This window comes from Peromyscus eremicus, chromosome 8a (genome assembly GCF_949786415.1).
Source record: "Peromyscus eremicus chromosome 8a, PerEre_H2_v1, whole genome shotgun sequence".
NCBI classification, from domain to species: Eukaryota; Metazoa; Chordata; class Mammalia; order Rodentia; family Cricetidae; genus Peromyscus; species Peromyscus eremicus.
Genome location: NC_081423.1, coordinates 61458547 through 61527043, shown reverse-complemented (window position 1 = coordinate 61527043; position 68497 = coordinate 61458547). Strand labels below are relative to the sequence as shown.

Sequence of the window (68497 nt, the reverse complement as noted above, 5' to 3'; positions counted from 1 at the left end):
CCAAGGCCAGCCTCTTTCCTCTCTGGGCCTCAGTTTCCCCCTCTGGAACACGTCTGTTTGGACCAGTTCATACATAGATTCCTTCCAAGCCAACAGGCTCCTTCTGATCCTCACTAAAGAAAGAGTTCAAAGACTCCACCTCTCACTCATTAGAAGGTCATTGTTCGCGGCGAGTAGATTAGACTCTGAAGTGGACGGCACTCAAAGGACAGGGTGGACAGTACTCATACCCAAGGCAGCTGCTGTGGGTGTCCCATAGTCCTATGAGTCAGGGATGTGGGACCGAGGAAGTGTCCGACCACTGTGCATAATTGTTAGTGCTGACCATCCCGCTTCCAAACAGGAAGTGGCTGGGGTGGGGGCTGCCCTGGCATCCCAAAGTCACAGGTTTATAGGACCATAAAAGTTCCCAGTGCCCATTAAGTCTGCCCATGGGGCGACAGAGCTTTGACTCTTAGTAGAGACAGCAGTGGAAGTCAAAGGAGGTCCAGCAGCTTCAAGAACCTCCCTGGTAACCCTTGATGAACCTTGGGGGACATCGGAACCAGACCCATGACAGGCTAGCTGTCCCCAAGAATGGCTCCAGCTGCTGCTGCCAGCAACTCACAGTGACGCTGGCATCAGGGCCCGGTTCTGCTGGGCGTGATTCAGCTTGGCTGCACCCTGGGGCAAGTGAGCTAGGGAGGAGGGCGTGGCCATCTCTCATTAACCAGAAACACAGGGGCTGAAAGGGAGAGGAGCCAGAGCGTGAGGACTGGAGGGAGTTCCATCAGCCAGAGTCCTGGTTCTGCCCACAGTCAGCCCCCGCTAGACTCAGGATGGTCACAGAACCTTCAACTGAGCCAGAGGTGGGAGGTAGGAGATCCATGCTCCCCCCGCCGCCCACACAGCCTCTCACCCAACTGAGTCAGCTTAATGGTTTTTACAACCCTCCCTGGGCACAATTACTGCACCGGTGGCATGACCAGGCCTCCTAATGGGTGTTTATTCTGTTGGCACGAGCACCCCCTGCCTGAGGGTTGGCCTCCCCACCAGGGCACACCTCCAGGGCACACTCATGCGAACTCACACCCACACACTCAATCATGGATACACACGTACTCGGAGACACTTTCTCACACACAGCCATCCTCACTCAGGAGTTCAGAGACCTGTGGTAGGAGAAGCCGCTCACACCAAAAGACATCCATCTAAGGACTTCAGCGCATGTTTACCTACATACTACTACCCCTGTCTTCACCAACAACACATCTGCAATCAAACATGTAGGCAACAGGTGTGCTAACTCCCACTACCCACCAACCGTTTTCTGCCAAGCTTGCCCTGGAGGGATGAGGCCGACCCAGAGGAGGGGCATTCTGCTTCCCCCCTCCCCACCTTTAAAACTGGCCCCAAAGACTTTAAAATAGTGATCTTCTGCTTTCTACAAAGGGGGTACACAGGTCAGAAGGCCCAGTGGGCACACTTCCTGCTTCAATGGGGACATAGACCAGAGGCCTAGGTGGCATTTACCAGTTGTCCCTTAAAGAGGAATCACAAGTTGGTCATAGCAGCTGATGCCTGTGACTTCAGCACTCAAGAGGCTCTGAGGCAGGACAATTGTGAGCTCGAGGCCAGCCTGGGCTACAGAGCGAGATCCCATCTCGAAAAGGGGGGTGGGTGGTAAATAGCATTGGAGAGATGGCTCAGTGGTTAAGAGCACTGGCTGTTCTTGCAGAGGACTTAGGGTCTGTTCCCAGCACCCACATGGTGGCTCACAACCATCTGTAACTGCAGTTTCAGGGGATTCGGTGTCCTCTCTAGACCTCCACCGGCTCCTGTATGCATGTGATGTGTAGACATACACACAGGCAGCCACATGCACACATAAAATGAGTAAAAAAATACATAAAGGGTCATAGTCCTCTGAAGGGTCCGGGCTAAGAAATAGGAAGGATGAAGGCAGGTTTTAGATTTTAGCTGAAAAACAGACTTATAGCCGGGCGGTGGTGGCGCATGCCTTTAATTCCAGCACTCGGGAGGCAGAGCCAGGCAGATCTCTGAGTTCTACAGAGCAAGATCCAGGACAGGCACCAAAACTACACAGAGAAACCCTGTCTCGGAAAAAAAAAAAAAAAAAAAAAACAAAACAAAACAAACTTGTGGTCAAGTTTCCAGTCCTTCCCCACAACTAGAGAGTTCTAAGCATGTTTTTGGTGCTGAGGACATCAAACCATAGAGTGTGTAGAAATTCTGTGTCCTGAGTTGATGAAGGAATGTTCTAGAACCCAGACCTGGAACCACTTCTTGCTGCCGGAGCCCAACCTGAATTCTTGCTCTGCTCTGCTCTGGCAGACCGCGCCTGATGGCTGGAAGAATTCTGTTCGCCATAACCTGTCCCTCAACAAGTGCTTCGAGAAGGTGGAGAATAAATCCGGAAGTTCCTCTCGAAAGGGCTGTCTGTGGGCCCTCAATCCTTCCAAGATCGACAAGATGCAGGAAGAGCTGCAGAAATGGAAGAGGAAGGACCCCATCGCTGTGCGCAAAAGCATGGCCAAACCAGGTGGGGTTGGCGGGGCCCCGTGAGAAAGGCCAAGGGACTCCTGTGTAAGAAAGGGGAGGAGCGAAGGAGCCTGAGGGAGGGTCCGAGGCTGGGAGGTTGTGAAAGAGGGAGGCCTCATGATGTTTCCTTTGGGGCCTTTACAGAAGAGCTGGACAGCCTCATTGGAGACAAAAGGGAGAAATTGAGCTCTCCGCTGCTCGGCTGTCCACCCCCTGGGATGGCAGGCCCAGGCTCCATCCGGCCTCTGGCACCCTCAGCTGGTCTCTCTCAACCTCTGCACCCAATGCACCCAGCTCCAGGCCCCATGCCTGGCAAGAACCCTCTGCAGGACCTACTAGGTGGTCATGCACCCTCCTGCTACGGGCAGACCTACCCACATCTTTCTCCCAGCCTGGCCCCTTCTGGACACCCGCAGCCATTGTTCCCACAGCCAGATGGGCATCTGGAGCTGCAGGCCCAGCCGGTCACCCCCCAGGACTCACCTCTACCTGCCCACACACCACCCAGCCACAGTGCCAAGCTTCTGGCTGAGCCTTCCCCAGCCAGGACCGTGCACGATACTCTGCTGCCAGATGGAGACCTTGGTACTGACCTGGACGCCATCAATCCCTCTCTCACCGACTTTGACTTCCAGGGTGAGCTGGGAGCAGGGGAAGGAAGGGTGGGACAGGACCAGAGAGGTGTTCTTGGCCATGTGGCCTGGCCTCTCCATGTCTCCAGGGTGCCACCTGCTGGCTCCTGAGTTTCTGGTCACCTGAGGCAGATGACTAGGAGTAAGTGTGGAAGCTACCCAAAATAGGGTGAACTGTTCTTGCCCCCATCTTCCTCCTCTTGGTACCCTGAACATGTTCCAGATGACCTCATCATCAAACTTCTCATCTCTGACAAAGCTGGGAAAAGCTAGAAGTCCCATAGCAAACGTGGTTGTGAGAGACTGGGTGCCTGAGCATCCCAAACACAATGATGTTTTCTCAGAATTCACCCTCCACTGTAGGAGACCCTCTACAGAACGTAGGATCTCACAGCTAGCCGGGTGGTAGTGGCGCACGCCTTTAATCCTAGCACTCGGGAGGCAGAGACTGGTGGATCTTTGAGTTCGAGACCAGCCTGATCTACAGAGTGAGTTCCAGTACAGTACACAGAGAAACCCTGTCTCAGAAAACCAAAGAAAGAAAAGACCTGAGAGCTAGGCATGCCCTATCGAGATTTGAGGCTACAAGCCCAGGGAGGGCGTCTATCCTGCAGCCAACCAAGCCACACCCTCTTCTCTAAGTCCCACCCCTTTCCAGCTAAACTGCTGTGTGCCCCCAGACCCTACCACTGACCACAGGAGGTTTGGAAGAGGCTGCTGATCTACACCTTAGGCTACTGGAAATAACTTCACATAGATCTTCATCCCAGCCCTGCTGTAGATGCAGAGACAAGACAGCGGCAGAGGAGGCCAGGGACACGTGGGACACTATAAATATCTATTAGAAGGCTGGAGATGTGGCTGGGGGATAGAGCATTTGCCTAGCATGCACCAGGCCTTGGTTAGGCGCAGTACCCCAGCACTACAAAACCAAAACAGAACCCTTCCTTTACTTACTCCTACTGAGTATCAGGCGTCTTGCAGATGTTACATGTGTTCTCCCGGTCTGGACCTGTGGAATAGCAAGTGGTACGACACACAGAGATCATGCAAACCACTCAAGGTCACTCACCAGAAAGAAGGGGTTAGGATTGGAACCCAGGTGGCCAAGAGCAGACAGTTGTCAGATCTCTCCACCCTGCAGTGCTGATGTTCCAGAAGGGTTCCAATCACGGGCCTGCCACAAGGCAGGTCTCATGACCCGGAGGGGAATCCGTGGTAGCACTGTTTTTTCCTCAGAGTCAAGTGTCCTTTCTGGTTCTGTCCTGTACATTGGGTCCTGTGAAAGAGGAGGCTTGTGGAGCGAGGCCTGTGGACCGCATCAGGTCCAGGGCACAGTGGGAAGATCTTAGGCTACAAATCCACCTTCTTTGGAAACCCAGGCAGAAGCTTGAGTAAAGCGTTTCTGGGGGGCCCCCCAAACTGCCCCCAAGTACGGCCTTTGCAGCCACCCTTCAGATGAGGAAATCCTTAATCTTCTCCAGTGCCCCTGTCCCGCAAAAGAGGCACAGAGGTCACCTACGTCTACAGCAGTGGTTCTCGACCTGCGGGTCGCAACGCTGATAGCTTGCATTTCAGATATTTACATTACGATTCATAACAGTAGCAAAATTACAGTTATGAAATAGCAATGAGATTTTGTGGTTGGGGGTCTCCACAACAGGAGGAACTGTGTTAAAGGGTCGCAGCATTAGGAAGGTTGAGGACCACTGGTCTCAACCTGGCTTCCACTCTATGCTACCTCGGAGCTGGACTTTGAGGTTCAGAAAAAAAAATCAGTGACTGCTTGGGGTCCCAGAGCGGGTGCCAGGGACCTCCCCAATCAGCCTCACTCCAGTCCTGCTCTCTGAGGCTCCTGAGAAGCTCGGGTGGGAGTCAGACTGTTTAGAGCTGCCCTCCAATGATGATGTTTCTCTTCTCCCCACGCTCCTCCCCAATTAGGAAATCTGTGGGAGCAGCTGAAGGATGACAGCTTGGCCCTGGACCCCCTGGTGCTGGTGACCTCGTCCCCGACGTCGTCATCCTCCATGTTGCCACCCCCACCAGCAGCCCATTGCTTGCCCCCAGGGCCCTGTCTGTCAGAAACAGGCAACGGGGCGGCTGAACTGGCTCCTCCAGGCAGCGGGGGCTCCGGGGCCCTGGGAGACCTGCACCTCAGCACCCTCTATTCGGCCTTTGTGGAACTGGAACCCACGCCCTCCTCAGCTGCCGCCGGCCCTGCTGTGTACCTCAGTCCCGGCTCCAAGCCAATGGCGCTGGCTTGAGCTGTGTCCAACGTCAGCTCCCGCCTTTTCCTGGACTGAAGTCCCAGCTAGCTGCCCATAGCGGGCTCACCTTAAAGGTCACGGAAGGAAAACACTACCTGTCTCCTATGCCACTCAGCCAGCTTGTTAACCGACAGCCGGGGGACCCACCCAGGATGCTGCCTGATGGACCCGCTCCTCACGCGGGGACCCAGCAGGGCAGGTGTCCGCAAAGAAGCAACAGCGCGCCCCCTAGCGCCAGCTCCCTCGAACTTCAGCTCTCAAGCGGGCAGGGATGCTCAACACACCGGCTCACGCGCCTTACACGCAGAGGTAGCCACAGACCATCGCAGAGACTGCCTTGATTTCTAGGGTTAGCGAAGCTCAAGGCCAGTGCGACAGGTCACAGACCCCCCTCCTCCCCAAGCCTCATCTAATTCCCGTGTGCTCTGTAGGCCTGGCCCACTCCAGTAATGTTCTCTCCCGGAAGTCTGTATTTATTCTCCCATCTTCACCCCTGCGCCCACAAGGGCTCCTCCCATGTGGCCTGTGAACCCCTTAGGGAGACTGCTACTTCATAGTCAGGCTTTACCAATCCATCCTCAGTATATACTCTGGCTGGCCACCTCCAGGGTGACCCACAGAAAGGCAGTATCTACCAAACTGAGCCCAAATCCAACACAAAGTGCTTGGAAACACCCTTGTCCTCGGAAACTTGAACTTGTCCTCCTCCCGTAGTCTCAGTCACACGAAGGGTCCCCTCCAGGTTGCCATAGTCTCACTCTTTCTCAAAGAGAAGGTCACATGGTTCAGGTCCAGCTTACTAGTTGCTGTCAACGGTCTCAAGCATTCTGGGTAACCAGAGATTGCAGCCTGCTACAGGATATGTGTATGGTGTGTGTAACCACACACACACACACACACACACACACACACACACACACACACACACCTGCATAGTAGACTTTGGGACACCCAGGGAGCAGGCAGGATGTTTGTGGAACTGGGGCTGTGACTCAGATGTCCACCATGGCCCTCCAAGTGGGATCTTCAGCCTTCTCCGGGCCTGAGGGCAACAAGTACCTCCAAAGGTTGTCCTCAAGCTCACACGAGGGTGAGCAGGTCCCTCAGTAGTCTACCACTGTCCCCTGCCCTAGAAGAATAAAATAAGTGCCGCATGTCACAGCTACTGAGCCTTCATTTCTGGATCTTCACTCTCTGAGCAGAAAGACCAGGCCACCAGACAGCTAGAAGGACTTTGGAAATAGTTTTTAAATTCATTGTGTGTGTGTGTGTGTGTGTGTGTGTGTGTGTGTGTGTGTGTGTTGACAAATGCGCACTGTGCATGTCTGTGCATCATGTGCTGGTCCAAAAGAAGGCATCAGATGCCCTGGAGCAGGAGTTACAGGCAGTTGTGAGCCTCCTGATGTGGATGCTGGAAACCAAACTTGGGTTTTCTAGCAGAACAACAAGCACTCTTAACTGCTGAGCCATCTCTCTGGTCCTGGAAGGTCTAGACCAAGCAGAGTGAGCAATCAGGCAAGGCCTCTTCCCAGAGGAACTTAACCATGCGAGTCCGGAATTGCCACCGGAGGAAGGAGGTGACCTCTCAAAGCCTCCTCTTACTGACACCTGTCTGCTGCCCTGCCCTCCCCTAACCTCACAAGAGAGAGTCACTGTTGGGGCTAGAGAGATGACTCTGTGGTTAAGAGCACTTGCTGCTGAGCTGGGCGGTGGTGGCGCACGCCTTTAATCCCAGCACTCGGGAGGCAGAGGCAGGAGGATCTCTGTGAGTTCGAGGCCAGCCTGGTCTACAAAGCAAGTTCCAGGACAGCCAGGACTCTGTTACACAGAGAAACCCTGTCTCAAAAAAACCAAAAAACCAAAAAAAAAAAAAAAAAAAAAAAAAAAAAAGCACTTGCTGCTCTTCCAGAGGACCTGAGTTTGGTTCCTGGCACCCATATCAGGTGCCCTATGACCTCCGTAACTCCAGGACCAGGGGATCTGACGCCCCTGGCCTCTGAGGGCACTGTACTCACGTGCATGTACTCACAGGCATACACACCTACATATAATTTTTTTAAAGAAAAGAAAGGGTCACTGCCCTGTCTAGACTGTGTCTTCCTGTCACCATCTGGGAGAGATGCCAAATCTGTTTGGGGCATCTTGTCACTGGTTCCACCGGTGACAGGATGGAGCACAGCCTGGTGCTGCATGCCCTGTTGGCAGCGGAGGGTGAACTCTGGGGGTTCAGGAGCTCATTCAGTCCCATTTCAGCTCACCCTGTAGGTTGGCCAGAGAGGGAGAGGCAGTTCTATAGCTCCTCCTCCAGGAGGAACTGCTGGACTCAGAAGCCAAACACACGAGTGTCAGCACTCAGAGCAGCCACAGGTGGGTCAGGCCTGGAAGCCGGTCAACACCCCAAGAGTTCTACAAAGAATCCCACGTGAGAGCCCTCCTCCCTCCTAAGTCTCTAGGAAGGAACTGGGGTAGGGTAGGACATGGGAGCGGCATGGCCAGGCACACCCAACAAAAAGAACTGCTTGCCCCTGTGGAAGAGGGATACAGCTGTCTGCCAAGTCCGGAGGTAGGTGGTGGTGACGTGGTGCCCAGCTCTGCCCAGCTCTGGCCTGTATCTTAACACCCAGGCCCTCAAGCACAGGACAAATGTTTCCTAGAATTGTTCTGGGACCTACTTCCTTTGCTTTTGACACTTGGAACCTGGGGGTGCAGTCAAGCCTCCCTATCTCCCCCCCCCCCCCATCATATACCTTAATCTAGGATACGTACTACACGGTATCCGCAAGGCGCCTTCAATCAGATCTGTCCCCGTGGGCCCATTCAGCACATCTGTGTGAGATCTGTGTGTGAAGAGGGGACTTTGGGTGTAGCTGTTCGGGTCCTTTGTCACCAGACTATCCCTCAGATTTTAAAACTGGGCCCAACTCCATCCTGAAAACAAAGCCCACACTCTTGCTCCTATGCTGCCCCCTGCCGGCCACCCTCTGGTTTAAGGCAGGAATAGTCAGCTGAGACACCTGCAAATCCCCTAGAGTGTGGGGGAATTCGCCCCTTTGCTCAGGGATTCCACAAAAATTCTCAAACTACCGGGACATAGTGGTGCACACCTGTAATCCGGGCTGTTGGAGTGTGGAGGCAGGAGAGTCGGGAGCAGAGCATCTAGCTTCAGCCACATAGCCAGTTCAAGCCCAACGCAGGCTACAGATCGTGACTCAAATAAACTGATTAATTAAAACTTAAAAGAAAATAATTCGACAGGCAGTGGTGGCACATGCCTTTAATCCCAGGACTCGGAAGGGAGAGGCAGATGGATCTCTCAGTTCGAGGCCAGACTGGTCTACAGAGCGAGTTCCAGGACAGCCAGGGATGCACAGAGAAACCCTGTCTTGAAAAAACAGAAAGAAAAAGAAGAAAGAAAGAAAGAGGGGGGCAGGGGAAATGGAGGGAGGGAGGGAGAGAGAGAGAGAGAGAGAGAGAGAGAGAGAGAGAAAATAATTCAAAGGCCCATAAACCTGAAGGAAAAAAAAATACTAAAAAGACTGAAAAGATGAACCAGTGGGTAAGAGTGTTTGCTGCACAAGGATGAAGCCCTGAGTTCAGATCCAGCACCCCCACAAAAAGCTGCACGTGCCCGTCTGTCTGGCACTGGGGGTCCAGGGGCACAGACCAGAAGATCACTGGGGCTTACACGCCACCAGCCCTGTTCCAAGTTCAGTCTCTAAGGAATAAGACAAGAGCAGGGCTCTCTGGCTTATGCACAGGCACACCCACCCACACATATGCAATTACACACACACACACACCACATTCACACGTACACAGACACAAAATTACAACATCATTTTATCTTTACCTGAAATTTAGCAATGTCCACAACAAATCACAAGCCTTTACAGTTCCTAAGACTTTGCCACGAGAAACCATGCCAAGTGTGCAGCTGCTGCAGCAGGCTCACCCCAACACTCAGGGGGACAATCACGTGAACCGAGCACAGGAGTTCAAAGCCAGCCTGGTCACCATAATGGAACGCTGTCTATTGAAACAGAGGAAAAAGAAACCACAAATATTGATCTGAGGATGAGGCTCGAAGACAACGGCTGAGGTCTTGCCTTGTATGTGTGAGGACCTGGGTTCCAAGACCAGTGCTACGAAAAGTTAAAACAAAATTTAAAAAGGTATCTTCATACTATCTTATAAGCATTACAACACACATGCACACATGTACATGCACTCACACACATCATTTAAAAAACATAAACATCTATAGGACTGTAACAGACTCTATGTTCGTGAAAAACCTCAGATGGTCCAGAGGTTTGACAGACTGATAACAAAGGGGTCTGCAGTGCATCAAAAAATAGAGATGGCTCAGCAGTTAGGAGCATTCGTTGCTCTTGCAGAGGACCTCGGTTTGGATTCCAGTATCTATACGGTACTTACAGCTGTCATTAACTCTAGTTCCAGGGATCTGACACCCTCTTCAGGCACCAGGCATGCACGTGGTGCCCTTACATGCAGGCAAACACTCGTAGACATAAAATAAAAATATATAATTATTTTAAATAAACCAGGCACTGGGGTGCACGCCTTTAATCCCAGTACTTGTGAGTCAGAGGCAGGAGGATCTCTGTGAGTTCGAGGCCAGCCTGATCTACAGAGTGAGTTCTAGGACAGTCAGAGCTATGTAGAGAGACCCTGTCTCAAAAAAAAATTTATTTTAAACAAACAAAGCACAAGTGGTTTTAGGTGCTCCAGAGTGGAGGTGGGAGATTGACCCTTAGAGGAGAGGCTGGGCTGGGGGAAGCACATGGAGCCTTGGACAGCTGCTCTTCACCCACTGGACAAGGCATCTTCATGTTCTAACACCTAGACTGGCAGCCCCAGCATGCACCCTGAAGGCCAGCCCAGGAGGGTACCCACTGTGAAGTTCCCTGCAGTGTCTGGGTTTCCTGCTCTATCCAGTGGCAGAGTCCTCACGACATCCCTATAGACCCACAGTTAAAAAGACTGGTCCACTTCAGAGGGATTATCTGAGGCCTGGCAAGACCACTAGAATTGTTCCTTCTGGATGAAAAGTTCAGCAGGGAAGTGGTGGCGCACGCCTTTGATCCCAGCACTCAGGAGGCAGAGGCAGATGGATCTCTGTGAGTTCAAGGCCAGCCTGAACTACAGAGTGAGTTCCAGAACAGTCAAAGCCACACAGAGAAATCTTGTCTCAAAAAACAACAACAAAAAGATGAACAGCTCAGTAGCACTAAACACCTCAGTCCCTTACTCCTTCCAAGGGATGGTGCGAGGAGCCAAATGCAGCAAGTCCCACCACTGGCAGTGGGACCAATATAAGAAGCATGAAGACTCTAAGGGAGGAAGGAGCCAAGGCTTACCCAAGGGATATGGAGAGACATCTTGGTATTCAGCTGTAGGAATGAGGCATGCAGAATATGGAGCCCCCTTGTGTTCTGAAAGCAGAAGTGCAACAAATGCATTCTGGAAGCTCAGTCCACTTTTACTTGCTGCTCTCTGGGAGCAAAGCTGGGAGCAGGGGAGTGGGGGGTGAGGAGTCTGGGGTGAGGGGGTGGGGGTCCTTTACTATCGATCAGACCAGTTAGAGAAGGTCTTCCTTCTGACACAAGCAGAAATTTCACCTCACTGTGTGTTAGGGGAGTTCCTGCAGAGTTAGACAGCTGGTTTGATTCCAGAGTGTTAGCACCTAGCTTTAATCTGCCTTTTGTGACTGCTGCCTTTTGTGTCTGGTACCTTCCATTTGAAATATGTAAAACTTATCTGAGAGTTTTCTGAAGTTTCAAAGCCTATGCAAAACATGGTTGGGGAGATGTCTCTTAACTGAGCCTTTGCATTGGCATTGTCTCTTTGGGAAGCTTAGATAAGAGGTTTTGGTATATGGAAACTGACTTGCTAAAGGTGTGAACTGTATAACAATAAGAAGGCTCTTTGCAAAGTGAGCCAGTCTGCCAGAGGCCGAGCCCCCTGCAGTTGGAAAAGTCTAAAATTCATCCTTAGAATGCCTCTGTGTCTTCTTTCCACAGACCACGTGAACCCACACATGATACAACATTTGGCACCCAATGTGGGACTTGAAGAACAAAGGACTGGAGGAAAGTTCACTCTCAGGATAAGAGGACTCCAGGATTGGCAGGGTCATGGGGAATTTACACTCCCCATCTCAGGAGCAACAAAATGTACAGTTGCTAAAATGCTTGTTAAAAGAAAAAGCAGTAACTGCACAATTTCTGCAAATATTAAAGATAGAAACACAGTCGACATTGAATCTCATACTCATGATGATACTTGGATAAAGGGGTGATTTCCAAAAACTTTAAGAAAAATCAAAATGTCATATGTTTTAATTGTGGTAAACAAGGTCATCTAAAAAGGGATTGTAGGCAAGGCATTCCTAGAATATTTTTTTCTACAGATAGTCCAAACAGAAGGCCCGGGCTTCTGGAGTACGCAGAAGGTGCTGCAAAGGCCGACATTGGACTAATGAATGCAGATCAACAAGGGACAGACAAGGTAACCCTTTGCCATCAGGAAACGCCTTGGGGGGCCTCTCTCAGGCCCCCATGTCAAATTTGGTTCAATCATTCCCTGTCAGCATGGGGGAAACTCCTCCACAGTGGAATTAAAGGACCTAATGCCTGCTGTTAATCATACTGCTGTGGATGACAGAACAGCTTCATTAGGCAAGACAAAATTTTCAGGAGACACCATAAAACAAATATTTTGGCAAACCTCTATAAATGCCCAAAGACCAAAGCTAAAAACATGGATAAGCAACATTGTAATTGAAGGTTTGGTTGACACAGGCATGGATGTAACCATGATTTTTGCCAAAATCTTGGCATCCAGATTGACCTCTTGAGGATTTAAATGTTCAACTTCTTGGGATTGGAACTTTGTCTCAGGTAAAACAAAGTTCCAGATGGGTCAAATGTATGGGGCCAGAAGGACAGATAGGAAAATTAAAGCCACATGTGGCTAACATAGCAATGAGTTTATGGGGACATGATTTATTACAGCAATGGAAAGCACAGATGAATATTCCTCTAATCTCAGAAACAAGCCATAAAGTAGAGAATTCTTCTGAGAGAAATATTAGAAGTTATTCACAAGAGTAGTCACAGGCTGTTCAAATTGAACATGAATAGGACACAACAACTGGCAATCTTTCGAAGGTACCAACAGCCCTAACTTTAAAATGGTTAACTGACAAACCTGTCTGTGTAGAATAATGACCTTTAATATCAGAAAAAAAGACAGGCACTAGAACAGCTGGTACAGGAGCAGCTGAGTGCTCAACATATTGAAGAACTGATTAGTACTTGGAACTCTCCTATGTCATTAAAAAGAAATTAGGAAAATGGAGAATGTTAACAAATCTGAGAGCCATAAATAAAGTAATTCAGCCAATGGGTTCTTTACAGCCTGGAATTCCCTTGCCTTCTCTATTACCTAAAGGATGGTCTACTATAGTGATTTATTTAAAAGACTGCTTTTTTACTATACCTTTACAAGAACAGGATAGAGAAAAATTTGCCTTCACGGTATCTACTTATAATAATTTTCAGCCTGTTAAAAGGTATCAATGGAAAATTCTCCCACAGGGGATGTTAAACAGCCTCACCTTGTATCAATATTTTGTACAACAGCCACTGGAAACAATTTGTAAACAGTTTCCTCGATCTATAATTTATCATTATGTGGGAGATATCTTACTAGCTGATTCAAATGCAAATACCATGGAAAAAATGTTTGAAGAAGTAGAGAAAATATTGCCTTTCTGGGGATTACAAATTGCTCCTAAAAAAATACAAAGAGGAGATTCTATTAACTACTTAGGATATAAGATAGATTCACAAATCATTCAACCACAAAAGGTACAAATCAGGAGAGATCAATTGTGAACACTTAATGATTTTCAAAAATTGCTGGGAGATGTTAACTGGCTAAGGCCCACAATTGGATTAACAACTCAAGAACTAAGTAATTTATTTCAAACCTTACAAGGTGATAAAGACTTAAATAGTCCAAGAAAATTATCAGATGAAGCTGAGAGAAAATTAACTCTGGTAGAAAAAAATTACAGGATACACATATGGATCAGTTGGATCCAGAGCTTGATTGTCTCCAAGTCATACTGCCTTCTACTAATTTTCCTACAGGAATTTGTATGCAGAGAGAAGATAATATCTTAGGATGGATATTTTTGCCACATAGAGTAAACTATTAAAAACCTACATAGAAAAGGGTTCTGAATTGAATCTGAAAGGAAAATTGAGGCTTCATCAATTATACAGGAATGGACCCAACAGAAATTGTAGTACCTTTTACTAATGCTGAAATTTCCTCATTGTGGGTCAAAAATGAACATTGACAAAGAGCTTGCAGCAAATTTTTGGGAGAGATTAGCAACAAATATCCCAAAAGCAAGAGACTTCAATTTATAAAAAGAACCAATTGGGTCTTTCCTTACATTGTGCAGGTAACACCAATATCTGGAATCCCTACATTCTATACTGATACAAACAAATCAGGAAAGGTGGGTTATAAGCCAGGAAATTTAAGTAAAGTGGCTCAAAGCCTTTATGATTCTGTTCAAAAGTCCGAATTATATGCTATTCTCATGGTATTTTTAGATTTTTCCAGAACCCCTGAATATAGTTATTGATTCTCAATATGCAGAAAGAGTTGTTCTACATATTGAAACCACTGAATTTATTCCTGATGATTCAGAATGAACTTTGTTATTTATTCAATTACAAGAAATAATCAGAAATAGAAATCATTGTGGTGGTATTGTGTTCCCCAAAATACTGTGTACCCTAATAAACTTATCTGGGGTCAGAGAACAGAAAAGCCACCAAATACTTAGGATAGGCAGTGGTAGCACACACCTTTAATCCTAGCATTCCAGAGGCAGAAATCCATGTGTTCAAGGATACAGCCAAGCATGGTGACTCACACCTTTAATCCCAGAAAGCGAGCCTTTAATCCCAAGGAGTGGTGGTAGAAAGCAGAAAGGTATATAAGAGATGAGGACCAGAAACTAGAAGGATTTGGTTGGTTAAGCATTTGGCTGGTTAAGCTTTTAGGTTTTGAGCAGCACAGTTCAGCTGAAAGCCATTCGGATATGAGGACACAGAGGCTTCCAGTCTGAGGAAACAAGATCAGCTGAGAAGCTGGCCAGGTGAGGTTAGCTGTGGCTTGTTCTGTCTCTATGATCTTCCAGTATTCACCCCAATAGCTGGCTCAGGTTTGATTTTATTAATAAGACTCTTTAAGATTCATGCTACAAATCATCCCTTGTATATAATACATATCAGATCTCATAACAGCCTACCAGTCCCACTACCACAAAGTAATGATAAAATTGATCAGTTATTGATAGGAAATGTGCTAGAAGCCTCAGAATTTCAGAAGAAACACCATGTTTTTGTTTGTTTGTTTGTTTTTGGTTTTGTTTGTTTGTTTGTTTGTTTGTTTTTGGGTTGTTTTTTTTTTTTTGGTTTTTCGAGACAGGGTTTCTCTGTGTAGTTTTGCGCCTTTCCTGGAACTTGCTTTGGAGACTGGGCTGGCCTCGAACTCACAGAGATCTGCCTGCCTCTGCCTCCCGAGTGCTGGGATTAAAGGTGTGAGCCACCACCACCCGGCAGAAACACCAAGTTAATAGCAAATGTTTAAAGAAAGATTTTTCTATCACTTGGCAACAAGCCAGGGAAATTATAAAATGTTGTCCTACTTGTTCCCTGTTTAACCAAACTCCACTTTCTGCAGTATATAATCCTAAGGGTACTCAAAGAAATAAAATTTGGCAAATAGATATGTTTCATTTTACAGAGTCTGGAAAATTAAAGTACACACACCATACCATAGATACATATTCAGGATTTCAATGGGCAACTGCTTTGGATTCTGAAAAGGCTGGTTCCGTAATCACACACTTTTTAGAGGTTATGGCCATTATGGGAATACCTGTACAAATTAAGATTGACAATTCTCCAGCATATGTCTCTAGTAAAATGAAACAATTTTTTACATATTACAATATAAAGCATATTAAAGATATACCACATAATCTTACAGGACAAGCAGTTATAGAAAGATCTAATTGCACTTTAAAAGAAATGCTTAATAAGCAGAAAGGGGTAACAAATACCCCCAAAGATAGATTTCACAAGCTTTATTAACTTTAAATGTTTTTTAAATGCTAACGAAAAGGGAACAACAGCTGCAGAGAGACATTGGATAATAGAAAAAAAACACTGAACTAAATCAGCCTGTATACTTTAAAGATGTGTTGACCTCAGAATGGAAACCAGGGAAATGCTGCGTTGAGGAAGTGGTTTTGCTTTTGTTTCCACAGAAGAAGAAAAGCTATGGAGACCATCAAAATTGATAAAGGTTCAATTCAAACATGAGAGACCTCTTGATTAGGAGAGGTAATAGGTCATCAAACAGTGTGGCAATTTAACCTGGCAAAAAGGAAAACTCAAAGTTAAGGTTGGAGCAGGGTTTTGTTTTTGTCTTTCCAGAAGAATAAAAACATTCACCTAAGGAATCTGAAGACCTTTGGATGAATGAAGCATCTGAAGAAGAAGGGAGAATCATCCAGAAAAATGTTTTTGCTGTTCTCTCCAAACATGTCAGGCAGATGGTCTTTATGTAGTCCCAACTCAACTAAAAACTAAAGCTGTCCCAGCACTCGGGAGGCAGAGCCAGGCGGATCTCTGTGAGTTCGAGGCCAGCCTGGGCTACCAAGTGAGTTCCAGGAAAGGCGCAAAACTACACAGAGAAACCCTGTCTCGAAAAACCAAAAACAAAAAACAAAAAAAAAAAAAAACTAAAGCTGGCTTTGGAGTTGGAGCATGGCTCTCTCCTTCTCTGAGCCCAAGCATGTTTGTTAAAAGAAAATCCAAAGACTCTGTCTCATGTCAGAAGAGCCATCTGGTATCTGGTATGGGACCAAAGAAAACCAACATCTAGGGACTATTATATTGTCACTAATCTCATATCCCCTGGATTTAAAACTTATCTTAAGGTATAAATATTATCTCAAAATTTATAAGATATATATATATATATATATATATATATATATATATATATATATATATTAACTTTCTGTTGTGATATTAATGGTCATATAGAGTACTAATTAGTTCTGATCTGAGGCTTTGTAGTGATATATTATGTACCCTAATAAAATTTGCCTGAGGATCAGAGAACAGAACAAGCCACTAGATTAAACACAGAGGTCAGGCAGTGGTGGCACACACATTTAATCCTAGCACTTGGGAGGCAGATATCCGTCTGGATCTCTGTGAGTTCAAAGCCACCCTGGACTACATGAGATTGACTCCGTTTAGGAGAGAAACAGAGCCAGGCAGTGGTGGCACACACCTTTAATCCCAGTACTTGAGAGTCACATGCCTTTAATCCCAGCGCTAAGAAGGAAGTGTTATGGTGGGCGGAGAAAGGTATATAAGGCGTGAGGAGACAGGAACTAAAGCTTTTCAGTTGGGGAACCCCTTCGGGCTACAGACCTTTCAGCTAGAGAGCCTTTTCAGGCTGAGGTAAGAGGTGGCAGTGGCTTGTTCCTTTGTCTCTGACCTTGCAGCTTTTATCCCAATAACAGGCTCCTGGGGTTTTGTTATTGTTATTTATTGAAAGACCTGTTAGATTTCGTGTTATAAGGCTTCCTGTAGCTTCCTGTATGTGATTTTAGGCTTGAATCTGAAGCAGGTATTTAAGCCTAGATATCCGGGTGTATTTAATAGATTATGGTCCTTTAACCTCTCTGGGATCTACTCCATATGACATTTAAAATGTTTAAGTTTTCCTAAGCGAACCATGACCATTTGTAACAGTGACCTTCGAAGTCTCCTAAAGGATGATGGGGCCCCACAAAAACGATTCCACCTGGATTGTGATAATGCCACTAAGCTGACAAACACCATCCAAAGATCAGCTTTGGACTACAAACTGCTCAGGACAACTTCAAGACAGTTAAGATGGCCCAGCCTCATGGACTGCTCCAGCCAGGACTTTAGAGAACCATGCACTGTCCTGTCTCACAAAGACTGGACAACAGCTGGATTCCCCAGGACTTGACCATTATCTCAATGTTTTCAGGGTCCCCAAAGATGCCAGCACCCCATATCAGGAGGAAACAGTCTAGAAAATAGGACGCCCACATTTCCAAGAGGTGGGGTGGATGGTTTTTGGTCATTCAATGGATTATGGATGTTTGCATTCTTTGGAGGGGTTGGTTGTAAGTTGTTACTGGTCATGGTTAAGAAAATTCTTTTTAAAAAAGGTTAGATTCAAGGATCACTTCTGAAAAGAAAAAGGGGGAATACAGGAATGATAAGAAAAAAGGGTGGATTATTGAATCTACTTTAATCCCAAAAGCAACTATTAATCTAAAAAATTTTACATTGCTATAGATTTTTGTATATTGATACAAATTTAAAGTTATTTTTGTTATACTGCATATATGTTTCTACTTTTGTCTAAGATATTTTTGTATACTGATGCAAACTTAAGGTTATTTTTGTTGTACTGTACACATTTCTATTTTTGTTCATGGTATTGTACCTATGCAGCTTGTTTAAATTATATAATGTAAAGTTTTAGTCCTTGAAAGCTATTTAGGATAATAAAGAAACACAAATTAGTAACTAATCACCCATAAGTATCAAACTTATACTTATGTTAGATATGTTTTATTTTTTTGTTTTTTTGTTTTTTGTTTTTTGTTTTTTGTTTTTTTGAGACAGGATTTCTCTGTTTAGCTGTCCTGGAACTTGATTTGTAGACCAGGCTGGCCTTGAACTCACTGAGATCCACCTGCCTCTGCCTCCCAAGTGCTGGGATTAAAGGTGTGCACCGCCGCCTGGCTTTTTTTGTTGTTATTAGGTATGTTTTTAAGGTCATACAGAGATATATTTTAGATAGATAGGTGATCTTCAAACACGTTAAAGACTTAACACAATACGACATTTAAAATGTTTTAATAACCTAAGGCTTTTCTTGACAATGAGACACGTCTGCTCCTAGCAGCACTGATCTGCTTCAAAAAAGGATGATGGGCATCGGAGAACCTCCCTATTGGAGGCTAGCCACTTCGGCAAGAAATTACCCTTGCCTCGACTGCTAACAGTATGCTATCCAAACTGGACAAGCAGGACACAAGAAAAAGTGACTGCCAAACTTTGTTAAGACAGGGTAGGACAGTCCTTTAAAATTTCCTGTTTCTCACCAGGCTGTAGTTGCGCACACCTTTAATCCCAGCACTTGGGAGGCAGAGGCAGGTGGATCTCTGTGAGTTCAAGGCCAGCCTGGTCTACAGAGCAAGATCTAGGACAGGCTCCAAAGCTACACAGAGAAACTCTGTCTGGGGGGGTGGTGTTTCCTGCTTCTCAGAAAAGTCTGTCAGATATTCTGGGTCTGCAGGCTGAAGATGAATGCCCCAACATCACAGAGGAACCTATGGTGACTGCCCAGGCAGCCAGCTGTGTGTGTCACTTCTCTTAACTTTGCAGTGGCTTGCTCTGAACTTGGTGTTTACTCAGGTAATATTATATCCTCAGATCTCTGAGGGGGTTGAAGACTAGACAGTTACAGTTACAGCTCTCTTAATCACAGTAGAAAGCAAATTAGGTGCAAAGCTCTGAACTCTTCAGGAGAGGACAGCTGATGGCGTCTTTTCTCTAATTTGCCAAATACAAATTGACTGGACATTGTGAATGTATTTCTTACTTGATAATTGTTCTTGTTGTATATAGTTTAGTATATAAAGTTAGTACCTTTCCTTTCATTTTAGACAATACCTGAAAATTATTCTTATTGTATATAGTTTTACTATGTTAGAGTTAGGACCTTTCCTTTTTAATTAGACAGAAAGGGGGAAGTGTTACGGGAATTTTGTCTCTGTTGTGGCCCGATGTCCAATGGAATAGAGTGTTTGGTTTGAGAGTCGGGGTTCGCATTCAGCTGGCCGAGATGGATCATGGAGTTCCCCGGCAGACTCAGGACAAGAGAAAGAAAGGCCCTGGGAAGAGGATGAGGTGGGTCCACAGGGTTGCATGACCCTTTTGAGCCGGGAAGTGGACGGTGGTGGTGTGTGCCACAGTTGCTTGCAATTATCTCAGACTTTTATCTTTAATATTTGTCCCCGAGTTATATTTTCTAATAAACGGTAAAAGAAATTGCTGTAATAACATGTCCAGGTCATTTCTGCTCAGTCCTCCTCGGGATGCTTCATCTTCCTCAGAAGCAGCTGCAACTCCTGAGCTCAGTGGATGGATCTGCCTTTCACATCATAGCTACTGTCTCTCAAATATAAAGCTTGTCTCTGAGTCTTGGCTTCTTAGGCTGTTCCCTCTGCCTCAATGTTCTGTCTCTCTCTCTTTCCCATCTCTTTCTGTGTCTCTGTCTCTCTCTGCATATCTTCCTATCAGAGGCATCTTGGCTTTACATGCACTGATCCAAAGCTGCTTCCTTCAATAACTCTCCTGAGAAATCTCCAAGAAGGAAGAACAATTCTCCTGCTCCCTGTGTGCCCAGCAGCATATATCATGTTCCAGAGACAACAGTGTCTACTCATTTAAGAAGTCCCAAAGTTCCAGGCTGGGTAGATGGCTTGGTCCGTAAAAGTACTTACCACTTAAGTATGAGAACCTGAGTTCAGATACCCAGTGCTTACACAAAATGTCAGGGATGGCAGTGTAGTGTGCATCTCTAATCCCAGAGCGATGGCACTGGGGTGGAGACAGACTTGCCAGGTAGCCTAGCCAAATGGTGACCTGCAGGTTTCATGAGAGGTCCAGTCTAGACAAATACAGTGAAGAGTGACTGAGGAAGACCTAAAGTGTTGACCTCTGCCCTCTACAGACACGCACCCCGCCTACACATGAACATATATATACATACATATAGAATTCCAAAGTTCAGGAGAGATCTTGGCTCTCAGAGCTCCACAGAGCCGGCAGGAGCCAGGCATTCTGGGCCTCCCAGGGCTGGGGTTACTCAGCCTGGATGGTAGGCTGGTGTTAGATACGTGGAAAACAGGACCTGCAACATCACGGCGTGAACCCTAAGCTAGGCCCCCTCCTTCTTCAGTTCTTGAGTTCCCTCCACTAGAAGAGGGGCCTGGGAAGGGTCAGAGGCTAACGGAAGTATTATACACAGGACTTGCCAGGCTAAGGGTGTTGCAAGACTGCTGAGGGCAGGGAGATGACTCGAGGCCTAGCCAAAGTCCTGCCCTTCTCTGATGAGGGCCGAAAGCACACTTAAGTGTGGCCTCTGGGGGTCAGAGGAAGTGAAAAACAAAGCCACCTCCCCGTACTTTTCCTGAGTCGATAGTCTTCCCTCCAGTCCCTGCCCTGCCAACTCTACCTTTATGCCAAAGCTTCCCCTCCCAGACCTTGGGTCTCCATCATAGGAGGAATCCTAGCTTGTGCCATGTCCTAAATGCTGACTTAGATGTTAAGAATCTGAGGCCAGGAAAACCCACTGGCCAGAGGGCGCTGGGGCGTGGAAGGGTTTCTTCTCTTGCTATGAAGAAATGGTTGAATATGAAGCATTCCCCTGAAGGCTCATGTTAAAACCTTAGTCCCAGCTAGTGGCAATAGAGATGACCATGAGGGCCTAGATGGGGGAGACAAATGCAATCTTTGCAGAGAGTGTCTTGTTCTTGGCACCTCTCTCTCTCTCTCTCTCTCTCTCTCTCTCTCTCTCTCTCTCTCTCTCTCTCTGTTTCTGCCACCGGGTGAACAATTCTGTCCCAGGACACCTTCTCTATCATCCCTCTGCCTCACCACAGGCCCACATGATGGGGCCATGGACTGAAAGCTCTGAACTAAAGTAAACCTTGCCTCTTTTAAGCTGATTTGCCCATGTACTTTTATCAGATAAAATGTGACTAGCCCCCTCTACCCTCCCCTTTCCCTATAGACACACAGGCTGGCCACACCCAAGAACAGAAAAGGAGGTTTATTGAAAACTATATACAGTTTGTCCAGGTCCTACCACAGGCTGCAATCAGAACCCACCCCTCTCACACCTTGGGCAGTGTCTTGGCCCCTGATGGAGGAGGAGGAGGCCGGGGCTGAGACCAGGGTACCCACTGTGGCTCTTTATCTATGAACTGACAACTATAAATAGCCCGAAGTGGCAGGCAGGGGACAGGGAATGGATCCCTAACCTGATCTAGTCACAGCCTCAAGAAGAGAACACTATTCTGAAACTCAGGCCCAGTGGACCAGGTGAGGTGTCCAGAAGTCCTCTGCTTCCAGGAGGCCTTCCTGAACACCTTCCTGAACACGAGGGCAAACAGGCTCCCCGACTGCCCTTCCCCATGTGACGGGCCCCATGAGTTCCAGAGGCTTGGTCTAGGGATGCTGGGTACCCTTCCTCCCAACACTGACTCAGGGTCCAGAGCCACTGGAGCCGTCCCCAAGCTGAGATGATGTTGGAGAGGTCACAGCACAGGGACTAGGCCACAGCCTCATAGGCAGGGGCACTGTGGGGGGGTCAGGGTGTCCCGCTGTAGGAATAGTCTGCTTTATTGTGCATCACCAGCCGGTCATCCACGAAGTAGAAGCTGTCAGACTGTGTCTCATACGGGTGACGAATCATCTCACTGACTGCAAGAGAGGCCCAGCCAGGACAAAGGTCAGGAACCTGAGCCAGGCCACTAAGGACTTCAGGACTGGGATAGGGGGAGGCAGGCCTGCTTCCCTCCTGGTGGTGTGGCAGTGATACCGGGTAGAGAAGTGACCCAGGATGGGTGAAAAGGGGTCAGATGTACAGGCGCGACCCTCCCACCCCACCCCACCCCACCCCCACGCTCGGGCTCTACACATCTCCACTCACTTAGCTCCTCAGAGAGAGGCGGGAAGTCATAGATGTGCTCACAGGTGTTCTTGCTGCTGGGGATGCAGAAGCCGAAGTGGAAGTCAAAGCTTTTCAGGAGCTGGTTCCGGAAGTAGTGCCTCTCGATCATGCGGAAGTTGTTGACCGGCTTGTCTCCCACTGTGAACTCCACCCTGTGTTAAGAGAAGGGGGCAGAGGCTGAGAGTAGCCTCCATGCCAGCCAGCCAGCCAGCCAGCCAAGGGACCAGGCTCCAGGCAGACCACCAGTGAGAGGTTCTGGAAGGGCTGTTCCCACCCTCGCGCTCGCCCCCAGCCCTCACCCCAGCCCCGTGACTCACGTGGCTCCCACCTGCCTCAGGCGGAGGAAGGCAGGTGTGAACTGGTAGCGAACAAAGCGCCCGGCATTGGGGTCCAGGTCCCGCCGGTTGATGGGCAACCGTTCTGCAATGCACCCCAGCTGGGCTCAGCGGGCTTCAGGCTGGGGCCCTTGCCTCCTCCACCCTCCCCCGAGGGCCTCTGTTTGAACTTTTCCAAACTCTCCAGAAGTTTCTGGTACACTTTTGTTAAATGGTGGTCCCTAGGGTGCTCTAGGTCAACAAGTCACCAATTTTCAGGGGTTCTCAGAGCCAGAGGACGTGCACAGGATTATGGGAGGCCTTTGGGACTGCAGTTTCCAGGGAGGCCAGCAGAGGGCAGGCTGGCCAGTACTAAACAGGACTGTGCTCCCAAGATGTCCACCCTGAGAAACAGTGGCAGAAAAAGAAGCCTCACTGCCTACGGACACCTGAGTATGCTGGGGTTCGAGCCTGGACCCTGCTCTGACCCTCCTGTGGCTCAAGGAACCTAGGGAGCCCACTCTACAGTCAATGACCCACCTACCATACTCACCTGAGACAGGGGGCTTCTTGATTTCAAAGAGGACAGTGCCCGAGTCCATGTCCCGGATCTTGAACCTGACGAAGTCAATCTTGTAGATATTTTCCTCAGGGGAGCACAGGTAGTCTAGGGGAGACAGGCAGCTGAGCAAACAGGGACCCCCAAATGCCCACTGTCAATTCAGTTTCTGTGGGACCCTAAGGCTCACTCTGATCCCTCTGGCCACTGCCCTCCAAAAAAGAAAACTGTGACCCTATCTGAGAGAAGTCCCCACACAGCAGGGGACAGGATTCTGTTATGAGGACATAGTCAGCGATTAACAGCCTCATCCTAGTGGCCTCACAGGCTCAGGCGACGGAGGTCACCTCCACCATATCTTTCCTGGTTCCACCCTCTAGTTGGGGGACCCTTCTTTCAGCCTCTACTCTGCCAAATTGGCATGCATCCTTTGGACAACTAGGCCTCCTGTGTAGTAGAAGCTTCCAGCATGAAGGGGGACCTCACTCCAAAGGGAGCATGCAGCTCTGCCCCTTGAGGGAAGGCTATTATGGTTCTTCCTTGAAGTGTGCCCCACCCCATTACACACCCTGCGGCATGGCATACAGATCTTGAGGGGATTTCCCCTTGCATGGGTCGTTTTTGGGGACAGGTTGGTACCCCTTCCCTGTTCTCTTGCCCCTGGTTCCCACCCACCCCTACCCCCTACCCCCACCCCGCATAAGCAGCTTAGGTGAGCCCAGGTCCCTTAAGCAGCTTATGGGATCTCTGCTGACTCAAGCTGGGAGCCCAGGCTACTGGGGGAGAAGAGACTGGCTTTGCTCAACAGATCCTCTGCTGATCTCCCAATGGGAGGAAGTCTTAGCAAACAGAGGGAGCCCTTAGAGGTCATCTTTCCAGTCTTGGCCCAGAGCCACCGGCAGGGAGAAAGTGCTCTCAGAGAAGAGCATAGGCCAAGCCAGGAAATAGCGTGGCAGGTGCAGCAGGGTATGGATGAGGCGAGGAAGTCCTGGGCTCAGAAGGAAACCAGGGGAACTAGGCACTGCCTGGGGAGTTCATGGTGTGACCCTAATCACTCTTCTGTTGTTGCTGTTTTTAAGTCGGGGTCTCATGCAGCCTGGGCTAACCTCAAATCTACTATGTGGCAGAGGCTGGCCTTGAACTCCTGCTCTTCCCACTTCATGCAACTTACTGTTCTTACAGCAGCAACGGCAAGTCCTAGGGGAGGCCCTGGCAAGAAAATAGGAAGGAGCAGAAAAATGCTAGGGAGGCTTGGGTGCTGTCAACCTTCAAAGTACCACATCCTCCCGCTGACCCACAGAGGCCCGGAAGTCACCCTCTAGGCCCCTGGGCCACCTCCTATTCCTCTGTGGTTGGAAGAGGAAGTGAATACAAAGTCATTCTCTCTTCCCTAGGTCTGTCTCCTCCCCAAGCCTGGGCCGGCCTCCTCCAGGAAGCCCTCCTGACAGCCCTCTAGCACCTTGGAGCTTGGCAGAAACGATGTAAAATTTCAGAGAGGGTCCTGAGCCCTGACCTGTCCATCACAGCTCAGTAAGTTCTGACACAAAGCTGCTAAGAAAGGTGCTGCTGAGCAAAGGGGGAGGGGGAGAGGGCAGAAGTGGAAGCAGGATCCTAGTTGCCCAGCTCCCAGGAAACGCCTCCCTTCTCACCCTGTGCCCAGCCTGGGAACCTCTCCTCTCACTGGGAACAACTCACACCCAGACCTCAGTCTCTTACACTGCAAACTCCATCTGTCAGCCCCTCCGCCCTTACAGGGCGTGAGGGTCAGGGGTTGCCTATGGCTCAGGACACTGCAGCCACTCCCTCCCCTCTGCCAAGTCAAATGAAGCCTAAGACCCAAGGTCAGGCCAGAATAATGGCCCAGAACCCAACTGCTCTCCTGCTGGAGCCACAAATAGCTTCCTAAGCTGGATTCAGGGCCTGGTAATCCAGGAAGAACAAACCTCAGACCTGTGTGATTAGGGTCAGAAGACAATAGGCACTGTGGAGAGGCTTGGAACCCTATTTTCAAATCCCACACAGGACAGGGCTCTCACGGGGCGCTTGCCCTTGCTCACCCTCTACAGGCTATGAACTCCCTCCAGACCGGGAGACACGTGCTGTGACTTCACCTGGAGGCTTCCTTAGTTGCAAAACATGCCTTCAGTTATCCAGGAGTGAGGCAGGTGGTCCTGCCTTCCACCCATAGGGCTAAGCTGAACTGGAAGGGCTGCTGTTACAAAATGCAGCCCACTGGCTTCAACACCAGCCTGGTCCAGGCCCCTCCCTCCACTGATGCCTGCTTGGCCAAGGGAGAGACGCTCTGGAGGTCTAGCCAAGAATGCTGCTCCTGCCTAGCTCTGAAAGGAGGAGGGAGGCCCCTAGGGACCCAGATGCACAAGCTCAGGCCTGCCATCCTGGTCCCCTTCACAGCTGTCTGGGAGCCCTCCGCTCTCCTGCTCCTGCAGCTCCAGGGTTTAGGTCCGCTCTCGCACCTGGGTCCATCCCATAGGAAGAGACTGCGGGCTCACAAAGGGAGCCGGAGCAGGTTGCTGGTGACCCACTCATTCCAAGGCAGCATGCCATTCTCTCTCCAAATACCTTCCATTCCTCGAGGCCCAGCCAGCCTTCTGCCAGAAGACTCTCTAGCCCTTGCTCACCATCTGTAGTGATGTCTGCCTTTGCCCTGCATGCTCACTTATCTGCCTGTATGCAGCCGCTCTGAACCAAGTCCTGTGTAGCCTCCAGGACTGCTGATAAAGAGCCCCGTTGACAGAGCACGCACAGCATGCCAAGCATTGTCCAAAATCAGAAGACAGGCTTTATTTCACAATAACCTTGAGGGAGGTAACACTGTTCCCATTTTACAGATGAAAAAAAAACCATGCCCCTGGAAATGAAATTACATTCCCAAGGTCACAACAACCAATTATGGGGCAACACTGGGTCTCTAATCCAGGCAGCACAGCTTGGAAACAGTTCCAGTGGAGACTAGGCTTTCTTTGATGACAGAGCCTGGTTAAAAAAAAAAAAAACAAGGACCAGCCAGTCCAGGCTTGGGGTCACACGTTCGCTTCCATGACACAGCCCACAGGCAACATATTGAAGCACCCTGATCTGTAACGTAAACCTTCTCGGCAAGAGTATGGCCCTAGCCCTAATCGGGGAAGCAGGGTGAGGGCAGTAACAGCCAGGGAGCCTGAGGGTCTTCCTCGCCTCCACCTAGGCGGAGGGTAGGTGCTGAAGGCGGACTGCAAGTCAGGCACACTCCCCTGTGTGACCAGCCTCAAAGGGTCCCGAAGACTCCACAGGGGAAAGGGTTACAAATGCAGCTCCTGCCGCACCTCCACCATGGGAAAAGGGGTGGGCCCCTTGAAAAGGAAGGAGTAAGGAGAAAAGAAGCCCTATTACAAGGAGAGGATGGGGCGCATCAAGGGACCAAGGAAAAGAACAGATCTCAGGCTTGGAGGCAGAGGGAAAGTAAGGGGACACAGAGGAGGGGCGCTGCGTGGGGGAGGGGTGAGAGCGGGGGCCGGACTCTGAGCCTCGTGGGCCCCCTCCCGCGCTCTCCCTCCAGCCCGCCGGAGGCGCTCCCTTGCCGGTGCTCACCGCCCGTAATCCGCTGCAGCCCTAGCACGTCGTCCGGCCCGATGGGTTGCTTGCCCTGCAGCGGCCCCAACCTGGGCCCGGGGCCTGGCTCTGGCTCGGACTCGGACCCGGACTCGGATTCCGCCCGAGGCTCCCGCGTGGGCTCCACACTCCGGTTCGAGGCCCCTGGAGCGGGCTCCGCCCCCGGCCCGGTTCCGCCGCCGCCCTTCTTCACCTTCATGGCCTCGCGGGGCCGCGGATCCTCGCCTGCTGCCACCGCCGCCGCCGCCGCTGCCTGCGCTGGCTGGAGCCAGGGGAAGGGGGAGCGTCCGCCGCCCCACCCCCGGCCGGGCCCCAGGTGCCGTCCCGCCTTGGCCACGCCCATAGTGGGCGCGTCACACATGCCCCGCCCACCGTCTGGCATCTCCCCGGGTAGAGCCAGGATCCTCTGGGTCCTCTTGAACTTCATGGTTCTTCTGGATAATGTAAGGGATACTGAATACCTCTCCTCTCTCTGTGGGTTCCAACCTCAAGGTCTTTCCCTGATAGCTTCGTCCTGACTCCAGCTCAAGTCTCAACCTCCCACACCCACCCAGTTCTAAAGTACTTCCTCTCAATTACCAACTAGCCAGCCTGTTTTTTTTTTTCCAATGCATTAGGCGAAATTATTTGTATTTGTTCCCTGACCTTTGTTCCTCAAAGGCCAGCTCCATGAAAGCAGCCATACTGTCTCGATACTCTGTTCTCTGTAACAGCCCAGCACTAGCACAGTGCTCCTGGCAGCCAGTACCCACTATTTCCCTCTGTTGAACTTAAGAATTAATATTCCAGGGCTGTCACTGGCTCAAGCTATCCCCCCTAGAATTCCTGCTAAAAAGCAGAAGCAGATATTCACAGCTTTAGGCAGACACCACAGCCCAGGTGTCCAGACTGTACAGGACAATGAATGGGTCAGGGAGGGCAGACACATGGCCAGGTGGGACATGGAGGACCTGGGAGCTCAGAGCAGATCAGACTACTTCTCACACATGAGTGAGTTATGACAGGTGGTATCAACTCATATTCAACCAATGTTTATTAACAACCTAATATATATTTTTAAAGAGCCCAATATACAGAACACTTTTACATGCTTATCACATTTAATCCAACCCCCTTCTGAGAGTGACGTCATCAGTGCTTCCGACAGATGAAAACCTGAGGCTCAGAGAGAAGAGCAGCCTATCTGAAGCTCTCCAGTCCGTAGGTACAGCAGGGGTCTGACTCAGGCCTGTTGGATTCCAAGTCAGAAATGTTTCCTCCTGTACCACACTGCCTCTCTGAAAGGGCAGAGGGGAACCTTAGCCACAAGGCAGAAACAGGTCCTGAGCGGCTGCCTCCTAGACCAGGCTAGGCTGTACCCAATGGGTGATACCAGTCAGGAAGGAGGGAGAAGATCTTAGAAGTGGAGAGGAGGGGGCTATAATTCAACCCAAGGATTTCCCCTCAATCCACCTCTCAGTACAGAAGTATGCCGTGCTGACAGGCTGGAAGAACAAGGTACCCCTGCCCAGGAGTAGACAGGCAAAGGCCTTTAAGTTCAAGCCAGATGTGGAGATCCAGAAAATGTGTCCTCCTAGGCTGCTAGGTGTGGTGGAGGACCAGGTTAGTGGGATGGGAAGGGGAAGGAAGGTGAGCCCACCGTGGAGTGGCATCCTCTGGTTGGTAGAGAGCCAACAAAGAATGAAGACAAACCATAGGACCTCGCTTTGGCCTCTCAGCCCAACACCCCGGCTTGGCCAGACAGGAAGGCTTCCTCTGACATGCCACCCGGCTCAGTCTATCTTCTCAGGCTTTTTCCAGGACTTGTGAGTTTCCAGAAAGATCTTGACCAGAGACAGAAGGATGGGCACAGCCATAGGCAGGAAAAGTGGGATATAGATAGCAAACTTCTGGTCATCGGGGAAATACAAGAGGTGGAGGAGCGAGGGATCAAAAAAGGCACGCTCTGAAGATGTCACGGCTTCCTGGCTGGCCACAAAGGCGGCTGACAGGTGCCCAAGGGCTAACTCCTCCGCTGCCTTCTGGACCGCAGCCACAGCCCTATATACCTAGGAAGGTGAAGGGATGGGAGTCACCAATATGTCCTAGACACGGGGCAAGGGAAGAGTGCTGGCCTTTCAGCACCCTCTGTCTCCCAGGGGAAGTTTCCTGGAGTCCACCCAAGCTATGTGGAAGTTAGTCAAAATGGGCTGTTGTTTATTTTCTGAGGGTCAGCTTGAAACTTTCATTTGTTCCCACCTAGACTCCAATTGGGGAGCTGGCATGGCTTCCAGAGGAAGCTTGAGGGATTTATTTATGGACGGCATGCTCACAGGCACCCTGGCTCATCCCTTCCTGGCCCATTTACCTCAGATGCCACATCATCCTTGATGACAATGTTGCTGATCTTGCCCAGAAGCTGAGCCAGGGAGGTGAGGGTGGTGGTGGCTGTGGCCAGGTTCTCCACCGACCGAGCCCACAGCAATCGGTCCAGCTCCCAGGTCATGAGTCCTTCACTCTTTGGTCCTGAAAGCAGGCATTTTGGAGGCACCTGGGGCTGAGCAATCCCAAAGAGAAGCCTGTGGAAATGGTACCGGGAGACCAGAGTTGCTGTGCACAGGGGTGCCGATGCTAAAATTCCCATCGTGTCTGTCCTAGCCAGGCACTGGTTTTACGGAGGACCACAGAGGTGGAGGAATGAGAAGTGGCAGCAGACAACCCAGATTTCCAAACCCCGCCTCGACCAAGTATCTCCATTTCCACACTGGAGTTCCAAGATCTTGTCTGGAAACCGTGCTGTGGTTTAAACAGTTCTTTAGCCCCAGCTTAGTTTGATTCCCTCTCTGTACCCTTTCTCTGAGCAAATGGACTCCGTGGGACAGGGATGGCAGGCCCACCTTTGACAAGACATGTGTGCCTCGAGGTGCTGCTAATTACCAGAATACAGTCCTAATTACTCAGAAGCCACTTCAGCATCTTCAATGTAGAGCGCAGATGACTGCCCTTAATTCATAGGTTACACAACATAGGTAGCTATTTTCTTAAAAACCAAACAAACAAAACAAAAAACAAGAAAAACAAAACAAGGGGCTGGAGAGGTGGCTCAGTGGTTAAGGGCACTGACTGCTCTTCCAGAGGAGCAGCTGGGTTTAATTTCCAGCACCCACCTGATGGCTTATAATTATTTGTAACTCCAGTCCCAAGAGAGCCAGTGCCCTCTTCTGGCCTTTGTGGGCACGAGGCATACATGCAGGCAAAACATCCATACACATAAAGTAAAAAATTAAATAAAAAATTAAAAATGATGAGACCTTGTCTCAAAAAAAAAAAAACAAAAAACAAAAAACAAAAAAAAACCAAAACAGTTACTTCCTATCTCTCTTTTTCTTTTTCTTTTTTTTTTTTTCTTCCCCTGAGACAGGGTTTCTCTGGCTGTCCTCGAACTCACAGAGATCTGCCTGCCTCTCGGGTGCTGGGATTGAAGGCGTGTGCTGCCACCATGCCCCAGCAACAGTTGTTCTCTTACGCACCCCTAATCACATCTGGAAAGCTGGCTTCTACTTTTCTGAGGGCAAGGTTTGCCAGCTGCTTGTCCTCCTTAGGAGAAGGACCATCTGGAAACTTTTCCTGGTCTCGCTGGGGCTCTAGGCACAGCCACAGCCCTCCATGGCACTCCCCCAGGTGAGAGTGCATTCTGCTCTGCCACCCCGCCTATATCCACACGGTCGGTGGGCATAGCCCCGAGGGGATCACGCAGGGCGGGCCTCACCTCAGCTGAGCCAGGAACACCTGCATCACCTGCACCATGTCCACCTCAACTCTCACTGGCAGATCTGAGGCATTATAGATTTGGGGATCGACGTTGTATATCTGAAAATGGGGAATGAAATTACCTTAATACCACACAGGACCTTGCACCTTTCTGCTTAGTAGTCAGAGGCCATTAAAGGAAAGGAAGATATGTCTTCTGGTATCCACAGGCTATACATCCCAGGGGCACAGCAACCCTCTCCCCTACTTTTTCTTTTTTTAAAAATTGAGTATCCATGTACTTAAGTACTAAAGAAGCTTCAAGCACATTATGCTAATTGGCCCCTCAAAGGTCCTGTGAAATTCAAAAGAGTTATCTTGTTTTAGCATTCCTACCCATGGACCAGAGGACAGAGGGGAGCAGGGTCTCACCACCGTAAGACTCCTCCATGGAAGCCAAGAGCTAAGATGGACACAGACTAGCCTCCAGTGCAAACTGGTGAGTACAAAAAGCACTGACCAGAGAAACAGCCGGGCTGGCAGAGGAGGGGCTCAAGCACAGCCCGTCACCTCGCTGGCACACCTCGCTGGCACACGCTCCTCCCCCCAGAGACAAGCTGATGGGAGCTCCCTGGAAAGAAATGTGGACTCTGGGGTCTCAATAGGGTGATTATTACCATAATGCCACCCCAGCGGGGACTGTGGAAGGCATTGGTGGCCACTGGAGCCCCATCCTTGTCCTGAATGTACAGAGGGGAGTGGGCGAGCTCAGGCACGTAGAGTAGGAAGTTGAGCACAGGGTACAGGGAGGCGGCGCTGGATCCTGGGGTACAAACAGAGGGGTTAGGACACCCAAACACGTGACTCCTGGATCGGAGTTCCCCCAAATGACACTCACTAGGGCACTCTCAACTCCTCCCAACTTTTCTGCATGTACCACGTGGATGGGACAGAGTCCTTGACCTCCAAATATCCCTGGTTTTTTGCCCTCTGAGAGCCCACCCTCCACTGTCTACGGTAGCTCGCTTGGACTCTGCAAAGAGGAACTTCAACTCTACCTGGTTCCAGGCTGGTCTCCTGGCAGCTCTCTGCTGTCCCTCAAAGACCTTCACAGCAGGCTAAAGCTCAGACTCCTCACCACAGTCCTTAACGGTCGGGTGCCGGCCTCCTGGGCCTCATCTGTGGTCTCCACTCCGTTTCAGCTTCCTAAACTACCCCAAGCTCCCTCGGTCTCTCTGCTCTTACTCTTCTTTGTTGGGACGTTCCCTCTGCTGTAACCAACAGCCTTTCTGTCTCCGTCCTCACACTGCCACAGAGCGTCCTTTGCTAATGTTGTGGAATGAACGAAGTCACAAAGGAAAGAGGAATTTGCAGAGGACACTTGTGCCAGCCCTCTTGAAATCCCTGGTCCATACTTAATGCACTTAACTCTGGTCTGCCTGTATTGGTTCTTCACCACACTCCCCAGGGCTCCTTCCCTCCAGACAAAGGATTACAATCCTAGCTTCAAGGTTCCCCTAATTCAATGAGCACAACTGTGCATTCAAATTCTGCTTTGGGCTGGTGAGATGGCCCAGTGGGTAAAGGTGCTTGCCACCGTATCTGGTGACCTGAATCTAATCCCCGGGACCTACATAATGGAAAGAGAAGACGAGCTCTCACAAGCGTACTCTGACCTCCACATGCATACCACAACAGTCCCCTCAACAGCCACAAACTACAGAAAGAAATGTTACAAGAAAAGTCAAGGGGCTGGAGAGGTGTCTCAGCGGTTAAGAGTACTGGCTGTTCTTCCAGAAGACCTAATTTAGTTCCCAGCACCCACATGGCAGTTCACAACTGTCCATAACTCCAGTTCCAAGGGGTCTGACACCCTCATACAGACATACATGCAGGCAAAACACCAATGCACGTGAAATAACAATAAATAAATCATTTAAAAAAAAAAAGAAAAGAAAAGAAAAGAAACCCCAAATTCTGCTTTCCAAGGCTGGAGATGCAGCTCAATTGTAGAGCACGTGCCTGGTAAACACAAGACCCTGAGTTCAATCCCCAGAACTGAGAGAAGAAAAATTAGTGTTGTTTTTTTTAAAAGCTGGGTATGGTGGCACATGCCTATAATCTCAGCACTTGGGGAGGTGGAAGCAGGAGGGTCAGGAGTTCACGGCTTTCTTGGCTACATAGTGAGCATGAAGCCAGCCTAGGATAAGACCCTGTCTCAACAAAACAAAACAAAGACTTCTACCTTTCTGAGGTACATGAACTCTGCCTCAAACAATGAAAAGGAAAGATGAGAGGATGTGAGAGAGAGAGAGAGAGACACAGAGAGACTGAGACAGACACAGAGAGAGAGACAGACAGACAGAGACAGAGACAGAGACAGAAAGAAAGAGAGGAAATCTTCCCAATCCAAAAAGACCAATTCAACCCAGAGACCATCAAAACACACAACCCACCTCCAACCCCAGGCTATGCCTACAGTGTTCCTCCGTGGCCTGGCAGAAAGACTCATCAGGCACTCACCCAGCCGGGACTCCACCGGGTTGATGACATGGGGGAGGCTGTGCATGGCTAAGTAGTAGCTAGATGAGGCTGGGTCAAAGCGGGGGTTCACTCCCAGCATGGCATAATAAAGGATCTGTGGTGAAAAGACAGAACAGGCCATTTCTCTTCTCTATTCATGAATTTAGAGTCTACTTTCTCTAAAAAAAAGGGTTGAGGTAACTTGTAAAAATACATTCAGGACAAGGCAAAATATACAAGACAAAGTCAGGGCTCAGAGAAAATAGGTGTATGGAAGAAAATAACAAAATTAAGATAAAGTTAACATACTAAACACATACTTAGAAAACCACATATTTTACTAGGTTTCCAAACAGCCAAAGAGGAAAATGAAGAAAAAGCATAAAAAAAAAACAAAAACAAAAACAAAAACAAAAAACGCATTGGTTCACAAGAGCCAATGAAGCATGCTATTCTGAGATAACCACTCCCACTAGCAGGACTTGATAAACAGTCCGTCCCCCCCCCCCCCCCCCCCCCCCCCCCCCCCGCATTTCCCCTACAAGGACAGGATGTGATACAGAAAGCAAGCAGCATTCTTTATGGCTTTATTGTTACAGTGTGCACATATTTCAGACAGCTTTTTTTAATAAATTCCTGAAGAGCGGCTGACGGCTTTCCTATCTAGGTACAACTGCTGAAGAAGTCCCAGAGTCCTAAGGAAGCTGCTTTAAGCCGCTCTGACAGGAAGGACTCCCTGAGCCAGACACCAAGGAAGAAAGGACACCGGCACCTGCCCTCAAGGGATCAATGGGCTGATGGAGATCGAACAGGCGCACACACACACAGCGATGCCCACAAGCTACACACCTGCACCTGCTCGCATGACACTGCCCTGCACATAGCTATGCCAGCAAACCAGCATGCTCTAAGAGATGGAAGAGCAGACGCCCTTGGAAACACTCAATGTGTACAGACTTGGAAAGAAATTCCTTAACTCAATCCGGGTCTTACCTGAGAGTCCACAGAGAAATTGCCAGCGGCACGGAGGGCACTCAGGAAAGGCTGCACATAGCGCTGGACAGCCCCCTCGATGTCCCAGTGGACATCATGGGATTTGGGGTCTGGGTTGAGTAAGCTGAAAGTGATCTCGTAGCCTACAGAAAAAGGAGTCGTGGAATTCAGAGGACACCAAGGAAAAAGAGGCAGCCTCTAGCCCACCTCATCTGGATGGGGAAGGGTGCCAGGAAGAACCAGAGAGGACAGAGGTGAGGTAAGGAACACTACTGAGTGCTTTAAGAAAAAAAAAATGGGCTGGGTAGTAGTAGCACACACCTTTAGTCCCAGCATTCGGGAGGCAGAGGCGGGCAGATCTCTGTGAGTTCAAGGACAGCCTGGGCTACAGAGAGAGACCCTGTCTTGGAAGAAACAAAAAAAAAAAAAAGAAAAAAAGAAAAAAAAAAAAGAAATAGGGAAGCCAAACATGGTGGCTCCTGCCTTTAATCACAGCACTACAAAGGCAGAAGCAGAGGCAGGAGGATTTCCCTAAGTGTGAGGACAGCCTGGTCTACAGAGTGAGTTCCAGGACAGCTAGAGCTGTTTCAAAAAAAAAAAAAAAAAAAAGAAAGAAAGAAAGAAAGAAAGAAAGAAAGAAAGAAAGAAAGAAAGAAAGACAGAAAGAAAAAGAAAGAGGGGCTGGAGAGATGGCTCAGAGGTTAAGAGCACTGGCTGCTCTTCCAGAGGTCCTGAGTTCAATTCCCAGCAACCATATAGCAGCTTATACCCATCTGTAATGAGATCTGATGCCCTCTTCTGGCATGCAGGCATACATGCAGACAGAACACTGTATACATAATAAATAAATAAATCTTAAAAGAAGGAAGGAAGGAAGGAAAGAAGGAAGGAAAGAAGAAAGAAAGAAAAGAAAGAAAAAACTGGAGAAATGGCTTAGAGCTTTAAAGTACCATTGCTCTTGCAGAGGACCCAGGTTCAATTCCTAGCACCCACAGGGTGGCTCACAACCATCTTAACTCCAGTTCCAGAGGATCTGACACCCTCTCTGACCTCCAAGCATCCACACCATAACATATATACATGCAGACAAAACACTCATCTACATAAAATAAATAAATCTAAAAAATCTTTTTGAAAATGGAGACCAGAAAAGACAGGCAAAAGCAGCTTGCACAGATTTCCCGCTGTTCCATCCACCTGACTCATTTCTTCTCCCTGTCTGTAACGAAGCCCAGAGCCCTACCCAAGCTGGACTTGAGAGGCCTCCTCTTATCAGAGCTCCACTTGTCCTCGGGGAGGTGGTCAGCCAGAGCAGCGGCGAGCACATCCTCTGTCAAAGACATGGCCTGGGCTACTTGGATTATGCGGCGGCCAATGATGTTGAAGGCTTCCCGGTGCATTATCCCCCGTATAACCGCTGTCCTCTCGGGTCCAATGTAGCTCATCATGTCCTGTGCAGGGTATAGAGGGACGGAAGACCACGGCCCAGTGAGGAAAGCACAAAGGCACTTCCTCCTGCTGCCACCCCCCCTTTGTAACAAAGCCAGCTTGGTCTACAGAATGAGTTCCAGGATAGCCTGGGCTACATCACAGAGAGACTGTTTCCAAAAAAAAAAAAAAAAAAAAAAAAAAAAGAAAGAAAATTGGACTGGAGGTATCAGGAAGCCCTGGGTTCGAGCCTTGGGACTCTACACACAGACACAATGGTGCATGCCTGTAATTAATTCTAGCACTTGGGAGGTAGGTAGAGGAGGACAGGAAATTCAAGGCCATCCTTGGCTACACACTGAGGTCAGCCCTGCTACATGAGATTCTGTCGATAAAAAAACAAATAATCACTAGCACCTTAACCACACACCAGTCTTGGGGTTTAGAAAGACCCAAACTGATAGAAGTGAATAATCGCACTAGTATGTGTATTGTGAATCGTGGAACTTTCTATAGCATGTGAGAGTTACAGGCAGCACCCCTACAAGAAGGTGGCCTGGGAGAGGATGAGCCAACAGAAAAGGCCAGTCTTCAGCAGCTCTTCTCGGCCTACCTGGGGAAGAAGGGAGGAGTGTTCGGAGATGATGTACACCGTCAGGGAGCCCTCTGCTTGCTTCTCTGGCTCAGCTAACATGGCTTCTGCCTCTGGAGATAACAGTCGTGACCCGTCAGAGGCAACATTATTACAGCTTCCCCAGGACCCCAGGGTGTTTGGGCCACCCAGTCCAGCTTTCAGCCCATAGAGGGACTGGGCTGAACCCCAAGGCATCTCATTCCCAGCTTTCTCAGAGAAGCTTGGGAAGTGAAGACACAGCATGGAAATCACACTTAGATGTCCTAGTCAGGGTCACTACTGCTGTGATGAAACACCATGACCAAAGTAACCTGGGGAGGAGAGGGTTTGTTTCAGCTTATACTTCCAGGTCCATCCCTGAGGGAAGTCAGGGCAGGAACCTGGAGACAGGAACTGATGCAGAGGCCTTCGAGGGATGCTGCTTACTGGCTTGCTCATCACAGCTTGCTCAGCCTGCTTTTTTATAGACCCAGGATCACTGGCCCAGGGCTGGCACCACCCACAATGGGCTGGGCCCTCCCCATCAATCACTAAGTAAGAAAGTGCCCTACAGTTGGATTTTATGGAGGCGTTTTCTCAACTGAGATTCCCTACTTTAAGGTAACTCCATCTTGTGTCGTGCTGACATAAAACTAGCCAGCACAGGAGAGCAGAAGGAAAAAGAGACCGACTCATCAAAGCTGTCATACCATATACACTGCCCAGCGACAGTGCCTCCTCCTCGTGGTCCAGAGCTCTCCGGTAGGCCTTCTGGAATCGGCACTTGATTTTCATTTTGTCTGGAAGGAAGAGCACGTGAAGGACATTGGACCTCAGCTACCTGCCCAGCTGGGCACCTCCAGCATTAACGACATCAGGATGGCTCTTCAGAGAAAGAAAATGTACATGTACCAAGCAGTGACAGCCACTCCAATCATTTCTGCAAAGATGACAGCAGACACATGACATTCCCTTCACCCTTTTGCCCCAGCGCTCGCCTCTGACTGTGAGCTCACTGGTCCTCTTGCCAGAAATCTCCAAACTGGGGGACTTTCATCAATGTACATTACATTGATTGGAGAGAGGAGAAAAACCATATGGTAACCAGTCGATAAACCTGATGAAAACCAAAGCACTGGTACAACGCAGGAAGTTAGTGATAAAGCAAGGACGCCTGCTGTCTCCTCCGTCGTTCAGGGTTACTCAGCACTGTCCTTTGTGACGGTCCTGACCAATGTAATAAGAAAGGAAAATGGGGCTGGAGAGATGGCTCAGAGGTTAAGAGCACTGGCTGCTCTTCCAGAGGTCCTGAGTTCAATTCCCAGCAACCACATGGTGGCTCATAACCATCTGTAATGAGATCTGGTGCCCTCTTCTGGCCATGCAGACATATATGCAGGCAGAACATTGTATACATAATAAATAAATAAATCTTAAAAAAAAAAAAAAAAAGAAAGGAAAATGAAACCTAAAACATTCAGAAGAGGACTGCAGAGATGATTCAGTGGATAAAGAGTGTGCTGCACAAGCATAAAGAATGTGCTGTACAAGCCGGGCGGTGGTGGAGCACACACCTTTAATCCTAGCACTCGGGAGGCAGAGGCAGGCGGATCTCTGCGAGTTCGAGGCCAGCCTGGTCCACAGAGTGAGTTCCAATACAGCCAGGGGTACAAACACAGTGAAACCCTGTCTTCAAACAAACAAACAAACAAACAAAAAGATTGTGTTGCACAAGCATAAGTGTGTTGTACAAGCATGAAGAGTGTGCTGCACAAGCATATGCTGTGGGATGTATGGCAAATGTGTTGCTGATTAATCAATAAAACACTGATTGGCCGTTGGCTAGGCAGGAAGTATGGGTGGGACAAGGAGGAGAATAAAGCTGGGAAGTGGAAGGCTGAGTCAGAGAGACACTGCCAGCCGCCACCATGACAAACAGCATATGAAGATGCCGGTAAGCCACGAGCCACGTGGCAAGGTATAGATTAATAGAAATGGATTAATTTAAGCTGTAAGAACAGTTAGCAAGAAGCCTGCCACGGCCATACAGTTTGTAACCAATATAAGTCTCTGTGCTTACTTGGTTGGGTCTGAGCAGCTGTGGGACTGGCAGGTGAGAGAGATTTGTCCTGACTGTGGGCAAGGCAGGAAAGCTCTAGCTACAAGCATAAGAAGTGTGCTGCACAAGCATAAGAAGTGTGTTGCACAAGCATGAAGAGTGTGCTGCACGAGCATGAGAGTGTGCTGCACGAGCATGAAGATCTGAGCTCACACCCCCAGTTTCCACATAAAAGCCGGGTGTGGAGCACATGCCTGCAACTTTAGCACTGGTGAGCGGAGACAGGCAGGTCCTGGGGACTCCCTGGCCAGCCAACCAGGCTGACATGGGGCTGCACAGAGAGATACTATCTCAAGAAACACAAAAATACAGTGAACCAGAAGACAAGTCAAATGATAAAGACCTTGGTAAAAGCATCTGGTCTGGCAATGTGGAGAGGTCTGCTGAGCCACGCTTGGAGATTCAGGGATTCTAAGATAACTCACGGTTCAGTGAGCAACGCTTCTTCAAACAACGAAGGTGGGAAACAACAGAGGAAGACACCCGACACTGGCCTTAGGTTTCCCTGTTTGTATGTACACGAGAGTGCATCCATGCGCACATATACACAAGCATGCACATGCCAAACACACACACGAACGCACACATTAAAAGAAACAAAATAGCTATTTTTGAAGTACTATAATTATTTTTCACACACACAAAAATGAGAACCAGGGGCTAGAGAGATGGCTCAGCTTCTAGAGGACCAGGGTTCAGTTGCCAGCACCCACACTGTGTGTATTCCAGTTGCAGGGAATGATTCCCTCTTCTGTTCTCTGAACACACATGGTACACAGACTACAGTCAGGCAAACACTCATACATACACATAAAGTAGAAATAAGTAAAATCTAAAAAATGTTTAAGTTTTTTTTTTTTTTTAAAGATTTGTTTATTTATTATGTATACATTGTTCTGCCTGCATGTATGACTGCACATCAGAAGAGGGCACCAGATCTCATTACAGATGGTTGTGAGCCACCATGTGGTTGCTGGGAATTGAACTCAGGACCTCTGGAAGAGCAGTGGGTGCTCTTAACCATTGAGCCATCTCTCCAGCCCTTTTTTTTTTTTTTTTTTTTTAAGAGAACCAGCTGAAAGCCACTAGAGCTAGGAACAGCTCAGCAGAATGACCACACACAAAATGATCCACGAACCAGCAGCTGCACAAGTAACGGCATCTGAGTTACTCAGTATGACAGAGGAACTAAAGCCACCAACAGCAGACACATTTGTAATCCCTGCATTCAAGAGGCTGAGGCTGGAGAATGGCCGCAAGTCTGAGGCCAGCTAGAGACAGACAAGAACACCCTGTCTCAATAAACAAAAATGAACTGGAAAAAAAATAAAATTATAAGTAACTTTTGTAAAGGCATTAAATATAGGCCTATGGATAGGACTGTGTGAGTGAAGCCTGGAGATCTAATGAATGCTAAGGTAATTTAGATGTCTTTAATATTTCATTTCATTTTATTTTATGTTGAGACAGGGTTTCACTATGAGCCCTGGCCTAGCCTGGAACTTGCAATGTAGACCAGGTTGGCCTGGAACTCAGAGATCCACCTGCCTCTGCCTCCTGAGATCTGGCACACACCTGTAATCTCAGTATTTGGGAGGGTCAGGAGTTCAAGGCTAGCCTGTCTTTGGGGAAGATGTCTCTGCAGGTAGAAGCACCTAGTGCAGGGACTGACAATCCCAGTTCAAGCCCAGAGTCCCACACGGTGACAGAAGAGAACTGGTAACAGCAGGCTGTCTTCTGACCTCCACCATGTGGGTTCAGGGGATCAAATTCACATCACCAGACTTGGTGGCCAGCACCTTTTCCCACTGAGCCATCTTGTCAGCTCCTGTAAACACTTCTGCCTAACAGACTGAACCTGCAGCCACGTGTGGTGGTGCATGCCTCTCAGTACTTCAAGGTCTCTGTTCAGCCTGTATCTCCAGCCATGCCTGATGTTTTACTTGGAATTTCAGCAAGGCAAAACTGTTCAGATTACCCAACTCAGTCATTCACGCCTCCATGAGACAGACAGGAAGAGTGTCACTATCAGATCTGGATTTAATCCCAGTTCATGTTTACTAGCTTTGTGATTTGGAGCAAGACAAATCCTATAAATCTTGGGTTTCTTCATTTATAAAATGAGAATCATTCTGCTGGGATTAAATGAGGCAAACTGTACAGTTGTCTTCCTGGCTTCTGGCAGACAGTGTGACTGATACCAGTTATCTTCCTATCCCTTCACAGTATTCCTTCTGTCTGAAAGGCTCTCTACTCTGCCCATTTAATCTGACCCCTATAATGTCCAGTTCCTAAAAATCTAATTTCAAGCCAGGCAGTGGTGGCGCATACCTTTGGTCCCAGCACTCGGGAGGCAGAGGTAGGCGGATCTCTGTGAGTTCGAGGCCTGCCTGGTCTACTGAGTGAGTTCTAGAACAGCCAGGGCTGCACAGAGAAACCCGTCTCTCAAGGAAAAAAAAAGATCCTATCCGTCAAACCCCTCTCCACCTTTCTTTCTCTCTGGCAAGTAAGGAGGGAATCCAGGATCTCCTGTGCCCCTACCACTAAACCAAACCTCCAGCCTTAGAGTATTTTGCCTGTTTCTTTCTCCCTGGTGTGACTATAAACGTCTTGAAAACATTACCAATTTATTATTCATCCTCAAGTTCTTGGTACCTAACAAAGTGCAAATGTATGAGATTAGAATGGCAAGGGTCTGGATAGGAGCTGGTGTAACCAGACTCGAGTGTTCTTCCAGGTACATCCTGCTTTCTCTACACACTGATGGGTATCAACTGCTACTGATAGGTAGCAGAACTTACCTTATGAATTAAATTACCATGACGACACTGAACTTAAGGCTATCTCTCCCCTTCCTAAATAAACACACTGTTCATTCATTCCAAAAGAGATCTTTTGGGGGGCGGGGGGCAGGGAGATGGCTCAGGGAGTAAAGGTGTTTGCTGCCAAGCCTGATGACCTGAATTGGATTCCCCAGGACCCATGAGGTGGAAGGAGAAATGACTTCCACATATTGTCCTCTGACCTACACACACACACACACACACACACACACACACACAAAATGCAATAAAACATTCTAAAGTAAGTTATGACACGCCCACGCTCCTCCTATGGAATCCAACTCTGAGTTTTGGGTCTGGCTCAGCCCCGACACCCTCTCTCAAGGGAACTCACATTTCAGAGGGATCTCTCTCTCATGCACAACGGTGAAGGGTAGCTTCTCCTGGTCGTCCAGGGGCACCGAGTCCCGAGTAAACACAACTGTGACTGGCACCATGAGCCGGAGCTGCGCGGAGGAGGGCATTGGGGGGCCTTGAGCGACGTCTGCACCTTGCGGTGGGCGGCCCCCCTCCACCCTCGTCTCCCTCACTCAAGTCTCACCTGCAGGGCATTCAGCCCACTGATCTCGGAGTAAGGCAACGGGGCTCGGTAGGTCTCCGTGGTCTTCCACCAGAGCGGCAGTCCCAGCAGGATGGCCACCGCGGCGAAGAACAGCGCGGAGCGCTTGCCCCGGACCACCTCTGAGGGCACAAGGGGCGGACTGAGGCTCGGGAGCCAGGGTGCGATGCCCGCCACACGGCGATCGCAGACAAGCGCGAGCTGCCGGGATTCCCCGTGCGAGCCGCTCCCGCGTGGCGTGCCCCCGAACCCAGCCTGGAGGGGCCTGTCTGCCTTCTCGCGCCCCACCCGCACATTCCGCCCGCGAGACCTCCCCGCCGCGCCCTCCACCCGAAACCCACCGCACCTAGGTCCGTAGCCGCGGTCCCCGCGGCCGCCATACTCGCTTCCGGCTGCCCAGGTCGCCGAGGGGCGGGGCCTCGTGAGTTTCCTCCAATAGGAAACCTCAGCATGAAGGGGCGGGACCACGGTGCCCGACCGCTGCCAATTGCGAACGACAGGGCAGACGCACACGAGTGCGCAGGCAGAGCCTGTGAGCGGGTATCCGCCGGGCAGGACACTTGATCTGAACCTCGCTTTCCCGGGAACGCGCCGGGCACTGCGTAGCTCCATAGCGCCAGCTCAGAGAGAAGGCAAGACTCGCTAAGTAGCCCAGGCTGGCCCTCAGACTCTGGGCAAGCCCCCTGCCTCAGCCTCTCCAGTGCAGGGATTACTAACATGCACCGCACCCCCGCACCACTACCCCCCAGCGGAAGGAGAATATTTATTTCAGTGAAGCCAAGCTTATCAAGAGCTTGACTCCCGAAAAGCTTTCTAATGTCATCCCTAGCATAGGGCCTCTCTTCAGGACACTGGCTCTTCAAAGCTTAAAGACGGAACTGACAAAACCGTAACTTTTTAGCATGATTGGCTACTCTGGGATTAAGTTTAATTGATTTAGTTAGTTTTGAGACATTTCCCTACATGACCCAGAAGGACCAAGTGATCCTGTCCCCAGTGTCGCAGCCTCCCAAGTAGCTGAGACTATAAGCACAGGTCACCACATCCAGCTTCTAGAATTTAAAAATCGGTTCCAATTTGGAAAAGTCAGGATGCTTCATTGAAATTTCTTGAGCATAGATTCTATATTCTAATGACTCCGGTTCACATCCTGGCTTCATTTATTACCTGAACAGCAGCTCTCTGAGCCTACTTCTGCCTATGAGAAAGACTATTCACTACTTTACAGAGCTGTCTTAATACACATCATAGTGGTTAGAGGAACACCGCCTGGCAGAATCACAGAAACTGCCGAGTTGGCTGCTCTTTTGTTATAAGGTCAGGCCACACAGAACACAGCAGCAATGATTTCTCCAGTTCACAGGACACAGCCAGTCTAGTGTCACCCTACCTCACACTCTAGCCCAGAGATCAACATTCAGCACAAAGCCCTACCAGTTCTAACGTTGCCCAGATTCTCAAATGGATCCCTTCTCTACGTGAAAGTGGGCGATCGCCCTTGGCAAGCTCTGGCAGCCCAGAGTCTTGGGAGGTTTTCTTATGGGAAAGTGCCCAAGTGCACATTTCTCCCTAAATGTGTCGGGCCCCAGCAGGAATCAGCAGTGCTGAAATGAGAGAGAACTGGCCCACTCTCGTCCCTGCTTGTCTGGCTGACTCTCTGCTTTGAGTCCTGCACAAAATCTGTTTCAGGAGATATGTTTCTGTTGCTCATCGTGCGGGAACTGCAGTCCAGTGCCTTTGATGTGGCAGTCCCTGGAAGACTTGTAGTCCCCATTACACCCTCTTACAACTCCACTCCAGCTTTGGAGATCAGCAGGTGGGAGCCTGAACCGGGGATGGTGAACCCAGTGAACCCAGTAAAACTCAGATCTCACCGCGCCGCCACCATAGTCAGAGGGCACTGAGATAGGATCAGCAGATCACACACAGGGAGACAGGACTTCAATGTGTGCATCAGACAGTCAGAGTAGTGTGTTTTGCTCCCATTTATTTGCTGTGTACTCGGGGCATGAGTCAGGGCTGGTGCACTTCCCCCTGATCCCAAGAGAGAGCCTAAGGGCAAGCTACACCATCATGGGAAAACTGTAAGGGCTGACAGAGCCAGGGGAAAGACCCACACGTTCTGTTCTGACTTCTAGAAAAGTCCCCCTGCCCTCAGACTAAGGGGGCCTCCCTGCCCTCCCATTCCATGGTTTCGGGTGCAGCAATGCGAGACAGAAAGGAGAGAAAAAGACGAGTTGGTGCTGGATGAAGACACCTCTGCTCTGCGTGGCGATTTGGCCCTGGCTGTGACTACGGGGTGCACGTGACTAGGCCAAGGGCTGTGGGCTGGGCAGGCGCGCCTCAGTAGGCGTGGTTGGCCACGTAGAGGGACTGGGCTGCTGCTCCACCATCTCCACTGCCTTCATATCTGCCCTGGGCCGCCAGCCCGTTCATCTGCAAAAGAGAATGGGGTCAGCTGAGCCAGACCACAGGTGCGGAACCCTGCCCAGTTTGGGACCTCCGGGTGCTACACACCATCTCTCCCTAGTCGTCACCTCTAGCTCCCTACCTCTGCCCGTTTGATAAACTCCTCAGTAGCAGCCCCCGCATTGTCCCTTTGTCCTCTCCAGGCGTTGAGTGCCGATGCCTGCAGGGCACGTCCATAGGAGAAGGTGAGGGCCCAGGGCCGGGGAAGTGGGCAGCGATTGATGGCATTGAGGTTGAGGGATGCCTCCTCTTCGCTCTGACCCCCGGACAGGAAAGTCACTCCTGGAGTAGAGGGAGAAGACACACTGACTGATCATTCTACACTTTTTCCAGGGTAAAGGATCCCTGTGCCACAGAAAAACCTGAACGTCAGACCTGAAGTAATAGGAGCAGTTCTGTACCTGGGACAGCTGGGGGCACAGTACGACGCAGGGCAGTGACGGTAGCCATGGCGATCTCTTCTGGGCTATACTTGATGGGACAGGCATGGCCAGGGGTCACCATGTTGGGCTTGAGCAGAGTCCCTTCCAGGTAAACATGATGATCACTCAGGGCCTTGTACACAGCAGCCAGGACCTGGGAATCAGAGGAGGTTTATGTAGGGCTGGGGCCACTGTTCAGTCGGCTATGCTCCCCATCCAGGGGTGGGTGGTTACAGGATGTACGGGCTCATTCTCTGAAGCCTGTTTTGGAGTCAGCAAAGAGCCCTAAGTGAGAGTGTGCCTGGATCTAAGATGCAGGAATGGGGTCCAGGCACCCCTGATGGCTGTCCCTGACATGTCTGAGCTCAACGGAGCATTACCTTCTCTGTAACATACTGGCAACGTTTGAGGTCATGGTCTCCATCAGGCAGGATCTCAGGCTCCACAATAGGCACGATACCATTCTGCAAGCAAGAGCAGGGTTAGTTGGGAGAAGCAGAAGATGGGACGGGAGAAAGCTATAAAAGCACGTCTCCACCAGGCATGGGGCATTCGTCCACCCGCCCAACCCCCAGCCCACACCTGCTGGCAGATGCTGGCATAGCGGGCCAGCACGTTGGCATTCTCCAGAATGGCCAGTGCTGAGGGTGTGCGATCACCGATCCTCAGTACACAGCGCCATTTGGCAAAATCGGCACCATCCTTCTTATACTGAGCACAGCGTTCCAAGAGTCCATCCAGCCCTGGAAACACAGTACCAGCTTCACCACCCTGCCCCTATCTTGCCGGTGTCAACCATGTCATACCTCTGTGGACTTCCCACCTACCCACCACATACCTTGAGTGGTGGTTTCCCCATCAGTCCCAGCTAGAGGCACTACACCCTTGTCAACCTGCAAAGAAAAACATAAGTTGGGGGCTGGCCTTGCCACCCCTCCTACATACACCAGTTTCCACACCCAGTTCCCAGGCAGGGCCAGGGGCTACATACCTTGATGCCTACAAGAATGCCCTTATCCTGGATGGTCCGGACAAAGGGGACACCATTATCATCTTTCTGATAGAGTGTCTCATGGAAGAAGATAACGCCACCGATACACTTTTTCACACGGTCATCAGCGCTGAACAGGACCTGGCGGTACAGCCGGCGATTCTCCTCAGTATTCTCTACCCCAATTTGGCTCAGCCTTTTGGCCATGCTGCCTAGAAGCAAGCAAAGGGAAGACAGCCTTGTTCTTTGGCTGGCAACCTTTCGTCAACCCTGCCCACAGGCTCTCACTTACCTACGGACTCATCTGCAGCCAGAATGCCTTTGCCCGGGGCCACGATCCGGAGAGCAATATCAGACAGCTCCCTCTTCTGCTCAGCAGAAAGAGCTGGGTACGAGTGGGGCATGGTGACAGCTGTCTGGAATGGAGACAAGATAGAAAAGCTAGACTCCAACTACTAACTCCTCTGCTTCCCCTCCTGACCAAACAGACTAAATGCCCTTCCCAGCACAGGGCTGGAAGCTGAACAGCAGTCCTTGGCCTGAGTCCTGGGCATCAGAGTGGCACCAATCTCTTTGACAGCTAACAGGGTTAGAGCCCTAGTTCCCACATCTCCTTTTGTCCCTGATGGGCACCCTTCCCAGCTCCAGGAGAGATGCAGGATGGGGGATGGGGAGGTGGTAGCCCTGAAGCTATAGGTCTTCCTGGAAACCACTGCCCCGTTGAGAATGCCAACTCTTCCTTCACTGACTCTGGCCCTTGAGGGAGACAAAAGACCTGCCTTTTTCTGCTTCCCTTTCCTTTTCTTCAAAAGGGCTCCTGGCGGGGGGGGGGGGGGGGAACCCACTTTTCTCCAAGATTTGTGAATGAGACATTTAATCCACATCATGGCAGGGGACAGGTCATGGAGTAGCAGTGGTACAGATAACAGCCCCAGCCTTCCATTACCTCTTCTTTCCCATACTGAAAACCTGACTGCCTATGCTACTGTCTACTCCCCATACTCATGTTGGAGACTGGCCCCAGAGGGCCGCAAGTATGGGAGCAAAGAGGGCCAACAGGCTAGCTGGGTTTACATGAGAGGACAGGAAAGGGACACCACCAGGTCATCTCCAGTACCCAGAAGCATTCCCCAGTGTGCCAGGAGGCACAGGAAATAGGGAGGCTTGACTCCCCACAAGTCAAACTCCTAGGGGGGATCCAGAGGCAAGGAATTAAGGCTGAGTGAGTGGAGTGTGGGAAAGAGGAAGAGATGCAAGAGAAGCAGGAAGGAGCCTTGGAAGGTGGGACCAGTGATGGTGATGCAGGCTAACCAGTCCTGATGCTCTTCCTGGGCCTGTAGCCTAGACCTGGGGACCACCTAGAAGGAGCAGAAATGAACTGAGATTAAAATGCCCTCGGTGGGAGAGGCTAGCCCAGTGAAAAAGTCCTAGAGGCTGAGTAAGACTTGGAACTCGAAAAGCTGAGTTGCTAGGAGGAAGCGGGGAAGCAAGGTTTTCCTGAGCCATGGGGCTTCAAGCACACAGAAAGCAGAGGATGCGAGGCTAGGGTTGAAAAGGTACACCAGGGACCCACGAAGCAGAGCACGGAGAGCAGGGGAAGAGCCAAGGAACGGAAACAGGGATGCTGAGCATCTCCGCTTTGCCTGGGACCTTACCTGTACCAGTCAGCAGCAAGAGCCACAGGCACAGCTCACTTCGGGTCTGGTTGGCAACAGACAGTAGCTCAGTCCAAGCTGGAGTAAATAAGGTGTCGGATGCCGCAGAGCTACGTGACTCCCTGGGGGCGGGGCAGACACCTCCCCGTGCTAGTCCCGCCCTCTCCCCAGGACTGGTCTGGGGTAAGGCCACGCCTTTAGAGGTGGAGCAGTGAGGTGGAGTGACTCCTCCGCCAGGGTCCCCAAGGTTGTAAAGACCGCGCTCCTCCCACATCATGGAGCCCTGCCACCAGAGCCCTAGAGGAATGAGATGGCCTGTGTTTGCCTCTGCCACGGGTCCATCTTTTGCTGTGAAAGGCATTATGCTGAATGTTGGGGATTGAGCCTGGTATAGAGAAGAGACATCTAAACAATCCGCAGGTGGGAGGTGGGACAAAGGCCCACCTAACGGGGTGCCCCAGTTCAAGGCCTGGACTAATGACATTGAGTTCCTGTTCTCTGCCCCACATTTACCAGTGCCTACCCCCTGGGGACTGGAGAAAGTAAATGAATGGATTCTTTTCTGTTCCCCCCAGGCAGTGATCCAGGGAACAGGCAGTCCATTGCCCATTATTTGTGGAAGCAAGAGAATCAAGCAAAGAAAAATAGACAGCCCTGGCTTTAGCTGCAACAGGAGGTGGTGAGGGTGTGAAGGGTGCCAGGCTGGAGGGCTGAGCTACCTCCCTGATTTCATCTGTCCATTCCTACCCCCAACATAAGATCCAACGGACTCAAGGACTACATTAAATACGCTTTATTTAAATACCATAAAACATAGTTGGTTCTCTGCCAGTTGGTTCTAGCACTAGGGTAAGGGACCCTGCAGGAGAAAGGAATGAAGTGGGATCCAGCTTTCAGTTTCTTTGCCGTATTGTCCACACTGGTCTCAACTCCTGGGAGTAGGCGATCTTCCTGCCTCGGCCTCCGGAGTAGCTGGAACTACAGGTGCACACCACTAGCCCACTGTTTTCATTTTGTTAGCTCAGAAACTCCAGCAATCCTTGTAGCTCCTTGCAACTCTTCACTACCTCTGGGACAGACAGCAGAGTCTGGGGAGAGGCAGAGAAAGCAGCTCTGAATCACAGGGCTGAAGCCAAAGCTCCTGGCCCGTGAGGCTGGAGGGGAGAAACCCACTGGAAGGAGTCAGGCCTACTCCCAGCCCAGGCTGAGAACCAGAGCTGTGCTCCTCAGGACTCCTGCGCAGTCCTGGGACCTCCCTCACTTTTACCTCGTAGATCTGCTGAATAGTGTCATCGAGCTTCTTTAACTCCGTGTCAGAGCGCCGAAGGTTCTCCTCGAGAATGTTCCTCTAAAATGCAAACAGGCTTCATAAACCCTACTTAAAGACCACAGCTAGAGGGGGCACAGGCAGTCCAGCAGGACGCTTGCTTGCCATGGGAGAAAACAGTTCCTTACATGGCTCTGGTACTTGACCACCAGTTTCGCTTTCTCATTTTTCAACTCCAGGCACATGACCCTCAGCTTGTCCACCTAGAAATATGTCCACATTAATAGGGACACAGCCTGGGGTGCCCATTAGGTGTCCAGATCCTTTACCTCTGAGTTACCTCCTGTGAGAGAGACACTTTTTCCTGGATCCACTCAGTAGCCATCAGCTGACAGCTGGGGTCTAGCTGGCCTTCCAGGGCTTCCTGGAGCACTTTGGTCTCTGTCTCTGCATGGCGCAGTAAACGTGTGAGCTGGGTCACCTCCTCCCTGAGACTCTGGGAACAAGAGCAGAGGTAATCCAGTAGCATTCTGGGGTCCTTCCTCTCCCTACTCCATCAGGTGGGAGAAGCAGAGGCCCCAGCACAACATCACAAGGACCAAACATACTATGAGCTCGCCATTCCTGTCTATCTGCCCGAGAAGCTTCTCATTCTGTTTCTGTATCACTTCCTGGAGCTCCTTTTCATTCTGTGAAGAAAAACAGGAGAGAAAATACTGAGGAAAGCTACCTTATTTTTCAGCTCGCTCCAGAAGGCAGGACAGAATGCCTGAGCTTTGCTCAGCCCTGGGGACTAGCTCGTATCAGTCCACTTTTTCTTCAGGGCCAAGTCAAGCATGGCACATCCTTGGTCTCAGAGCTCTGCTTCAGTTATAGGCTTCTCTCCTGGGTCTGCTTGAACGTGACAGGTCAGCCCAGAGCTAAGTCTCAGATATCAAATGTCTGACCCCAAAAGGGCAAAACTAGGGCAGTCGTTGGAAACCCCCCACTACCTAGATTCCTAGAGAGGGGCTCCCAGTGGGCCGGTGGAGCCGCCCCAGTTCCTCATCGCCCCACTTTCAGGCCCTTCCTTCACCTTGTAGCACAAGCACAAGGCCTGGTTCAGCTTCTCTACGTCTGCTTCCTTTGCCTTCTGGGCCTCCTGATGCTCTTCTTCTTGGTCCTGTAGTCTAGTCTGCAGTTCACAGCTGTGGGAGGGAAGAAGTCGGCCTCTTTCCTGTCCTCTGCCGTGGCATCAGGGGCTGTCCCATCACCCCTGTCATTAACACCACTCACATTTGCCTCTGCAGGGCCTCAACGGCTTCTTCTTTAGAGCCCTGCAGCAGAGAACACAGGCCCTGCAGCTCCAGGAACACAGTACTCACTTCCGCCCGGCTCTTCTCCAGGTCTGGGGTCTCTGAAAGACAAAGTCCTAGATAGAGGTACAGCCCTTCTGCCTAGGACGGGGTATACAAGCACTCTTTCCACAACTTTATGTTCCCCACCCACAGGGTTTCAATATCCAGAACATCACAGATCCCAAAAGGCAGAAATAAAAGAAGCCCGAGTAGAATTGAGGTTTTTAGAGCAAAGCACGTCTCTGCTTTGTCTTTGCTCATCACCACCAGGTCTTCGAGAAATGAGGCATGGTCCCTGGAGCCCGTCCTACCTGCAGGCCGAAGGGAAATGGCTGATGCTACTCGGGTGAAAGCACTCTCACCACTTCCGAGCAACGGTACGGGAACCGGTTCTGGTTCTAAAACGAAAATAAACCAGGTACCTTTAGGTACCTAGAAATTCAAGGCCATCCTGAGCTATATGAGACTGTCTCTAAAAACAAACAAACAATAATACCAAGCATAGAGAGGGTCTCCCTGGTGACCCACCCGGGGGACTGCTGCAGGGGAAGTGGGTAAGACAGACATGTCTAGTGGTGTGCACCAGTGCCAGCCGGGGACGTGAGGAGCGGTCACCTTCCCCTCCCTTAAATCCCAAGGTCTTTAACCTTCATCTGCCACTGCTGTCAGGGTGTTTTCTGACACGGTGCTATCAGTGGGCAGAGGGTGTTCCTGGGCGCAGCCTGTGCTGGGCAGAATGATCTCTGGTTCAGCCTAAGGACAAAGGAGAGAAAACACATCAGTCAGCTGTCCAGCTGTACTCAGGGCGATTCCTGAGCTCCGAGATGCTCCTACCCTTCCAGAATGAGCTTCCACTCTACCTTCCGGTCCCAGCTCCAGCTTCCCACTAATGCCTTTCCCCGAACATGCTCACGTGCTTAAGTTTCTCCCACTAAAACCACAGTCATTTAAAATAAAAAACAAAACCTTAAGTCTTTTAGCTACTACTGCCCTCTCTCTTATATTTACTGGGGGGAGGGGGAGAAGGCAGGCCTGCCTATAATTCTTACCTGAGATTCTCACTACCCATGATTCAGCAGTCAAAATTCTTACCATTAGTTCACCACTGGCATCCTTACTTTCTTTATTTCAACATTCTTTTTTTCAAATATTTTTGTTATTATTTATTTAGGTATATGTGTATCTGTCTGCATGAGTGAGGACAGAGGGATGTCAGATCCCCTGAAGCTGAGTTACAGGCAGTTGTGAGCTGCCAGATGTGGGTGCTGGGAATCGAACTCGGGTCCTCTGCAAGAACAATATGTGCTCTTCACCATCTCTCCAGCCTGACATCCTTTACTTTCAAAAACAACAGGTACTTCCCAGCTCTTACTTCCTGGGCCTGTTTGATACTGATGACCAGGCACTTTGGAAACTTTTTCTTCTCGATCATGATCTTGGATTATGACCTTCCTTCATGGACAGGCTTTAGAGAGGCTTCTTTTCTCAACTCACAGGTCTTTCCTTAACTCTTGGACTTCACAAGCCTGCCTGGGGTTCAGTCCTTTTTGACGCTATTCCAGCCCGAGTGCTTGGCTTCTCTAACTCTACAGACACTTCCACTCCACATCATTTCCACATGAATGACTCTTCAATCCCTTTCACTCAACTGGACTTTTTCCCAGTCTTCGGGCCCAAAGAAAACCACTTATGAACCCACCAGAATGTTCTACATTAAAAACTAGTGTGTATAAAGCTAAATTCACCATTTTCTCTGTTTCACTCTCAAAAATCTGTTCCTAGTTCAGTATTTGCTGTTCTAGCTCCTAACAGGCAGCAGATTGTAGCTTGCCAACTGTTCTGGCAATGTTTCAGGAGGACATAGGCCACATGCATTCCCTTCAGTCCTGTCAGTGGCTACGCTTGAGCGGCAAGGGGAAGCCAGATGGTCCACAAAGCTGAAACACTTGTGATTGGTCCCTACATGAGAAAAGTATGCCGGGCCCAGTCCTAAACACAGTGTCACTTTCTAGTCATTTTATCATCATCAGTCACTCTTCTGCTTCCACATCAGTCACCAAGTTCAGTTACTTATTCTAAATCCTGTATTTTTCCTCTTCCTTCTTTTGATGTGTACATGTGCGGTGTGCATGCATGTGTGTATATATATGTCTCTTCACATGTGTGTGCGCACACACCTAAAGTTGATGTCAGGAATCTTTTTGTTTTGGGTTTTGTTTGTTTTTCTTTATATATATAATTCTTTTTTTAATTTCTTTGTTTTTATTTTATGTGCACTGGTGTTTCTGTCATGGGTGCCAGGTCCTCTGGAACTGGAGTTATAGACAGTTGTGAGCTGCCATGTGGGTGCTGGGGGAATTGAACCCGGGTCCTCTGGAAGAACAGTAAGTGCTCTTAACCACTAAGCTGTCTCTCCAGCCGCACCCCCCCCCCTTTTTTTTTTTTTTTTTTTTTTAGTTTCTCAAGACAGAGTTTCTCTGTAGCTTTGGAACCTGTCCTGGAACTCACTCTGTAGACCAGGCTGGCCTCGAACTCACAAAGATCCGCCTGCCTCTGCCTCCCGCGCACTGGGATTAAAGGTATGTGCCACCACTACCCGGCGGTGTCCTAAACTCTCAAAAGATAAAATGACCCTCCTTTCAAGTTTCCACAATAGCCCACACAGATAATAAACATTAAGTCACAATGACAACTTTATATCTGTCTTCCCTGAAGTTCACTGCAGAACTTTTAGCATTTTATGTGTTCAGCTCCTACCCAGCTGGAGAAGAGGATCTCGGTTTTATCTCTAACTGTTGAATAAACTAATTAATTCTAAATGCTGAATAATATCAACCACTTACTGTTTAGCACATACAGTGGAGAAGCCAAAAAGGCAATGCTAAATTTCTCTCTCTCTCTCTCTCTCTCTCTCTCTCTCTCTCTGTGTGTGTGTGTGTGTGTGTGTGTGTGTGTGTTTTCAAGACAGGGTTTCTCTGTATAGTCCTAGCTGTCCTGGAACTCACTCTGTAGACCAGGCTTGCCTTGAACTAAGAGATTCACCTGCCTCTGCCTCCCAGAGAACTGGGATTAAAGGCATGCACTACCACTGCCCGGCTAAATTTCTTTCTTTAAATACTAATAACCAAAGAAAATTAATACAAGTGCCTAAGGACAGCAAGTATGTCAGGAACACAGGAAGAAACCACAGAAGATTTTCACAGAAAAAGAAAGGATTTCCAATGGAAAGCAGAAGAGAATGGATATGGATATGGAACTGTCTGGAGGCAAGATGTAAATGGAAATGAGATGTGTGTGGTGTACAAGCAGCCTAACTGGAGCGAGAGGCTTCTAACTGGAAGGCAGAAGAAGGTATACGTGACAGGCTAAAGAGGGCCTGAAGGTAACTTAAAATCACTGATGGTCACAGAATGAAGCAAGAGTGGGGTTTTGAAGAAGTCTGCTAGCCAGGCGGTTGTGGCACATGCCTTTAATCCCAGCACTTGGGAGGCAGAGGCAGGTGGATCTCTGTGAGCTCAAAGCCAACCTGGTCTACAAACAGAGTGAGTTCCTGGACAGCCAGGGCTGCACAGAGAAACCCTGTCTCTAAAAAAACTAACAAACGAAATGAATGCTTTCTGCTCCCCTAGAGGACCCTAGTTCAGTTCCCAGCACCCACATGGGCATTTCACAATAGCTGGTAACTACAGTTCCAGGGGATCCAGCGCCCTCTTCTGGCCTCCACAGGCACATGCACACATGTAGCACACACTCACCTAGACACACACACATAATCATAAATAAAATATAACAAAATCTGTTTTTAAAAAGTCTATTCTAGCCGGGCGGTGGTGGCGCACGCCTTTAATCCCAGCACTCGGGAGGCAGAGCCAGGCGGATCTCTGTGAGTTCGAGGCCAGCCTGGGCTACCAAGTGAGTTCCAGGAAAGGCGCAAAGCTACGCAGAGAAACCCTGTCTCGAAAAACCAAAAAAAAAAAAAAAAAAAAAAAAAAAAGTCTATTCTATATAAGAAAGATGCAACTGGTGAATTGGAGAATAGGAATAAGGCTCAGTGGCAGAGTGCTGTCCTGATATGTGTGAGGCCACAAGTTCAGTTCTGAGAACTGAAAATGAAAAAGAACAGAGACGAAGATACAACGGGATGGGAAGGAAACCCACGGTCCTACCTTGTTCTCCTTTAGTTTTGCCTGTAAGAAGAGGGTGAGGCTCTGCAGCTGCTCGGCCAGCAGCCTCAGCTCTTGAGAATGCTGGTATGTCTTCTCCAGGGTCTCTTTCTCATGCTTTGCTACAGTGCTGGCCAGCTCCGCCCTGAAATTCAGAACCCCAAAGGTTAGCAAAGACCAGACACTGACTCTGCACACTTCTCCCAGATCCCCGTTTTCCAGGAGAGAGAGAAACTCAACACTCCCGTGGTTCTCTTCAGAGAGACTTCAGCCTCTGGAAGGGTTGCTGGGAAAAAGGCGGCATGGTGGGAACAAAAAGGGTCGCAGGTTCTTACCTGAGGTTCTCCACAGTGTCCTTTTGGTTCTCGCACTGAAGGCTGCGCTCCCGCAGCACTTCCAGGGTGGCTTTCAGCTGACACTCGATCTGGCCCAGCTCCAGGTGAGCGACCTGACTCTCTTGGTCTGCAAACTGGAAAGATGGGAGAAGGAAGGAAGGAGAGGGAGGGAGGGAGGGAGGGAGGGAGGGAAGGGAGGGAGGGAAGGAGGGAGGGAGGGAGGGAAGGGAGGAGAGGGAGGGAGGGAGGGAAGGAAGGAAGGAAGGAAGGAAAAAGGAAGGAGAGGGAGGGATGGAAGGAAGGAAGGAAGGAAGGAGAGGGAGGGAGGGAGGGAGGGAAGGAAGGAAGAAGGAAGGAAGGAGAGGGAGGGATGGAAGGGAAGGGAGAGGAGGGAACTTTAGAGCTTGGGACAGGCTTTCTCCAGTCCAGCCTCTAACTCCCAGTCCTGAGGTTTCCCCACCCCTTGCTCCCAGATGAACTGCTTACCTCCAGGGTCTCCTTCAGATCATGGACCTCCTTGGCCAGCACAGCCTTCTGATGCTGCAGCTCTGCTTGTGTGTGTCTCAGCTCCATCTCTTCCCTCTGCCATCTGCCAACAGACCATCTCTTAGACCCCATTCAGGCTGGGTCTCTTGCCATAATAACCTTCCAGGAACTCACTGAGCAGCCTGCTCCTTGTTGCTCTGGGTAAGTTGACACAGCAACTCATCCTTCATGGCCAGGTCCTGGACACAGTGGGCATGCTGACTCTGCAGTTCTTTTAGCTGGCTGTCTGTGCTAGTCAGAATCTGCAGCTTAGCCTCGAGATCTAGAACAAAAGTATCCTAATGACACCATGGTGGTCCTAAGTCAGGGCCCTACCACCATCACCACCACCACCACCACCACCACACACACACACACACATACACACACACACACACACACACACACACACACACACACATACAATTTTGTCCCAAATCAAGTGCTCCAGAACACCTCCTTACTCTTCTGCCACATGACAAGCAGGTCAACTGTTTATGCACCTGCATACATGCGCGTGTTCACACTCGCACACACACCTGTGGTAAGGTGACTGTTTTCCAACTCCAATTGTTCTATTCGGCCTTTACAGTCCTCTAAATGGGCAGAGACTTGTTCAAGTTCCTTTGAAACCTAGAAAAGACAGTTTCCTTCCAACAGTTCCTCCTGAGTCAAGAACTGCAGGACTCGCTGCAGCTTTTCCTTACGGACAAGAGTGCAAACTTCCAGAACAGCAACACTGCAAAAATGAAGCGGATCCCCAGGAACAAGTGGAGACAAGACAAATGACTGAAGTGGACGTGCTGGAGTCAAAGGTAACAACTGAGCTCCTGACACCTCAGAGCCAAGCAGTGAAAGCAGGCCTAAGTAGCCCCCACTCCAAGATACCTGCTTCTTTTCCTCGACTGCAGCATCACGTTCCTGAAGGGCCTGCCGGCTCTTGGTTGTGAGTTTCTCTGTGAGTTCTCGAGACCGACTCAGCAAAGCTGCCCATGTCCCATACTACCAAAATAACTGGATCAGTAGAGCACACTCAAGGACAGGAAACTGCCTCCAAGGGAGTGGCTGTGATGGCCCCACATACTCACATCCAGTTGGATTGCTGTCCAGTCCTGCTGCAAGGCAGAAGTCAGACTCACTGTCTGCTGAGCCAGCCCCTCTTGCTCTGTGTGAAGTTCTATCTGGAAGGGAATCATCACGGAGGCAGCTAAGTGGGGGTGTGAGACCATCTTGTCAGTGTCGTGAGCCCCAAGAACAAAAATGCCCTTAGATTACCAGTTGAGTCGGGAGTGGTGGCGCACACCTTAAACCCCAGTGCTCAGGAGGCAGAGATTGGCAGACCTCTGTGAGTTCAATGCCAGCCTGGTCTACATAGCAAAGTATCTCAACTACACAGTGACAGCTTGTCTCAAAAAAGGAAACGACAATTACCAGTTGGGTCTGGGCCTTCTGCAGAAGACCTCTGAACTCCTGCACAGATGTCAAACCCTGTTCCAGTTGGCTGATACGCTGGCTGGCATGTGCACGGAAAGCCTCCAGTACTGCCTCTGCCTGTTTAGGAAAAAGGTTGCAAGGACTTGGTGTGTAAAAAGAAAACAGCACAGAAGGCCAGAACCACAGAGACCTCAGTAGCTCTTCTTTTTATTTATTTATTTATTTATTTTTGGTTTTTCGAGACAGGGTTTCTCTGTGTAACAGCCCTGGCTGACCTGGAACTCTGTAGACCAAGCTGTCCTCGAACTCACAGAGATCCGCCTGTCTCTGCCTCCCAAGTGCTGGGATTAAAGATGTGCGCCACCACTGCCCAGACCCCCAGTAGCTCTTAATTCTCCAGGCCAGGCAGTTCTACAATTCCAGTCATTCCTACAGAACCTTGAAGTGGAGTCCTGCATCCAGGAACACCTTACCGCATCTTTGCCTTTAAGGGCCATTTCCTCTTTGTGCCTTGCCTCCTCCCTTTCTGTTTGGAGGCTCTGGAGCTTTGCCCTCAGTTTCTTCAGTACACGAGAACAGGAGGAAACCACAGTTTCTGCATGCTGGGACTACAAAAGAAGAATGAGATGCTATGTCTTGTGCCTTCCTCCGGGCTTACGGTCACCTTGGCGATGCTCACCTCCTGACTCACTGTCATTCTGTCTTCTTCCATGTGTGCCAGGGACAGGTGGAGCAGGGACATCAGCTCTCTGGAGACCAGCACCCATGACTGCTGTAGAAGACAAGATGGCAAGGCTAGACCAAATGCAGTCATTAAGTAAGATGAAGGGACACTGCTAGGAAAAGCCAGTGCCCCCACCCCCCAATTCAAAGATCTTAACAGTGAGACGTTCTTGACAAAGGTCTGGGATGGTCCCTTCACTGCCACAGCTATGTATCGCCATCTACTAACCATGCAGGATCCTCCATTTTTATCTTGACAAGGGCCCCCAGTGGTATAGGCTCACCCGACGCTCACCGGACACTCACCATGACATGCCTGGCTTGCAGCAGAGCCTGTCTACTCTCTTTGCTGTCCTGAAGATGTTTAGGTGTCTTAGTGACCTAGCCAAAGAAAGAATTGCTCTTTTTAGATGGATAACATACACCAGCAGCCTCTAATGCTCCCTCGTGCCAGTGACTTTCATGAGATGCAAAAATTAGGCTCACAATCAGATGAAGCCAAGTGAGAAAGAAAAACCTAGAGGGGGCTGGAGATAATGGTAACGTGCTTGCCTTGCACACACAAGGGCCTGAGTCTGACTACTCGGAGCCCATGTAAAAAGCTGGGTGTGGGGCTGGAGAGATGGCTCAGTGGTTGAGAGCACTTGTTGCTCTTCCAGAGGACACAGGTTCAGTCCCTAGGATCTGGTATGGCACCCAGCACTGAAATCAGGTGGCTCACAACTGCCTGTAACTCTAGATCCAGATGATCAGATGCTCTCTTCTGGCCTCTGTAGACACTTGTAGACATATGACATACTGTACACACACTCAAGCACACACACACACATAAATAATAAATAAAGCTTTTTTTTTTAAAGCCAGATGCAAGCCAGGCAGTGGCATGCATGCCTTTAGTCCCAGCACTCGGGAGGCAGAGCCAGGTGGATCTCTGTGAGTTCGAGGCCAGCCTGGGCTACAAAGTGAGTTCCAGGACAGTCAGGCCTACATAGAAAAAACCTGTCTCAAAAAACAAACAAACAAACAAAAATCCACAATGAAACCAGTGTATATTAGCTAAAATATAAAATAAAGCAGGAGACAGAAAGATGGCTGGCAATTAAGAAGACAGGTTCAGTTTCTAACACCCACTTAGCGGCTTACACCCATCCCTCACTCCAGTTCCAGGGCATCTGGCATCCTCTTCTGCCCCCATGGGTACCAAATGCACATGTGGCACATATACATACATGCAAACAAAACATACACACAAAATAAAGATTTTTTTTCTTTAATTAAAAACAGCAGCTAGAGGAATGCCTCAGCAGTTACGAGTACTAGCTGATCTTCTAGAGGATCCAAGTTTCCTTTCCAGCACCCACATTGCAACTCTAACTATCTGTAACTGTAGTTCTAGAGGATCTGAGGCCCTCTTCTGGCCTCCTCAGGCACCAGGCACACAAGTGGTACACACATTTATATACAAAGGCAAAACCCACTCATTAAAAAAAAATCAGCCGGGCGGTGGTGGCGCACGCCTTTAATCCCAGCACTCAGGAGGCAGAGCCAGGCGGATCTCTGTGAGTTCGAGGCCGGCCTGGGCTACCAAGTGAGTTCCAGGAAAGGCGCAAAGCTACACAGAGAAACCCTGTCTCGAAAAACCAAAAATAAATAAATAAATAAATAAAAATTTAAAAAAATCATTACACCATTATAAGCTCATGCACGCCACCATGCCAGCTTTTTTTTTTTTTTTTTTTTTTTTTTGGTTTTTCGAGACAGGGTTTCTACCTGTCTTCTGAGGATCAAACTCAGGTCTTCAAGCATGCTCACCATGCACTTATCAACTGATCTCTAACTTCCTCTACCACCCAAAATCGCCCTTCCTCCCTGCAGGGCTAGAAAATGAACTTGGGGCCTCATCCATGCTAGGCAACTGCTCTATGGCAGAGCGATATCCCAGCCCTATCTAAGTTATTTCTATTTTCTTAATTGTTATTTACATGTATATGTGTGTGCCTGTGTGTGTGTGCACTTAAGTGCAGGTACCCACAGAGGCCAGAGACATCAGATTTCCCTGGAGCTAGAACTACAGGTGGTTGTGAGCCTGATGTGAATGCTGGGAACAGAACTCCGGTCCTCTGGAAGAGCAGTAAATGCCCTCAACCGCCGAGCCATCTCCAACCCCTATTTTCTTACTTTACTTGTCTACTTTCTTATGGCAGCTAAAAATCTTAGCAAGAAGCTAGACCTGGTAGCAAACAGATTGTAATCCTACCCTAGGGAGGCTGAGGGATGGTCCTGAGTTCGCCGCCACTTGGGTTACAAAGCAATACTGTGTTCAGTGGGCGTCTTCATCAGCATCCAAAGGAAGACAGTAAAGGGTACTGCAGAAGCGGCAGTCCTGAGTCCCCCAGCACTGGCACTCTGGCTCTCAGCAGGCTGTCACGTCACCCTCAGGTCTCCTGGAGTTTACAGCCCCCTTCCCCGGCAAAGCAATCTATCTATGGCACTGTGCAGAAAGGCAAAGAGGAACCCCCACGTCCTGGACAGGGCCACACACACTGCTCAGAGCTGGGCAGTCAGGCAGGTGACGTGATTACTGTGAAGAGGCAACCAAGCAGCAAGAACATGCGTGGTGACGGCAAATGGCTGAAGGGATGTCACTTCCCTTCTCTGCTTCTGCTTCAGTGGCCTCCCAAAGGCCCTGGCAGCTTCACAGGAAAAGGATAGAAGGCAGATCTGGGGACGTGAAATGAGGCCAAGGACAAGAAAAAAGACACAAAAAATTTCAAGAAAGCAATTGGCCAGCTAGAGAAACAAGGAGCCCATGGTTTCCAGATTTAGGGAGAAAGGTCAAGTTGCTTTGACAGTACTTGCAATTGAAGAGAGGGTTTGGGGACACCATCTCTTCCAAACATCAATCACTACAGCTACTACAGCCACATACTGGGACTTTCCATTCTTTTCCCATCACTATTCTCTTTCTTCCTAAGTCTGTGATGTCATAGCTAGAGTCCTCTAGAACACTGCTCTTTATTGTTATTTTACAGTAACAACAAAAACCAAAATAGGCCGGGTGTGGTGGCGCATGCCTTTAATCCCAGCACTCGGGAGGCAGAGGCAGGCGGATCTCTGTGAGTTCGAGGCCAGCCTGGGCTACCAAGTGAGTTCCAGGAAAGGCGCAAAGCTACACAGAGAAACCCTGTCTTGAAAAACCAAAAAAAATAAATAAATAAAATAAAATAAAATTAAAAAATAAATAAATAAATAAAACAAAAGATAGGGTCTCACAAAGCTCAGGCTGGCCCTTAGCTCACAGGTAGCTGAGGCAGACCTTGAACTCCTGATCCTCCCAATCTTCCCCAGTGCTGGGATGGGCACACAATCAGGTCCTGCCAGAACAGAGGTCTTTAAAAAATTACTTTCCTCTCACTCAAGTTTGATTCACAGCACCCACCTGTAAACCCTGTTCCAGGGGATCTGACACCTCTAGCCTCCAAGGGCACCTGCACGTGAAAACTAAGCCTTAAAGGGAAGAAAAATACATCTTAAGTCATTTCCTCTCACATCTCCTATGTAGGTTTTGTTGCTGTTTCTCAATCCCTTCAGTTATGTGAGTGACCGCACACACGCAGGTCAGGGACAACATGCAGTAGGCGATTCTGTCTACCACGTGGATCCTGGGGATCAAACTCAGGGCATCAGGCTTTGTTGTACAGCACCTTTACCCACCGAGCCATCTCAACAGCCCTTTTCTGGCTTTTTTTTTTTTTTAAGATTTATTTTTATTATTTTTAATTATGTGTACATGTGTGGGTAGGTGCCTCAACAGGCCAGGGATATTGGATCTCCCTGGATCTCCCTGGAAGCAGGATGACAGACAGTTGTGAAGCACCCAGTGTGAGTGCTGGGAGCTGAACTGAGGTCTTTTGCAAGAGCAGTATTTAATCTTAACCTCTAAGCCATCTCTCCAGACCCCTTCTCCCAACCTGTGTGTGTGTGTGTGTGTGTGTGTGTGTGTGTGTGTGTGTGTGTGTGTGTTTTCAAGACTCAGTTTCTCTGTGTAACAACAGCCTTAACTGTCCTGAACTCTCTCTGTATACCAGGCTGGCCTCGAACTCGGAAATCTGCTTGTCTCTGCCTCCTGAGTGCTGGGATTAATGGTGTGTGCCACCATGCCCAGCCATCTCTCAGTTTTTGAGTGTTTCACCCTGAAGTCAGCCTGGCCTGGAATTCATTAAGCAGATCAGGCTGGTCTCAAAGTTGTGTCAAACCTGGCTCTACCTACTGAGTGCTTGGACTGGTCATTACCATGGCAGGCTAATATTATAGCTGTCCTTTAAATTTTCTTTTCTTTTCTTTTTTTGTGAGACAGGGTCTCTGTGTAGTCCTACATATTCCCATACCCTCACTATGTAGACAGGTTGGCCTCAAACTCACAGAAATCCATGTGCCTTTGCCTCCCAAGTGCTATGATTAAAGGTATGTGCCACCATGCCTGGCTTTTTATTTATTTATTTTTAAATGAGTGTACAAAGCAATGGGTTTCATTATGGCATTTAAAAAAACAACAAAAAAAAAAAAACCAAAAAAACCTTTTTTTTCCTAAGAGTTATTTTATGTGTATGAGCATTTTGTCTGCATGTATGAATGTGACAAGCATGCCTGGTGCCCACAGAGGCTAGAAAAGGGAACTGGAGTTGAGGACAGTTTGAGCCACCATATTGGTGCTGGAATCCAAAGGTCATCTGCCAGCTAGTAAGTGCGGTCAGACCTGAGCCACCTCTGCAGCCCAGCGATGTCTGGCACACTCTGTTCTCTCCAATTGTCCTCTTCCCTCCATCCCCTGCCTCCCCTCCCCCAAACGTCCCCTCCTTTCATGTCACATGTAAACCATTACATTAGGTTTTTTCTCCCCTTTTTCCTTTTCCCTTTTCATGGTCCCCTCTCTAGTTTTATGACACACACACACACACACACACACACACACACACACACACACAGATTAAAATCTAGGGTCTGCACAGGAGAGAAAACATGCATTATTTGTCTGTCTGAGTCTGAATTAGTTCCCTTGAGATAATCATTCCCAGTCTCATGCATTCTCTTGCAACAGTATTCTAATTTTGAATAAAACCCTAAACACAGCCGGGAAAAATTTATCGGGAGTCTCCCACAAACAAACAGATGAAGCTTCTCTCCTGTATGAGATTACTATGATTCCCACAACACAACATGATTCAGCAAGATTCATGACTTTTTCCCATTCTAACAACACTATAATCCTTCTGCTAAATAATGGGAATAACTAGGGCATGTCACCCAAGACTAAGAACTCCTTTGGGGACATATTCCAAAAATCTTAGTGAACTTTCATCAGAAATGTTTAATAAGGGGCTGGCAAGTTGACCATGTAACCCTGTCAACTTGATTCCTATCCCCAGAACAAAAACAAACAATGGATGAAGAGAACAAACTCTTTCCAAAAGATAGCCTCTGGCCTCCAAGTGCTGTGTCCTCTCTCTCTCTCTCTCTCTCTCTCTCTCTCTCTCTCTCTCTCTCTCTCTCTCTCTCTCTCTCACACACACACACACACACACACACACACACACACACACACACACACAAGCTTAATTAGCTGGCCATGATGACATAAGCTTGACCATAACCCATCATCTAGGAGACTGGACACCATGAGTTCAAGGCCAGTCTGGGTTACAGTTTGACCTTGCCTCAAAAACACCGAAAGAAAAATGTTATTTAGCTTGGTGGTACATGCTTTTAATCCCAGTACTCAGGAAGCAGAGGAAGGCAGATCTCTGTGAGTTCTAGGCCAGCCAGGGCTACATGGTAGATTCTGTCTAAAAAACCAAATCTAAAAGAAAAAAAGACAAAGTTTATTGATCCAGCTGGGCACAGTGGTTCATATCTATAATCCTAATTAGTACTCTGAGAAGCTGAGGCTGGAGGATAGAGGATCACTGAAAATTCAAAGCTGGCCTGGATTACAAAGTGAGTTCTGGCTAACTTGGGCTAAGAGTGACCTGTCTGAAAAAAAAAAGTTGCATGACCCACTGATATGACACATTCTTTAATCACTGCAGTCATTTGCTTTCACAGTACACGTGCAAAGATTTTCTTTGCCCTTGACTGGCTTGTAAAAATTGGAAGGGAAGTATAAGTATGTTCTTCCTTAGTCGAGAGGGCCGGGGAACTGATAATGGAGAAATAGGAAAGAAAACAATTAGTAAATAATATATCTGGAAGATAATGACTTAGAAAATGATTCTTGGGCTAAAGATACTGCTCTGGACTTGCCCAGGACACAGAGGCCCTGGGTTCAATTCTGAGCACGACAGAAATAAGTAACTGCTTACTTGTCCCGCCTTGGCAAGTCTGGACGTACCCCTGTACAGTCAGCACCCAACGCTTTAAGGTATGACCAGATCTTTTTTTTTTTTTTTTTCCTTTTTTTTCTCAAGACAGGATTTCTCTACGTAGCCCTAGCTGACCTGGAACTAGCTCTGTAGAGCATGCTGGCCTCAAACTTGGAGATCCAACCAGTGTTGGAATTAAAGGCATATGCCAATACAGTGTTCTGCCTACATGTCAGACGAGGGCACCAGATCTCATTACTGATGGTTGTGAGTCACTACATGGTTGCTAGGAATTGAACTCAGGACCTCTCAAAGAATAGTCACTGCTCTTAAACTCTGAGCCATCTCTCCAGCCCCATTTTTTTTTTTTTTTAAGTTTTTTTCAAGACAGGTTTTCTCTGTGTAGCCTTGGCTGTCCTAGAACTCTGTAGACCAGGCTGGTCTCAAACTCACAGAGATCCACCTGCCTCTGCCTCCCAAATGCTGGGATTAAAGACATGCGCCACCACCACCCAGCCTTCAGCTTTAAAAAAAAAAAAGACAGGCTAGCCCCAAACTCTATAGCCCAGGCTGGCCTTGAATTTTAGATCATTTTGCCTCAGCCTTCCAAGACCTGATATTACATGCACATAGCACTATACTTGGCTTAAGTTCTCAGTGCTTACACCTATTCTAAGACTGAGCCTGTGGTTAAGGCATCCTCTTTTCCCTCTGGCAGCTTCTTTCTCAGCTTAATTCTAAGGCAGAGGGTCACTGGGATCCTCCGAGCTCTGTGAAGACGCTCCTTACCCCACAAGCGGAGCAGTCAGTCTGGGTGCTACGGTCTTGAGATTCCCGGGGAGGGACAGGGAGCTGCCTCTTCCAGGCTTGTAGCTGGCGGGAAAGAGCTTCCAGCACAACAAGGGAGTTCAACAGGTTCTCTTCCAAGTCGTGTCGGGACAAGGCAGTCAGATCCAGGGGCCCGCAGCTACCACAGGAAAGAAGAAAAGACGACAGGAAGAGAGAGATGCCAGTGGTAGGCTAGAGTATCGGAGCTCCAGAGGCACAAGCTTGGAAGGGACACTTACCCCAAGGGGAGGTGCTCTGTCTCTGAAGTACTGTGCTTGGTACCTACTTCTGGTGGCACTGGAGGAGTAAAAGAAGTTCCCACAGAACAAGTGGAGAGGGGTGTGCTGCCAACGGCAGCATCCTGAAGCACAGAAGGAAAGGATAACCTCTGGCGGAGACTTTGGAGCATGGCTGACGTAGTCACACCGTTTTCTAGCCAGGCCAGTGGGGACATCCAAGCCTCTGACTCCAAGCCAGGAGTCCTACCGGCATCTTCTACAGTTGAGCCTGGAGCCTCCTGGGGTCCCAGTTCTACTGGACTTGATGTCAGACATACGGATGGGACGTCTTCCGCATTTGCAGCAAGTGCTTGATGTCCCAGTTCAGCCCCCTCGGGGGATGTGGGAAAGCTCTTTTCCTGTTCCTGTATAACTCTGCACTCTACAGTTTCCTCCCCTGCATCTACATGATCAGCAGGGAAGTCGTCGTCGGTCAGGGCAGCTGAAGGAGAAAGCCAGGCCACAGAGAAATTCAAGGCATTTCCAGAAGGTACTAAGTCCTCAGGTGCAGCTTCAGCGTTGATGCCTCTTAGGTTTTCTTCAGAGCAGTGGAACTGTTCAGGACAGGGTTTGGGTGGGTCTTCCAAGCCATGAGATGGAGGGTCCTGAAATGCAGGTTGCTCGGGCCTCTCAGCAACAACTTCTGAAAAGCCGTCTTCCACACAAGGTGCCACCTCCTTTCCCACCAGATCTTCCAGCCCCAAAGACTCATTTAGAGAACTGCTGTTTTTCTCTGCTATGGGCTCTAAGGGAGCCTCGGGCATCAGGTCTTGCTGCTGCCCTGGTAGAAGGGGTAAAAGAACCATGGTTTTGAGTATACTTTCATCCATTGGCTCTACCACAACATCATCCGTTGTTTCTGCTGCTTTCTCAGATGCACTGAGAGAAGAGTAGCCTTCGGGAGCTAGATCAGATTCATACTGACAAGCTTCCATGTACTCTGAAGGGTGGCTGAACTGTTCTGAAAGGAAGCTGTTCTCAGTCTTGATAAAATCCACAGGAGATGAGTTCTCAGCCTTGATAAAATCCACGGGAGATGAGTTGTTGCTCCTTTCCTGCCAAAAGAAACAAAAATAATTGACTAAGGCAGTCAGTTCAGTCCTCTACACGTAACTGTGGGTACATCATAATATCCAAACTCAGAAAAAGCAGAGGGAGCTGGAGAGATGGCTCAGAGGTTAAGAGCACTGACTGCTCTTCCAGAGGTCCTGAGTTCAATTCCCAGCAACCACATGGTGGCTCACAATCATCTGTAATGAGAACTGGTGCCCTCTTCTGGCCTGCAGGGGTACATGCAGGCAAAACACTATAATAAATAAACAAAATCTAAAAAAAAAAAAAAAAAAGAAGAAAAAGCAAAGAGTCCTCACTATCTCTTCTGAGGTAAGAAGCTAGCCAATCCTGGCTGGTTACTACACAGACTCACCAGCAGGGAAAGAAAGCTAGGAAGTCACTTTGGACCCTAACGCATCCCACACATAAATGGGGACCCAGCCGTTGTTCATGTCAATGGGAGACTTTAGCTCAACTACGACCTTTCCATGTCTTTTTCTAATTCTAACCTACATCTAAGAGATACGGCAGGAGGGACTGCATAGGGGATGCAGTCTGTTCAAGTACTGTCAGAATCTAGAGTCACTATGGACAGAAGAGATAAAGTTAATGACATAGGGTTGGAGGTATTTAGTTCAGTAGCAGAGTGTTTGCTTAGCAAGCGCAAGGACCTAGGTTCAATACCAAATACCACAAAATCAAAGAACAAAATCATGGTCCGAAGGGGAAAAAAAGAGCAAACTTCCATATTTCAAAAGAATGGTAAGCTTCATCGTTCTCATTAACAGCAAGACAAAAGGATAGCAATTCCCTAGGGGTCCAGGCGGTGTTGGCGCACACCTTTAATCCCAGCACTTGGGAGGCAGAGGCAGGTGGATCTCAAGGAGTTCGAGCCTAGCCTGGTCTACAGAGTGAGATCCAGGAAAAGGCGCAAAGCTACACAGAGAAACCCTGTCTCAAAAAACCAAAAAAAAAGAAAGAACCCTAGGGGTCAATTTCTTTCCTTCACAATTTTTTACAAAAGCAGTTTGTACTTCTCTGAAGTCCTTTGACAAGTAATAAAAAATCTAAAACGCTTTTTAAAACAAAATTTAAAAATAGAAAAGAAACTAGGTAGTGGCTTTAATCCCAGGACTTGGGAGGCAGGTGGGTCTCTGAGTTCCAGGCCAAACTGGTCTACTGAGTTGCGTTCTAGGACAGCCAGGACTACACAGAGAAACCCTGTCTCAAAAAACCAAAACAATAATAATTGCTGGGCGGTGGTGGCGCACACCTTTTAATCCCAGCACTTGGGAGGCAGAGGCAGGTGGATCTCAAGGAGTTCGAGGCTAGCCTGGTCTACGAAGTGAGCTCCAGGACAGCCAGGACTGTAACACAGAGAAACTCTGTCTCGGAAAACCAAAATAAGCAAATAAATAAGAATAAGAATAATAGAAAAGACTTTTGACTAAAGTACAGCTCGGTAAAGGCAATTCTGCAAGGTAATATTTTAAAGTATTGGATCCAGGAAAATTCTGACTAATTCATAGGATACTGTCTCACTCTTATATCAAACAGACCAGACCTCTCCATAAATGAGCCAGTGTATTTCTCGGGAATCTGGTAAAGGTCAAACGGGAAAAGAGGTAATAAAAACAGCTAAAGAGAGGTGCAGGTTCTCAGTGGATTTGTTTTAACCACCCTAGGGCACCTCTCTGTTGGCCTGAATAGCTGTAAATGGATGTCAAGGAAGTAGAAGGTTTCATTATCGTTATTAATTACGTTCCAGCCCTGGCCCTCTGTTCCTCTGAGCACCCGGCCTGGGCAAACAGCCCAGTTGAGAAGCTGCCTAGGCGAATCTCACCTTCAGCTCCAGCTTGCGCAGGTACGGGGTCAACGTGGAGAACATGGGCGGTCCTTTCCCTGAATCCGTGAGGGCCCCGGGCTGCAGTTTAAGCTCTCGGAGAGGAGTTCTCATAGCTGTTTTTTCCTGAGAGAGAAAGCGAGTGTGAGGAAACCCTGCTCAGCCAAGCGCGGCCCTCCTCCCTCCGGGAAGTGTCTTCCCACAACCGCCAGGCCGCGGAGCCAACAAAAGCCTCCCGCTGCCCCGCTGGGACCCGGACTTCACCGGCCTCGGCCCCGCCGACGCCTCGCCCTGGCAGTGCCCTGTCCGCGGGAGTTCTCTCCTCTCCGGTTGGGGCGACGGCGACAAGCCGAGATTCAGTGTTTTAACCCTCCACATGCTCAGTTTGATCACTTTTCTGATCAAGTCGACTTGGCCACATTCACCCGCCGACTCTATTTGAACCCGATACGCGCTTTCGGATTGGCTGCGGGGCCGCAGTACGTCGTGGTGGGCGGGACCTGCGTTCGCCACGCCCCCACTGGCCTCTGCGCGCTCAGCCCAACGCCTCTACTGGGTGTTCAGGCACCGCGGGTGTGCATCCTCGGGTCAGGGACACGGTGGGCAGGTGGAAAGTCAAGGAACCCTGTTTCAGTGGCTCCTTTCCCTCAGTTACCGAGTGAGCCGCACTTGACTCGGGGTTGGGCTGTCGTGGTGTAGGTGCCAGATTCTTAACGGCCTGAGAGAGTCCCTAAGTGCCTTCAGGTAAATGCCTCTTAAGAATTCGTGGGCCTTTCTTGTGTCTTAACCTTCGAGCCTGCAACAAGACTACTAGAATAACAGCTGACATGTACTGTACTGTACGTTTATGATGACCCTGGCACTGTTTCAAGTGCTTGCTATATTATTAACTCACTCATTTTATACGTAAGGAATTGAATCAAAGAGAATATAATCTGCACAGTATCCCATGAAGACAGGCTTCTTTCTGTCTATTGAATTTCTTCTGTAGGGGAAATCTATCCACTGTGTGCATATGTGTGTCTGCCCTTAAAACAGGGTGCAGCCTTGACTGGTGTGGAGCTCATTTTGTAGATCAGGTTGGCCTTGAACACAGAGATGTGCCTGCCTCTGCTTCCTGAGTGCTGGAATTAAAAGTAGGTGCCATCACATCCGACCGGAATTTTTTC

At 49.1% G+C, this 68497-nt stretch overlaps 5 protein-coding genes across 7 annotated transcripts in view; 1 reads left to right on the top strand and 4 right to left on the bottom strand.

The window, feature by feature from the left end:
* Foxn1 (forkhead box N1) overlaps nucleotides 1-6336 on the top strand; it is a 14065-nt gene extending 7729 nt beyond the window's left edge. For all 3 annotated transcript variants that reach the window (XM_059269553.1, XM_059269552.1, XM_059269551.1), the window contains exons 6-8: nucleotides 2335-2542; nucleotides 2686-3177; nucleotides 5115-6336. In XM_059269553.1, coding sequence (XP_059125536.1) covers nucleotides 2335-2542; nucleotides 2686-3177; nucleotides 5115-5437 — 1023 coding nt within the window. In that variant the 3' untranslated portion in view covers nucleotides 5438-6336. The remainder of the gene's footprint in view (nucleotides 1-2334; nucleotides 2543-2685; nucleotides 3178-5114) is intronic.
* A 15103-nt stretch (nucleotides 6337-21439) lies between these two features.
* On the bottom strand, nucleotides 21440-27144 carry Unc119 (unc-119 lipid binding chaperone). Its single transcript, XM_059269550.1, has 5 exons — nucleotides 26819-27144; nucleotides 23225-23338; nucleotides 22675-22777; nucleotides 22337-22509; nucleotides 21440-22107 (listed from the first exon to the last, which is right to left on the bottom strand). The coding sequence occupies exons 1-5, from the start codon at nucleotides 27036-27038 to the stop codon at nucleotides 21995-21997; spliced, it is 723 nt and encodes a 240-aa protein (XP_059125533.1). The 5' UTR covers nucleotides 27039-27144; the 3' UTR covers nucleotides 21440-21994.
* Nucleotides 27145-28222: 1078 nt separating this feature from the next.
* On the bottom strand, nucleotides 28223-42089 carry Pigs (phosphatidylinositol glycan anchor biosynthesis class S). Its single transcript, XM_059271289.1, has 12 exons — nucleotides 41993-42089; nucleotides 41629-41768; nucleotides 41422-41533; nucleotides 36836-36925; nucleotides 36126-36217; nucleotides 35328-35535; nucleotides 34085-34227; nucleotides 33092-33206; nucleotides 31246-31391; nucleotides 30588-30688; nucleotides 29187-29397; nucleotides 28223-28887 (listed from the first exon to the last, which is right to left on the bottom strand). The coding sequence occupies exons 1-12, from the start codon at nucleotides 42024-42026 to the stop codon at nucleotides 28612-28614; spliced, it is 1668 nt and encodes a 555-aa protein (XP_059127272.1). The 5' UTR covers nucleotides 42027-42089; the 3' UTR covers nucleotides 28223-28611.
* Nucleotides 42090-43616: 1527 nt separating this feature from the next.
* On the bottom strand, nucleotides 43617-47316 carry Aldoc (aldolase, fructose-bisphosphate C). Its single transcript, XM_059271287.1, has 9 exons — nucleotides 47184-47316; nucleotides 45821-45944; nucleotides 45529-45740; nucleotides 45376-45430; nucleotides 45120-45280; nucleotides 44918-45001; nucleotides 44517-44691; nucleotides 44198-44397; nucleotides 43617-44082 (listed from the first exon to the last, which is right to left on the bottom strand). The coding sequence occupies exons 2-9, from the start codon at nucleotides 45930-45932 to the stop codon at nucleotides 43990-43992; spliced, it is 1092 nt and encodes a 363-aa protein (XP_059127270.1). The 5' UTR covers nucleotides 45933-45944; nucleotides 47184-47316; the 3' UTR covers nucleotides 43617-43989.
* A 645-nt stretch (nucleotides 47317-47961) lies between these two features.
* Nucleotides 47962-67827, bottom strand: Spag5 (sperm associated antigen 5). The gene is made up of 24 exons (XM_059271288.1): nucleotides 67593-67827; nucleotides 67329-67454; nucleotides 64394-65487; nucleotides 64116-64293; nucleotides 57274-57348; nucleotides 56924-57016; nucleotides 56718-56852; nucleotides 56242-56361; nucleotides 55899-55991; nucleotides 55699-55812; nucleotides 55350-55443; nucleotides 54946-55093; nucleotides 54772-54874; nucleotides 54286-54419; nucleotides 53954-54095; nucleotides 50435-50540; nucleotides 50099-50185; nucleotides 49726-49846; nucleotides 49526-49637; nucleotides 49059-49139; nucleotides 48791-48946; nucleotides 48639-48713; nucleotides 48451-48531; nucleotides 47962-48271 (listed from the first exon to the last, which is right to left on the bottom strand). Exons 1-24 carry the CDS (start codon nucleotides 67704-67706, stop codon nucleotides 48200-48202), a joined length of 3654 nt encoding a protein of 1217 aa, XP_059127271.1. The 5' UTR covers nucleotides 67707-67827; the 3' UTR covers nucleotides 47962-48199.
* Nucleotides 67828-68497: the final 670 nt, after the last annotated feature.

Excerpts from the sequence above, each read along its gene's own strand:
- Aldoc (XM_059271287.1), bottom strand. The coding sequence starts at position 45,932 with ATGCCCCACTCGTACCCAGCTCTTTCTGCTGAGCAGAAGAGGGAGCTG. Across the intron at positions 45,741-45,820 it reads GGCTGCAGATGAGTCCGTAG|GCAGCATGGCCAAAAGGCTG; the intron begins GTAAGTGAGAGC and ends GCTTGCTTCTAG. Across the intron at positions 44,398-44,516 it reads TGTGCCCCCAGCTGTCCCAG|GAGTGACTTTCCTGTCCGGG; the intron begins GTACAGAACTGC and ends CCTCTACTCCAG.
- Spag5 (XM_059271288.1), bottom strand. The coding sequence starts at position 67,706 with ATGTGGAGGGTTAAAACACTGAATCTCGGCTTGTCGCCGTCGCCCCAA. Across the intron at positions 57,017-57,273 it reads TGCAAGCCAGGCATGTCATG|CAGTCATGGGTGCTGGTCTC; the intron begins GTGAGTGTCCGG and ends TGTCTTCTACAG. Across the intron at positions 54,420-54,771 it reads ATCTGAAGGAGACCCTGGAG|TTTGCAGACCAAGAGAGTCA; the intron begins GTAAGCAGTTCA and ends CCATCTTTCCAG.
- Unc119 (XM_059269550.1), bottom strand. The coding sequence starts at position 27,038 with ATGAAGGTGAAGAAGGGCGGCGGCGGAACCGGGCCGGGGGCGGAGCCC. Across the intron at positions 23,339-26,818 it reads GCTGCAGCGGATTACGGGCG|ACTACCTGTGCTCCCCTGAG; the intron begins GTGAGCACCGGC and ends TGTCTCCCCTAG. Across the intron at positions 22,778-23,224 it reads CAAGAAGCCCCCTGTCTCAG|AACGGTTGCCCATCAACCGG; the intron begins GTGAGTATGGTA and ends GGTGCATTGCAG.
- Pigs (XM_059271289.1), bottom strand. The coding sequence starts at position 42,026 with ATGGCGGCCGCGGGGACCGCGGCTACGGACCTAG. Across the intron at positions 35,536-36,125 it reads ACTCCTCCCTTCTTCCCCAG|GACATGATGAGCTACATTGG; the intron begins GTAGGCCGAGAA and ends TACCCTGCACAG. Across the intron at positions 34,228-35,327 it reads GCCTCTCAAGTCCAGCTTGG|GCTACGAGATCACTTTCAGC; the intron begins GTAGGGCTCTGG and ends CTTTTTCTGTAG.